Source organism: Nelumbo lutea, chromosome 2 (assembly GCF_056320005.1).
Source record: "Nelumbo lutea isolate HS-2025 chromosome 2, American lotus-T2T, whole genome shotgun sequence".
Taxonomy (NCBI): domain Eukaryota; kingdom Viridiplantae; phylum Streptophyta; class Magnoliopsida; order Proteales; family Nelumbonaceae; genus Nelumbo; species Nelumbo lutea.
In genome coordinates, this window is record NC_142685.1 from 45,742,438 (window position 1) to 45,814,526 (window position 72,089).

Below are 72,089 nucleotides of genomic sequence, written 5' to 3' on the forward strand. Positions count from 1 at the left end.
TTTGATTGCTTGGGTGTTTCTAGTTTCAGCAGCAATCCATTAGGCTTAGTTTGGAAGGAGAATAAATGTAAAAATGTAGATACAAAATCTTTTATTTGTATGTGCATTGTACATATTTGTATTTGTAATTTGTATTCTTTCCAAACTTAGCCTTAGGTAGTATTCTCAGCAATATTAGCAAGGAATATCAGGACAAATATTGTTTCCAAACTATAGGATTGGGGATAAGAAACATTGGGAGCCCATTTTAAGCTCTAAACTATATTGCCCATATATGTGAATGATTGTTGATGAGGGCAGATTTGGCCCTCCAGTGAAATTGTGACACGTGGCACCTCGTGACAACTACGCAAATACCCAAGCAACAACTTACCAAGTTGGACACCCAGGCACCGGTCTAGCCGACCTGGTGTGGCCTGGCGCAACCTGCACACAGCCTACGGGCTGCCTGCATGCAGCCTGCCCGGTCTGCGCACGACCTGGTGCAGCCTACGCGACCTAGCGCGACCTGGTACGGCCTGGTGCGGCCTGCGCGCGACTTGGTGCGGCCTGGCACAGCCTGTGCGACCTGTCTGGATCAGCCTGGCACATGATCTGACCTGGCCGACCTAGCCGCCCATAAGACGCCCATCGATGAACCACAACGGCTTACCCTGCGAGCTTGATAGCTCACTAAGGAGCTCGGTAGCTCACCAAAGAGCTCGCCAAGGTGCTAGGCAGCTCTCCAAGGAGCTCGCCACCAAGGAGCCAGGCAGCTCGGCAAAGCTCGCCACAAGCAGCTCGGCATAGCTCCCCCGGGTAGCTCGCCACTTGTAGGGTAGCTCGGTACAGAAGAGTAGTTTGGCGTATCGCAGGAAGATCTCCTGCCTGGCAACCTGGTCCAGACACTGACCCGCCGATTGACACAGGCGCCGACCTAACAACCTAGCCTAGACACCGACCCGCCGACCTGACAACCTGGCCCAGACACCGACCCGCTGGCTGACACAAGCGCCAACCTGACAACCTGGCCCAGACACCGACCCGCCGACTGACACAGGCGCCGACCTGACAACCTGGCCCAGGCGCCGACCTGGCCGCCTGACACAAGCGCCAGCCTGACAACCTCAAGGAGTTCACCACCGTACCCCGGTTCTGACGGGATATGACAACTCTTACCGTTTGAAGGCTTTTCACCCACCTAACCCGCGAGGACACCACTATATAAGGACTCCGACCCCCAAAGCCAAGAGGGGGGGGAAGGATGGTAACCCATGCTCTCTAGCTCTCTCATTTCTCTCCAAGCTCTCTGTAATCAAAATGCTAACTTAGGCATCGAAGAGTCCCCGCCTGGAAAATACCCCCAAGTCCTCTGATTCAGTTCTCACAGGTCCCTCATCTCCCGCCACTTACAAAGGAGAGGAAATCACCTCATGCAGAGGGCAGTCAGGTTGCGCTGCACCAGGGAGCTCCACCATCCTCTGAGTTGCAGACCACCTAGGAGCAGGTCAAATGACGAGTCCACCAGGAAGTTCTCCCCCAAGCAATTCGCCACCAAGCAATTCTCCCCCAGGCAGTTCGCCACTAGGTAGTTTTCCACTAGGGAGTTCACCACTAGGGAGTTCGCCACCAGGCAGTTCACCACCAGGGAGTTCACCACCAGGCAGTTTGCCACCAGGCAGTTCTCCCCGAGGGAGTTCGCCACCAAGTAGCTCTCCACTAGGGAGCTCGCCACCAAGCAGTTCTCCACCAAGTAGTTCTCCACCAGGGAATTCGCCACCAAGTAGCTCATCACCAAGGCACGTCACCACCGGGTCAAATAACGAGGTACTTAGCCAAAAAAAATTATACATAACAAAAAATTGGTACGTGACCAGAAACGGTTACATCAATTGGTGTCGTCTATGGGAACACGCTACAAGAAGCTAAGTTCTCATCCTACAAAAGATAAGTACTCATCTTACCAAAGCTAAGTCCTCACTTTTTTGAAATTGAAGCTATCGCTTTATAGTTTACATTTTTTATGAACTCAAAGATTATGCAGGGAGCTAACAAACTAAGTAGCTCTACCAACCTTACTTTCAATTCAGATAATGCCTCATCAGTCCTCTCTGCAAGGTCCCCCCTACAAAAATGAGCTCCTCATGGCTTCCGCGGGAGTTGGCGGCCAACAAACTACATAAGCGCCCTTATCGGTCGAGTCTTCCAAGGCTCCCGTGTGAGCTGGCGACCTAAAGTTAGTAGTGCTGCCCCCAAAGGTCGAGCTCCTAGTAGCTTCTTGTAGGAGTGGGTGGCGAGCATTACGAAGCTGATGTAGCACAATCATAGTTCGTCACCTCACAGGCAAAGCCTACGGGCCACATTACTGCTTAAGACCCGGTCGCCTCTCCGGCATGGGCAAAGTCAAAAAAGAGTAGACTATGAGTCACTCCCAAAGCCTACGGGCCACATTACTGCTTAAGACCCGGTTGCCTCTCTGGCACGAGCAAAAGTCAAAGAATAGTAGACTACAAGTCACTCCCAAAGCCTACGAGCCACACTATTGCTAAATATTCAGTCACTTCCTCAGCATGAGCAAAATCAACAAAAGTGAACTATAAGTTGCCCCATAGACTAAGGGCTACACTACTGAACTGGGGTAGACCCCCTCGCCCTTCTCACAGCTCGCCACATACAAGCAGCTCCCAAAGCCTAAAGAATTGGATCAACACTTACTAGCTTGTCGACTTACGGGCCAAAAGAAATCTACTCCCTTCGTTGAGTTACTCTCAGCTCGGGAGTGGGGGGCAAATGATGTGGACAGATTTGGCCCTCCAGTGAAATTGCGACATGTGGCACCTCGTGTCAACTAGGCAAACACCCAAGCAACAACTTACCAATTTGGACACCTGGGCACCGGTCTGGCCTGGCCTGGCGCGACCTGCACGCAGCCTGCACGCGGCCTGGCGAGACCTGCATGGCCTGCGCGCGACCTGGCGTGGCCTGGTGTGGCCTGTGCGACCTGGCCGGATTAGCCTGGCACATGATCCAACCTGACCGACCTAGTCGCCCATAAGACGCCCACCGATGAACCACAACGGCTTACCCCGCGAGCTCGATAGCTCACCAAAGAGCTTGCCAAGGAGCTAGGCAGCTCTCCAAGGAGCTTGCCACCAAGGAGCCAAGCAGCTCGGCAAAGCTCGCCACAAGCAGCTCGACATATACCAAGGAGCTCGGCATAGCTCCCCCGGGCAGCTCGCCACTTGTAGGGTAGCTCGACACAGAAGAGTAGTTAGGCGTATCGTAGGAAGATCTCCTGCCTGGCAACCTGGCCCAAACACCGACCCGCCGACTGACACAGGCACCGACCTGACAACCTAGCCCAGACACTGACCCGTCGACTAACACAAGCGCCGACCTGACAACCTGGCCCAAACACCGACCCGCCAACTGACACAGGCACCGACCTGACAACCTGGCCCAGGCGCCGACCTGGCCGCCTGATACAAGCGCCAGCCTGACAACCTCGAGGAGTTCACTACCATACCCCGGTTCTGTGACGGGATATGACGAGTCTTACCGTTTGAAGGCTTTCACCCACCTAACTCGCGAGGACACCACTATATAAGGACTTCGACCCCCAAAGCCAAGAGGGTGGAAAAAAAAAGGATGGTAACCCCTGCTCTTTAGTTCTCTCATTTCTCTCCAAGCTCTCTGTAATCAGAATGCTAACTTAGGCATCGGAGAGTCCCCGCCAGGAAAATACCCCTGGGTCCTCTTATTCAGTTCTTGCAGGTCCCTCAGCTCCCGCCGCCTACAAAGGAGAGGAAATCACCTCATGTAGAGGGCAGTCGGGTTGCGCTGCACCAGGGTGCTCCACCATCCTCTGAGTTGTAGGCCGCCTAGGAGCAGGTCAAATGACGAGTCCACCAGGCAGTTCGCCACCAAGCAGTTCGTCACCAGGGAGTTCACCACCAGGCAGTTCGCCACCAAGTAGCTCTCCACCAGGGAGCTCGCCACCAAGCAGTTCGCCACCAGGCAGTTCTCCCTCAAGGAGTTCGCCACCAAGTAGCTCTCCACCAGGGAGCTCGCCACCAGGCAGTTCGCTACCAGGGAGCTCGCCACAAAGCAGTTCACCACCAGGGAGCTCGCCACCAGGCAGTTCTCCACCAGGTAGTTCTTCACTAGGGAATTCACCACTAAGTAGCTCATCACCAAGGCATGTCACCACCGGGTCAAATAACGATGTACTTAGCCAAAAAAAATCTATATATCACAAAAAATTGATACGTGACCAAAAACGGTTACATCAATTCTTGAATCCATTTAATTTGGGAAGAGTAGTGAAGGGGCAAAGTGTTAAAATGAAACAATTGAACTTGGTGATGTGAACCAAATACAAACCAAAGCTTGGTAAAAGTTGGATCAGACTAAGCCAAAGGTATGCTCATGATCTAGATGATGAGACAGCACAAGATTGGCAAAACCCGACTTCGTGAACAGGTCAACTATTCTATTCGTTCAATTTTTTACTAGTTTAATAATGTTTAGCTGCGCTGCGATCGAATAGTTGAAAAATATTAATGGTTACACGTGAATGAGAGAGAAGTAGCTAGGCCGGCATATAGACAGTGAGACAGACCTCTCGAAGTTGAACGGTTGAAGATGGCATTAAACTTTCTCTTCATTTCTTCTCCCACCAACTATTAATCATGCTTCTGATTTCTAAATTCTAATCTAACCGCGTCTGCAGCACGTTAATTAATAGCAATTTTTTTGTTTTTTGGTTATTGGGTGGTCAACTCTTGGTGGTTGAGTACAGGAGAACTCAGTGTGGGAGCCGGGGTGGAGGTCATCGTGATGAGTGATGACAATCGACCGGTTAGATAATCTCAGTTGCAATTTGCTTGTGGCACATTAATCTCTAATATTTTTAATTCTTGATTGATGCATGTTTTTCGCCACCTCCAAATGTGGATTTAGCTGACGCCTGAATTGTTCAAAAAAGATAATATGCACGGTGCGGTCTGTCGTATGTGGAATTACATTATTTTAACTAAACTAAGGTAGTTGTGAGTTGTGACCATAACCATATGTTTGAGAGAAGCCTGTAACTTTAAGCTTTGGATTATGGGCTTCTTTTTTTATAGAGGAGAGGCTTTTATCAGATTGGCCCAATAAACCTCTCTTGCATCTACATATACCCATTAGATATATCAAGCTGAAACTGAATCTCTTGAATTCTTATTTGTTAACCTAAGAAATTTTTCTTAGTGTTGCAACTTGGAAGGCATTGATTGGTAGCCAATGACGGTAAATCATCAGGCATTCTGATTTCTGACTTCTGAGCAAGAATAAAACATTCGAGGAAGTCCCCCAATAGGCAATAGTTTGTGAACATTTTGCACAAGTCAAATATCAAAAGTCAGCTAATGACGTGTGCACTGATATTAGTGATTACAGTGGAATTACCATGAAGGTTTTCGTAACTTCAATTTACCCATTCATTCATTCAATGGCAAAATATGGGCTTAAGTGTGGAGTCTTTTACTTGAAAATCCATAAAATCTCATTTTAATTATTAAGTCATACATATTGTTAATCTAAAGGGAAATGGTAGAAATGAAATCCAGGTATCCAATTCCATTTCTACCCTCTCAATTTTTGCCATGGCATTAAAAAGAAAAAAAAAGCACATGATATGATGATAACTTTTTTTTTCATTTTAATTATTAAGTCATGCATATTGTTAATTTAAATGAAAATGGTAGAAATGAAATCCAGGTATCCAATTCCATTTCTACCCTTTCAATTTCTGCCATGGCATTAAAAAGAAAAAAAAAGCACATGATATTATGATAATCTTTTTTTTTTCGCCAAACCAGAAAAACTTCGTTAAGCATCAGGAGGAATACAGAAAGAATTCGCATCTACGTATTGGTCTACTACTATATTATATTATATTTACATGCATCATAAGCTAATTTGAGCATAAGAGTTCTGCTCCCTTGGAATATAAACGAAGGAAATTGCTTTAAAAAACAACTTCGGCACATTTATCTCCTCCTGTATATGTTTGACGGACCATTCCACCTCCTGGCCCTCAGATATATTATCTACCATGGTTTTTAAAATTGAATTGGGCTAGACGATCGGACCGAAAAAACCGGGAATCATTGATTTTATTTTTCTCCAAAACCGTTAATTTTAGTCAATAAATCGTTGACTTGGCTGGTTAATCGTTTGAACAATTTTAATCATTTTTTAATTTTTTAAATTTTTTTATTTTTATCAGAGCGGACCAGCCATTCGAACTGATAACCAAACCCCTGACCGGTTTAATTACCAGGTCGGTTTAAAAAACCATGCTATCTACTACACCTTTCGTGTCAGATAATATTGTGATAGATGATATATTTAGCTCCTTTGCTTTCTTCATCCCATTGAGGACAGCTCACCATTCCGCTTGCCAACTTCCAGCTGCACGAACTCTTCTTATTCTCATGAGTAAACAAAACCAGGCCTGTTGCCGCACAAAGAGACTCAGAAATAGATGATAAAGACATTGCAAAAATAGGAAATCTCACTACTCAACAGATAAAGACATCAAGATTGACTCAGCCAATCAAAAATGATTATTGGGTCACCGTTAAGGCCCGTCAAGATTGACTCAACTGAAATATGCTTCGCCGGAAAATCGATTTATCAGCTCAATCAAAGCCTATTCTGGCATTTCAGGTTTTTTACCGGGCATAGTTTCTAGACTTTTTGTGTGGTCCCACCTTACAAAGCAACCGCTGAGTTAAAACCCTCCCGAACGAACACTTATTTTTATTCAGCTCCCCCCCCAAACGGGCACTGGCATCTAAATAGATCTAGTCTAGATAGAAAAATTGGATTTTGGAATTTCAATTCTTAGCTTAACATTATGTGTAGGCTTTTTGCATAGTTCTCACGTAAACTCAGTTTGAAGTAGTGCAGATATAAATTTGTAGAGTACAAAATCTTATATTTTGTATTATTTTTTATGTAGTTATATTGTACATAATTGTATTTATATTACTTTCAAACTGAGCCTTAGAAGAATACAAATACAAATATATAGAGTATAAAATCTTATATTTTTGTATTATTTTGTATGCATTTATGTTGTATATATTTGTATTTGTACTCTTAAACTGAGCTTTATGGAAGGAGTATAAATGAAAATATATAGAATGTAAACCTTAAATTTTTATATTATTTTGTATATATTTGTATTTATACTCTTTCCAAACTGAGCCTTAATTACAAAGCCAAAAGCCACCACACGCATGATACTTTCGAAGACTATGCAATGCCAAAATAAATATTTGAGAGAAACGGCCTAAAGTATTTAAAAACCATGGAGGTATTCATCAATGTGTATAATCTAAAACTTATTTTTCAAAACAAACATAAAAAAAATGCCACATCAGTAAAAGCCATAAGGCTGTCAATCACACACAAATGGGTAGACCTTAAAGGTGCCAAATGTCTAGGGGTGCAAATGGATCATGATGATCCGATCCTATTTGGTGGAGTTCAAATCCCCCTGGTCGAATCTTCAGAGAAATCAGATCGGGTTTGGATCCCTCCCCCCTTCATCCAATCCCATGTGTTATATTTTTATAAATATATATATATATTATTTATTATTTATATTGTATTTTATAAATTTGTTATATTATTTATTTTTTATAAAAGCATGTATATATGATGAAATAATTAAAAAATATTTGTATTTTTTGTTTTTTTATTTAAATTGGTATATCTATTTTTTCTTTTTAATAATTTATTATTTTTTAAAGAAAACAAGTTAGATCAAATCAAATCCAAAGATTCGATAATATTCAAATTTAAATCAAGTCCTATCAAATCTAATCAAATTTTTAAATAGGACCGATTCTAACATAAACAATATCAAATAAAAATCGAATATATCCTGATTCAAATCCGACCTAATCCGTTTACATTCTTACAAATGTCCCTAAAATACTTGTATGCGCATTGATCTCCTTTTGGTACATAGGTACCCTGTAGGCATCTTAATTTGTAAGACATATCTCATTGATATTTGGAATGCCCGATGTAATAAATTCAAGGGTCCCACGGTCATGGCCATGAGAGACCATCCTCATTGGCTCATCACCTCATGATTTAGCAACCTCAAATCGGATGAGAATCTTCTCTGGGTTTTATTTATTTACTTTGGTTTAAGAAAAAAGACTAGGCTAAGGCTACCTCATAGAAAGCAGATAAAGAATAGATGGCCCAGTTTGCAGTTTACAGGGTTTAAAATCCCGGGCGGACATAGAAGAGATATCCCATGGATCATCACTGGGAGCAGCCAGGGCCCATTTAGCAATTACATAAATTGATTGAAAAGACCATTGGATAAGTTAATACCACGGTCAGGACTTAAGAGATTCCGAGTTTTAAACTTTAAACTCTCCGTCAGGTTTCCAATTTTATACGAAGTAAGCATGTAGCATGAGATGGATGGTATTCTCAATTTTGAGGTGTAAATCGGGACGTGCCGTCGGTGGCCTGGCATGAATTTAGACTGGCCCAATATGGTCTGACACGATGGTTTGTGGGCTATGTCAGGCCCAATATGATCATGCAGGCTATGTTGGACCTAGGGTTTTAGTTTCATGGACCGACATGACACATATTATATATAGTATATAATATATTAATAAAATAAATATTTTTTTTTAATTTTATTATACTAATTTGTTTAATTATTGTATATATAAGTAATTGCATACACAAAATTCATATAAAATTAAAATTTTAAATTTTTTGTCAATTTTTTTTAAACAAATAGCTTTGACCTGATGCACAGTCCGACCTGGCCCAAGACACGGCCCATGGGCTAGACATGACACACTTTACACCTCTACGCAGACCTGGCATAAATCTAATGATATACTAATGTTCCTTTTTATCAAGTTTTGGCTTTTGAGTCGACTCAAAATGATATAATTGTATTTGGGTTTATAATTGGAGTGCAGATATCCTAGTGCTCACTGCACCTTGCTATTTAGTTGAATGAAATAGATACAATGTTAAAAATAAATGTTGAAACTTAAAACTAACGTTTATGGGTCCCTCTATGATTATTTCTAACCTAGGGGATGTTTGGAACCGTGGCTGTTTCTCAAAAAAACGGTGTCACATTGGATCTGCATAGGCGTTTCAACAAAATGCCCATATATTTCATTGTTTGGTTCAGGCATTTATTCAAAAATCGGGTATGCCTTGTAAATTCAGACCCCACCGATGCATGAAATATTAAATTTGGTGTTTCATGCATCGATGAACCGTTTCTCCCAACAGTTGACTGATTGGCGATTACATGTATCCTATGCGGTGCTTATCAGTCAGTATATACATGAAAAACGGTGATGAAAATCACCTTACCAAACAGCATAGTATTGTTCACTGCCTACGTGGCAAAAACACTCCCAACAAAATTAAAGCATTTTTTTTTTTTGTAAAAAACAGGTCTTGAAAGCATAGACATTTTTTCTTGAAAATCGATCCCAATAAACACCCACACTTCCAAGTTTGTCATCAAGTTTAACACAGTGATTTGCTTCACATTTTTTCATTTTGTAATAGTCAAATATGTACAAAATAAATAAATAAATGTCCCTAGTATGGTGGGGGGGTTCAGACTGGAATCCGAATAGGAATTAAAATCAACTTGAATGAAATTTCATTCTCAAGAGAGAAAGAGAGAGAGTGAGAGAATGGCCATTCAGTCAAATGAGAAATGCCAATAAAATATTGATTCCATCCAATCAAACAGTTGAAATCAAAATGACCCATTCTCATTCCGATTCCATACTCCTGTTTCTACAAATCAAACGAAATCTTAATCCAATTAAAATTTATAAAAGAAAATTATCGAAAGCAGATGCAACCGTAACGAGACTAAGAGCCTATCTTATAAACAACATAGCTCTATTATGATGTCTAATCATAATTTTATATGATATCAAACAACATATAGGTCATGCACTATAGGAATTTATTATTTTGTACCATAATAAGTCTTCTAGATGGTAGGTGACAAATTTTCAGCATCCAATGAAAAATATTTTATTTTCCATTGGAATTTTATTCGAACAATCCTATATGGGGAGGGGATATTTTTCCCAAGAAAATTTTGAGTATTGAATTCTTAGACCTTAGATCTATACACTTGGAAGAGGATTAGATTAGCACCCAACCTTCAGTTGGTCCATGGAAATTACATCAGACGGTCAAAACTTTACGAAATCATCACGTCGAGCTTTTTTTGAAAGGGAAAGGCTATAAGCGACAATTAACCAAAGAGATTTGACATTTTGTGTGTCAATACTCAATAAACTCGATACTCAATTTTTATTGGCAGTTGCACTTCCAGAGTCCACACTGCGACTGCGAGTGAATAGTATACCCTCCTCCTAGTGGGGTTGTCTTAGTAATTTTACTTGAAATCCGACCACTACGCACTTACGCAGATTCCAACGTTCCGTTCTCCTGTTCTCCACTTGTGCTGGCCACCGACGAGGTGGAGGAGAAGCTGCAGCTCATAGATTTAACTTTACAATAATACCCTCAAGGATACGAAGAATTTAATGGTCATCGTAGCGAATATTTTGTCACTTTCGTTCTGCTGCTGCTTCCCATCGATGTCGGAGATTCCAACTTTCCAAGCATCCTTGGCCCTGGCTCTAGGGTTTAGTATTATAATCCACATTAATTAGCTTCTAATTAAAATAGTTTTACCAACATGAGAAATTCCGGACGAAATGAACTGACGAAAAAGAGAAAATCTAAGAAAAGATCACATCCATGCAGCCAAACGTTCAGTTGACCCACTGCAAATGAACAAATAAAATACAATTTAACGGGCACTAGAAATTAGAAAAGGCCTCATTTTTTTACCTCCTCTGCTTCTCTGCTTCAGATCGTCTCCTCTATCTTCTCTTCTACACACCAAAAACCCTAAAAACCTCTGGATCCTGTCGGAAAACATATTCCACTTATAATCTCTCGGAAAGAGTCCTAATGCGTCGCGCATTTCAGACTGTGCTACAGGGTATCGGGCGTTGGAGTTCTGTAGCGGTTTCCCGATCTGTTTCCGCTGATCAAGTGTGATTTTAAGGTGTACGAGAGAGAGAGAGAGAGAGAGAGAGAGAGAGAGGACAGGTGAAAGAAGAGGTAAGAGATGTATAAGAACCAGCTGCAGGAGCTGGCGCAAAGAAGTTGCTTTAACCTTCCGTCGTATACGTGTATTAGAGAAGGTCCCGATCATGCGCCTAGATTCAAGGCTACTGTTAATTTTAATGGGGAGACGTTTGAAAGCCCTAACCATTGCACGACGTTGAGGCAGGCGGAGCATTCAGCAGCAGAAGTTGCGCTTAATTCGCTTTCGAGCAGGGGGCCGTCGCATTCGCTAGCCGCAAGGATCCTGGTAAGTTTCGTTGTTTGTCGTTACTGGTTAGGGTTTCGTTGCAGCTCTATTAGGTGTCTGTTTATTTGTTAATCGTTCTATCTCATGTTCGATTGGCTTCCCCATTTGCTTCTTTTTCATCTTCCGCCATGGATATAGATTGAATAGGAAAAGGGAGAAAGAAATAATTTTTTTTCTTAAAAAAAAAATATATATATATATATATATATTTATTTATGTGCTCCGTCGAAGCATAAGAGAGACTATCGAGGTTTCCTCCATCCCACCCGACTATAGAGGCCCTCTTCGCCGGCTTTTCGAGCGATGATCAGCTAACATGAGCACCCAGGCAAACAGGAACTTAGCTCTGTCTCAAGTAATTTACCTAGCTTTCTCTTTTATGGCGTCTTGTTAACAGTTTATGTGCCCCATATGTGCGATTGGGAGATTTCCACTCTCTGTGTGGTTGGGTTGATCAGCAGTCACTCCCGACTCTCTCTCTCTCTCTCTCTCTCTCTCGACTCGAGAGAGTCGCCGAGTTTTCACCCCGGCTGCGTTGATCATCGATCGGCAAATGTGCGCCTTCTAGGTATGAATGCTTGTGGGACGCACTACCTCTCAGTGCGGTTAGGTTGACTACTTTTCTAAAGCTTTCACCGAATTTTTCCGGTGCCGACGTGCCGTTTGCTGGCGGGACCGGAACAGGATTCGATCGACTGACCCAGTATGAAATGACAAATTTGACCCTATTTAGTTTTTGGGTATGGTTAGAAAGCAGTGGGAATGTGGGATTTGGTGACTGACGAAAATGCGTCTTTACCTAAAAGGAAATAACGAAGTTTGCCTTTAGCAAAAGAGATACAGTAAATAGTGAAAATTTGGGAGGTTTCTGAGTTTGCAATATAAGCTCACTTAATGTTCGCTGTCTTTCACGCTGCCAAGTGCCAAAGGCTGTGGCCTGCTACTGCTACCGTACTTAATTCGAAAATGGCATGGGCGTTTTCGTCTTTTGGTGGTATTTTTTCTTCTTGATCTAGAAAAATCCAGGCCCTTGCTTCTGGTCTCTGGGTGCGATTAGTCTATCTGATCTTTCACTTTGAGTGTAAAGTCCTGAGTAGATAATCCTAGACTTTTCTCTCTATTAATAGTAGCATAGCACCAAGTGTCTGATTTCTCAAACCAACATCATCCGAATCCTATTTTTTTTTTTAATAAATCATTTTCTCTCATTAGAGTTAGAGTAGATGTTATAATGAAGCTAAATGCAATTATGCAAATGCCTATAACAGTCTTTTAATATCTTTTAGGTGGAAGTGGGCCCTATTACTACTAGTAGGTTTTCTTTTTCTAGGCTTTCTAGCACTAAGATTAAATCTTTATTAATTTTAATTTGTCCAAGAGACTGTAGTGGGGGAAGCTGTATTTTTCCTAATAACACAGGGTTTGGTCCTTATGGCCCCACCAGGAATTGTCTTAGCCGCCCAAATGACGGATCATCTTAGTCCTGTTAATCTTGCAACCGTGAGCGGTGAGCCCACCACTTAGATTGGCCTTGGCCAAAACCAAAACCCACGATTTCTACCCTTTTTTTATCTGATTATGACCCTTAGGAGTTAGGTCTACTTGGATCAGTTTCTTTTTCTTTTCTTTATTTGGATAGGCAATTCAATTGGTTCAATTTTATTCTTCTTTATCATGTTTGTTGACTATTGCCCTTCGTTAACCAGAAATGCTGAATTCTCCAGAAGTGGTCTTTACATCGGACATGGATATAATGGAGCTATTAATCAACCGAACGTGTCACTATGTGCCAAAGCTTTTAACTTTATATTCATCCCTGATCCCTCCACAAAATATCAAATGCGCATGGGTGTATCTATGGCTTAACTGTTATGCATCCTTTATTTTGGTAGAGCAACCCCACTTGTTTCAACTTTATATCGCCTGGGCAGTGCTATAGTTGTCAAGGTGACACCTACGCAACAAGGTGTGTTCATCGAGGGTTACCTTCCTTATTCGTCAAGCTATTTTGTACATGGTGTTATTACATATTTTTATATTCTTAATTTTTTTAATTATAATAATAAAAGATATTTATTATAATAAATTATTCAGTCAGTTTGTGAGTTAAAAATTAAAATACTACTTTCTTTTTTATTATTTTCTTGTTTGCCGGGGTTCAATCAAAATGTATGTCACTTTAATTCCTCAAAAACTTCTCAGTCTGAACTGATAAACAAGGAAGAACTCAAACTTTGTCCCTCTGTTTTCTGAAATTTCTTCTTTCTTCCATTCTTTTTCATGTATCTGTTGATTTTCTAGGAACTTACCCCATTGCTAGCCACACCTTGGCACCTTGAAAAATATGGGTAGTGCCACCTGTTACAAATCATCTATTAAGATGTTTCAGCCATTGTTATCTTGGTCCTTTGTTATTTTTCAGCCCGCAACTTTGCTGTTGACAGTTTGGGCAGCTCATTATCCAATACATTGGCAAGGATGGTTTCCAACCTAGGAATATAAACACATTTGCACCACTTTCTAAGGTGTGCATTTTGGAGTCAATGTTTTAATAGGTTTCTGAAGCTTAGACCTTGACGATGACACTTGCCTCAACCTTGAGGTGTGGCTGAAGTGAACATCTTGAGGCTTTAACTTCGAGGCTTACTCCTAAAAAGCATAATGCACAAATGCAACTCTTTAGAGTACTTTGTGTCAAGAAAATGTGTTTCATATATTACTTGACATACAGTTCTCATCATAAGAACTAGTTAATGGCCACTTTCTAAGATTTCTGGGTTTGTATTGGTTTTGATTTACATTAGGAGACTCCATTAGTATTATGACTTGTAAGAAAGCTCCTACTATTATCCCTTGCTTATATGATGAGTAGTTCATCCATATAAAAATTGTTCTTTGTTTCCATAAGCAATAAAAAACAGTCCTTTTTTTGGCTTAGTTCTATGCTTCTCTTAATCTAGATTTGATAATTAAGTTCTTTTAAGTCTTGTTAATAAAATAATGATGAAAACACCAGTAACTTTACAATTTTTTTTTTTTTGCTTCAAGTAAATTTACAATATGTTGTAGCATAGTGGTCGATATCTTAAATTTTCACATGGGAGACTTGTTTTCAAGTCTTGGTATGGGCACATGATTGTATCATTTTATGTTTTTTACCTATCAAAAAGAATATATATATATATATATATATATATATATATATATATATATATATATATATAATATCAGTAATCTATTATCAATTCTACTATGATAGCATAAAGACATATACCAGAGAAGAATATAGCCAATGAACCAGCACCATAAAAGTGGTAACCAATCAAGTGGGTTTTTATTTAAATTCACAGGGGGGGTTGATTGGTCAAAGCCCATCCGTCATCATAGTTCACAGCATGCAATGCACACACATTCATCAAAAGAATTGTTTTTTTTTTCAATTATCAAAAAAAAATAAATGCTTTTTTTGAATGAATATCAAAAAGAAATGTAAATGACAATTTTTTTTAAATGCACAGCAGAAAGATAAAATTACTTAAGTTAGATGTTTATTAAATATTGATTGCAATATGTAAACATTGAGCAGTTCTATTTAATTGTTATATTAATAATTGCTGCTTCTCATAACATATTTTCATTCATACTCTATTTTAACATTGAATTCTCAAGTTAACTGTGTAGTTAAGCGTGAAAATATCAGTTCTCACTTAACTTACCAATACAAGCATATAAAACTGTTGGACTAGTTGATATTAGATTATTAACTGAGCTCCTTAATGCACAGGATGAAACAGGTGTCTACAAGAACCTCTTACAGGAGATTGCACAAAGAGTTGGAGCAGCATTGCCATCATATACAACTTTCCGGTCAGGTCTTGGACATCAACCTGTCTTTACTGGTACAGTAGAGCTTGCTGGAATCAAATTCACAGGGGAACCAGCCAAAAACAAGAAGCAAGCTGAAAAGAATGCAGCCATGGCAGCATGGCTGTCACTGAAACAATGTAAGGCTCCATCTAAATTCTATAGATCATAACCATTTAGATAGAAGATTACCGAAGTGATTGCTATACACCCTTTCATGCAAGAATTATTTACTTTAAGCAATGGAGCCACTATCGTGTTCTTTCATAAAGAATAAATGCTTTGGCCAAAAGAATAACAGCCAACATAAATTCACAGTAAAAATGATGTATGCCAAAGTAATGTGAACTACTGCAGTTGACTTGTATCAAAAGAATTTCTTGCTTAGGAACGCATTTCATTAGCATATTGTCAAAACCATGGTGTATGTTATTTCTTTCCTTCTTGTTGAACCTCCCATATAAATGTCACAGCTTCATGCTTCAGAGTTCTAGAAATGACCTGCAGCTGCATCCTGCATTATTTAGTTTTTTTTTTTTCCTAGTTCTTCATTCTAAACAAATTAGATAATATAGTTTGGAAATGGGGTCCTGCCGCCAGCCCGTCAAATTTGCTTATTTCCTTCCAATTTCTTCATTATTTTTTGTTTGGTAGATTCTTTTATTAGATTTCCCTCTGACTTTACTACAGAAAATTTTACATTCTTGTAGCTAACGTTTTCATCGAACAGTGGCTCAGGAGGCTGCGAGCTCGTCATCAGAGTCGGAGAACAATGATGAACAGGAACAGATTACCATAGCACGGGCCCTACTGAATTACCGTCTGAAGGAAAAGATGGCAATGGGAAATTCACCTGATGCTCCATCCCCATTCCCGAAGAAATTCCCAATACAAAACCCAAGACCATCGAGTCCACAGCCACCCCCGGTTACGACATCAAAAATCCTCCCATTGATCCGGCCAAAATCAGCCCCACGAAGCAGACCTGCATCAACAGCAGTAACTGACTACAACCCAGCGTCACCTGAAAGCCGTGTAGTCCGTCCCCAGAAGTTCCCTGCAGCAGGAGCGGCACCTTACATCCCTGTCCGGCATTTCAGGTCACCATACCATGGCATTGCACCACCAGTGACAGTGAGGACTGTTGTTCCTGTTTTTTCCGCTCCATCGCTTCCACCACCAACTGCCACTTCCCCCAGGATCCCGCCAGTGATAGGACCACCGTCCATGCATGCCGCACCACCGGTTAGAATTAGACAAGCTGTCCCAGTGTTTGCTGCTGCTCCGGTTCGAGTGGAAGAACGACCAGTTTTCATGGTTCCAACCCCTCCAGCCCAACCATCAGTTAAGAAAGAGGAGAGTGTCACTGCGACAGGGAATGAACTGCAAGAAACTGTGGCAATAGAAAGCCTGAAGCAGCTCAAAATCTGATTTTGTTAGGAGAAGATTTGAATCCTCCCAAAAAAATATATATTTTTTCAATTTTGTGCTGTTCTTTTTGTTGATTCTATTTCCGTATTTTCCCATCATTACATCTTTCTTTCCCCATCTTCCTGGTGTTGCATACACATAAGCGATCTCTGTTTTCGTCTGGCATAGCGAGAGATGGAGCGGGACTGCGTCTCTGCGGGAGGGGTATTAAAACAACACAACGTCTTTCCGAGTCCGCTTGTAGATGGAGAGTACCTGAACTGAAATGCACCGAGGCCGCAGTATTCCTATGTGCCGACGTGCGTGAATTGCAATTGGGTTTATTACCAGGGAGTTCCGGATTTATTGACTTGTTTGTTCTTCTGAATTTCAATTGCGGTAGCCAAATGGACTGGCAGCCTGTGTTGATCGGCATCTGACTGGAATTTTAATCAACTAGAGGGCAGAGGATGATGATCTCCCCATCTACTTTGCTTGAATCTGTTCTTGATTCTTCCGTTTGAGTAGGTTAAGTTTGATCAATTTTGTTCCCCACCAAGAATCTGTTATTGATTCTTCCGTTTGAGTAGGATTCCACACCACGGCACCACCGTGGTTTTTATACTCTCTTTCTCTCTAACATTTAGACGTATGTTTTAAGATCGGCTTCCTCTTTAATTAGGTGAACTTGGGGGAAGGGGGACCCATTTGGAATATTAAAATAGTAAAATAGGTTCATCAGTTATGTAACCAGATAAGAATGAGGGTATGTAAGTCCAATGGGGACATTGCAAAAGTCAAGGCATGTTTAAGTCGAAAATTCAGGATCTGTTCCAAGTCATTTTAAGGATAGTTTCTTCTCAGTTCTAACACTGACTGACACTGGAGGAATTGGAAGTTTTATTTATGATGACGAAAATTTAATTTGCCTTTTTATATGCCATCTCGAAGTTGATGGGCACTTCCGCTCTACTGCGTTACGGAGGCGGAGATTTAGGCGTTAAGAGAATATCTTGGTCCACCTCTGAACAGATGGACGGTGGTGAATCAGGTGATTGAAAGAGATTACAAGGAATTGGTTCATCTTTGTACAGGAAACAATGGCAACCCCCGCTTCAAGCCAAAACCCTGGTTGAAGACTCACCACGTTCAGGGGGGCCATATCTGTAGGGGCTGTTAAATTGCTTCCAACAAATGGTGATATCATTGGGACTTTAACAGTCCAATCGGGGAAGCTGCCGCACGCACCCCACCAATTTTTCTAGGAATCCTCTTCCTCAGAACCCCCCCCCCCCCAACAAGTAATAGCGGTATGCAACAGGTTTAACAGGATTTGGATTTTATCCTACTGATCATAGATATTTAAATCCATGACCATTTCACGAAGAGAAACAAATTCCACACGAAATGTGCTGTTCTAACTGTACTGCATAACCAATCATGAGTGAATGGTTACGTAGAAAGTGAAAGACATAGTGAGAGCAGCAGATCCGAATTCAGCTTCAGTCAGGGCAAAACCCGTTGGAGCAGCCTTTACCGCCTTGCATTGAAAACATCTCTGTATTTATAGCTGAGTTTGGAAGGAGTACAAATGCAAATTTGTAGAATACAAAACCTTATATTTTGAATTATTTTGTATGTATTTATGCTGTACATATTTGCATTTGTACTGCTTCCAAACTGAGCCTAAATGCTTTCTTTCACGGGGAGATATTCCAATGCAATTCAAGGTTGGGAAATGCTGTTAGAACTGTGTGGGCATAGGTTTGCCCTGATGGAAGCCAATCTCAGCTGATCCGGTATCATTCCATACGGACCATACCAGAAAAAAGTTTCATATTCACGTCTGGACTATTGCACTTGCATTCAGTCTGTTCTGTTATAGGTGTCCCGTTTCCCATTACACATGCCTCGTATGCACAAGAGCAGCTCAAACAAGTACATCACTTCCCATGATGCCAATACCACCATTATCTTTTTTGATAACACAATTAAGCTAATTACTAATATCTCAATTGGTGAAGTAAACCAAGTATTACACGGCATATTACTATCAGTATCAATTGAATGTACCACACTTGTGACCAGAAAATTTTCCAAGCCAACCTTTGGCCGACCCAATTCACCTTCCTAACTTTTCTTTCTTCTATTTTTCCTAACAAGTAATTATTTTATCAGTTAAAGCTTTAAATGGCATGGTAAAACTGCACCAGCGGCCCTTTTTGACCGGTACATTTTCCAAGCATGTATGTAGCTAATACCTCAATCATTTCTCACAAGGTTTACATTTAACAGAAACTCAGGAAGTACTTGAATGAAAACTAAATAGATCAACTCTCGGTTTAACAATAGCAACTACTTGAACAGAAAGATCTTTTACATTTGCTATACAGAATCTACAACCTCCCAAATCAGACCAGAAGCAGTTAATGTCGTATAAGGTTGGGCCTCAAAGACCATTGCGATAGATATACACTAAGGGCATGGCTGATACAATGAAACCTAACATCGACCTAGTATACTTTACAGAGGAATCAGAGCAATGTTCTAGTTAGGAAGAAAATGAAGCTTCCATTGCCTGTAGGATTAAAGCAGAATCGAACCTGAAGCATCTGAAGCTTTTTCCAGGGCCCACATCAGACAGCTGAGTTTCAAGTCCAGATCTAGTTGACTGCCCCTCTGTTGTTGCTGTTGTTGTACCCCCTGTGGAACTGTTCTTTGCCTTCCATACACATGTTCCTAGACAAAATAAAATGGAATCCTTTTAAAATATAGAACATGATAACAATTGAAACAAAAAATCTAAACAAGTTCCAACTGAATATGGTAATTTGTCAATAACACTGGAAGATGCTTGCTCACACATGCAAAGCTAGTAAAAACATCTCTTAATTTACTTGACTTAGTTGGGGAGTCCGGTCCAAATCTAAGTTTCAATTAAAAGTTCTGACATGTATTGATTTGAGGTCAAAATTTTCACAATACACCAGAAATTTCATTTAAGGATAAAAGAAACCTTTGAAAGATGCCTCGGATTTTTGGGCAGTGGGAGGCTGATTTGCAGCAATCCATGCTTTCAGAGAGCTGCATAAAGATGTCGAATATCACAAATATTTTCAAAGAAAAGCAAAAAGCTGTTCCTAAGGAACTGGAATGTCAGGAAACTCACGCTAAAAAGGGAGCAACCATGTAAAGCTTCAGACCATTGGACCCACGGGATATTACTTCACTGCCTGCTGGCTGAAATTCATCAATGCGGTGCCATGAGATCTCCTGCAGTATCATCAATAATGTCAAGCACCTACATGTTCACTTTAATTTCTTCTATAGTCCACTGTGTTTTTCTATGTATTACTTGCAGGAAACCAATTCTCCAATCCGACAAATGAAGGTGTAGTGCAAAAAAGTTCAAAAACGGTATTTTCAAGATCAAAATCAAAGGTGGAGAAGCACTCCTACAAGAAGATACATGTAACAGGAGTTGGAATAGAATAGCCACTTCTATACAAAACAATGATATTATTAGAGACTAAACAAGGAACTCACTTTGACCAATTTTCAAATTCAAGGTTCAAAAACAGCATAACCCAATGACTCAGATAGCTTGCAAATAAATAAATAACAACTTAGGCTTATATTTATTTTCCTTGGATTGTAAATCTTAATTATCTCATAGATACAATCAAATGGACAAAAATGAGGAAAAAAAACAAAAAATCATCTCCCACCAAGTACATAACTTGGTCATGGTAGTCGAAGAAGAAGATGATCTCCCATCCAATAATTTAATAGATGCGTATGAAGACAAAGAAGATCACATACACTGATCTCCTTCTTAGTCATTGGTGCAAAGACAGTATCTTCCTTCACACCAGGAATGATATAAAGTCGCACCCTCTGCTGTCCAATAGTAACTTCAAGATAGTCTTCCATTTTCAAAAGTTTTGAAATGTCAAAACCTGTTTCCTCCAGGACCTGCAAACACCATAGTAGAAGTTTTGAAAATTCAAACAGGTGCAGACAACAGCAAGGAAGGAAGGAGGTATCTCAATCAACTACAACAGTAGTAATCAAAGGTCTGATTGCATAATCTAGCCTTGAATAATAAAAGGATTATCAATATGCAAGAGGATGACAGAAACTTTCAGAGAAGCTCTTTGTTTTGTAAGAACTTTACTCAAGAGATGGCATCACCATCACAAAATATTAGAAATGAAACAGGTTAAGCTACAAGAATAGAGGCCTAATGACACAGCCCCATAATTATGGAATGTTTGTTGTAACTTCAGTTTTCAATGTCAAAGCATGATCAAATGTCTTAATTTAGCATTCCAACAATTACATGACTAACAGAGTAGTAGAAGATCAAGACTGTAATCAGTCTTGAATCCTAAAAGGTTTTAGGTTTGCAAAACAGAAGAGAAAGTGAGAGAAATGAGAGAGAATAGAAGAGAAGCAGGAGAACACAAGTTGTTGAAAGGAGGGACAGATTCTAACAGATCTGCCGTCGCCACTCTCTTAATAATTATAGGTTATGTTTAGTACATAATGGAAAGGACACATCTGCCCTTGGTACTTACATAATAAATAAAGTAAATAAAAACTGAAATAAATAACAACTGAATTAACAAACTGACTCAAACTGACACTACTATAACTGAAACAAATAACTACACTATTGTCCTACGAACACAGTGGGGACCACTGCAGTGGGGCCCACATCAGTATTCTCTACCCCAAGTTGGGAGTAGATATCTATCATGCCCAACTTGGATAGGCTTGTCCCTAACTTCTTCCTTGGTACAGCCTTGGTGAGGATATCCGCGAGCTGCATATTAGATGTGATGTACGGAAGACACTTCTTGTGATGTGACCCTTTCTCGCACAAAAAGTCGATCAACTTCGATATGTTTAGTTCTGTCATGCTGCACTGGGTTGTGGGCTATATTAATAGCTGCCTGATTATCACAATACAGCATTAAGGGCTTTTCATAGTCAATACTCAACTCTTCAAGTAGTGACCTCAGCCATAAGATTTCAGCCACTCCATTAGCCATTGACCTGTATTCCGCTTCAGCACTGGAGCGGGAAACAACACTCTGCTTCTTACTCCTCTAAGAGACAAGGTTACCTCCCACCAGGGCACAATATCCAAAGGTAGACCTTCTGTCATCAACACTTCCAGCCCAATCGGCATCTGTATAAACTTCCACCCTCATGTGATTATTGTTCTTGAGCAATATACCTCTACCCGGACATCTCTTCAAGTATGCTAATATTCTCTCTGCCGCAAGAAGATGAGAAGTTCTAGGGGAGTGCATATACTGGCTAACAACACTAACTGCATAGCTGATATCCGGCTGAGTGAGGCAAAGATATAGAAGCTTTCCAACCAACCATTGGAACATAACTTTGTCTTCAAGAGGCTCTCCACCCTCTGCACTAATCTTGTGATTTTGTTCGATGGGTGTATCGGCTGGCTTAACACCCAACTTTCCAGTTTCCGCCAACAGATCTAGAACATATTTTCTCTGAGAGATAAAAATCCCCTGCTTGGATCTAGCAACCTCAATACCCAATGGAATAGGTAAAGGAACAGCCCCACTTCTACTAGCCCCACTTCCATTCTCACTGCTCTCCCCCTGAGGAAAGAAACTCAAAACAGCCCCACTCTCACTACTCTCCCCAATGGATAATAGGGTGTCTCCTCAAAGAAGGTGACATCCATGGATACAAACCGTTTCCCTGAAACCGGATCATAACAGCAATAACCCTTTTGAGTTTGTGCATAACCAAGGAAAATGCATTTGGAGGCCTTAGGTTCAAATTTGGAAAGATGAGGCCCGAGAAGCTGAACGAAACAGGTACAACCAAAGGTTTTAAGAGGAACAATGAACAACTCCTCGTCTGGGTATAGAAGGGAAAAGGGGGTTCTCATATCAAGGACTCGGGAAGGAACTCGATTAATGAGATAAACTACCATGAGGATAGCATCACCCCAGAAGCGAATAGGTACATTGGAGGTAAACATAATGCTTCTAGCCACCTCCAAGATATGCCTATTCTTCCTTTCGGCAACGCCGTTCTGCTGTGGTGTATAAGGGCAAGTGCTCTAGTGAATAACTCCATGGCTAAAAAGGTAGGAGATCAATGGCTGAGCAAAGTATTCCTTTGCATTATTACATCTAAGGACTTTGATTTTGGTTCCAAACTGAGTGAGGACCATCTGATGGAAGTTTTGGGTCAGAGCAGGAACCTCATCCCGAGAACGCATAAGATAGACCCAAAAAAACCGGGTATGGTCATTCAACAAACAGTAGAAAATATCTATACCCACCCATAGAAGAGATATGATACGGCCCCCAAACATCAGTATGCACAATATCAAAAGAGGAATTACTCCTTTTATTACTTAAAGAATAAGAGGTTCTATTATGTTTGGCAAACTCACAACTCTCACACTTCAACTTTGATAACTCAACATACTCAAATAAAGCAAAAAACAGACTCTTCAAAGACTTAAAAGACAAATGACCTAATCGGTTATGCCAAAGTATAACCGAACTCACAGATTGGGAAACAAAAGACTTCTTATCCACTGACTCCTCCCGACGAGAACTCTCTCCAAACAGATAGATTTCGTTCGTCTCACGATCAGTCCCAATCACATTCCTCGTCTCCAAATTCTGAAAAACACATCGGTCAGGGAAAAAATGTTACTGAACAGTTCATGTGTTTGGTAATACTACTAACTGAAAACAAGTTAGTATCAAGCTTAGGAACATGCAAGACAGAAGATAAAGAGATAGTATCTGATAGCTTGATGTCCCCCTTGCCCGAAATGGGAACAAGAGAGCCATCAGCAATGGATACTCTATCTCGGCCAGAGGACAAGTGATAAGAAGTGAACAAAGATGGCAAGCTAGTCATATGGTCAGATGCACCTGAATCTATTACCCAGCAGTGATCAGTATTACCTGGAGCTGAAGTATGGTAAGCTGAGGCTCGAGTACCTGAATGTGCAAATGTAGATGTGGCAGGAGCTAATGGTGACTGAGATGGCTGAGCTGAACTCCCAACTTCCTTTTCCAACCGTATGAGGGCAGCCCGAACAGCAGCTAAAGTCTCCAGGGATGTGCCTGATAAGGATGTTGAATCAGTGTTCACTGCCATATGAGCATTACCCTTCTTATTTCTTAGTTTTGCTGGGACCAAGTGAGGATGTAGCTTCCAACAAGTATCTTTTGTGTGTTTGGGTTTCTTGCAATGTTCACATACCAGATCCCGTTTATCTTCCTTCTTCCGATCCCTTTCTGAGTCACCCCTGGCTTGGGTTTAATAGCTGTCAAGGCTAGGAAAGAAGGCTGAGGCTGCATCATAACTTTCCTCCTGGTCTCTTCACTATGCACCAAGGAGTATGCTTGAGAAAGGGTCACACTATCTCTTGTCAATATCTGTTGTTGCACAATGTCATATTCTGAATTCAAACTAGCCAGAAACTCAAATACCATATTCGTCTCGACTTGCTTTCTATGAGTCTGTGCATCTTTGGGACTCTCCCACTCAAGGGTCTCTAGATAGTCAATCTCATGCCACAAGGATTTCAAGGTAGAGAAGTAAACAGAAACTGACTTCTCTCCTTGTTTAAGGTTGTTCACCTCACACTTCAGTTCATAGGCTCTGGCAACATTAAGGGGTTGGGAATAGGTTTCTTTCACAACATCCCATATCTTTTTGGCTGTTTTGACCCACAAGTAATTTCGGCTGATATGTGGCTGCATAGAATTACACAGCCATGCCATAACTAAATAGTTATCTTGAACCCACTTGGTGTATGTTGGATCCTCCTTGGAAGGTTCTTTCACATCTCCCAAGAAGTAATCCAGTTTTCCCCTTCCTCCAATAGCCATCATGGCTGATTGTGCCCACTCCAAATAATTTGACCCATCAAATCTCATAGTTGTAATCTGAAACCCGGTTTCAGATACATTACCATAACTGTGGTTTCCAAAACTACTTTCTCCCTGACCCTTAAACTTCATCTTTGATCAAGATTCAGTGGCTACAAATTGTTAAAGCAATTATACAAGAAAACAGAGTCAAGCAAGTAAGTCTAAAATCTGATCTGATCTGAAATTTGATATGATCCAATCTGAAACCAACCCAAATCTGATCTGAAATCAATCGCCTATCACAGTATATGCAAGAAATCAACTCAAATCTAATCTGAAATCAATCGGCATGCACATTATCAGGCAGCCTATCAATCTAAGATGCTATTTTCTGAAATCACTACTGTGGGGCCCACTGCTACAAGAGCAAAAATAGGGTTTCAACTGTAGGTTTGAAGTAAGTGCTCAGCTGCACTCTCCAAGCAGTCCGCACAAGTGGGACTTGTCGTAGGGCAATATGAAACCCTAAAAACTAATCACCTTTGAAGATGAGGATTCGGCCCAACAGTCAAACCCTAGAAACAAACTTAACCACAGTTCGGCAAGCCAAACCCTAGAACAAACTTGAACACAGTTCGGCCCCTCTTTCTAGATAGGTCCAACCTATCTCGGCTGGTTGTAGTCTCTGAAACTCAGTAAAAAAAAACTTACTAATTACCTGTCTTCGGTTTACTGTCTTCTAGGGTTACCTGAACCCTAACCTTCGCTGCCTCTTCCTGATTACCAACTCTTTGCAAGCCGCGGCAAGTCTTCAACTACTGCGAACCTCTCTTGGTAATCTCCAAGATTTAGCCACCAAAAAACTTCTTCAAAGCTTCCAGCCCTAGCTAGTCCTCATGTGGTCGGCTGGACTAGACACACATGAGAAGCCCTAGATAGGCTCTGATACCAAGTAGAAGATCAAGACTGTAATCGGTCTTGAATCCTGAAAGGTTTTAGGTTTGCAAAACAGAAGAGGAAGTGAGAGAAATGAGAGAGAATAGAAGAGAAGCAAGAGAACACAAGTTGTTGAAAGGAGGGACAGATTCTAACAGATCTGCCGCCACCACTCTCTTAATATTTATAGGTTATGTTTAGTATATAATGGAAAGGACACATCTGCCCTTGGTACTTACATAATAAATAAAGTAAATAAAAACTGAAATGAATAACAACTGAATTAACAAACTGACACTACTATAACTGAAACAAATAACTACACTGCTGTCCTACGAACACAGTGGGGACCACTGCAGTGGGACCCACATCAGTGTTCTCTACAAGAGTTTCAAAAACATTGAACCCAACTTATGGTAGAATTTCTAGTTTTAGTGTTACTTGACTTCCTAAATCAGTGTCCACCTATGCATGAGTATCTCAAGTCCAAGTTGAAACATGGTTAAATTAAGAAATCAATCTAGTCACACAACCTTTTTTGTTAGAAAGGGGACCAAATTATTCATAAAATTTCAGTTGTACTTCTGCCCTTGTCACAGCCAAAACTCTGTTTTCCACCCTTTAGGCATCAGAAAAAAAATGGAGGAAAAAAATGCAGTCACAATTTTATGTAGACATGGTTCGAAATCTTACATTTACAAAACAATTCATAACTTGAATCATGAATACCAAGGGTTTTTATTTGAATCTTTTGTTCGAATCCTTTTCTGTATGAATCTTACAATTATGTTTTAAACCATATGATTCAATCCATGAATCTTACAATTTATATGATCCATGCAAGTTCAATCAATTCAATTAATATTTCATAGCTAAAAATGATTAATTTAGGTTTATGACCTTCTAGAAACCATATTTAGTATATTTTTCATCACATGTAGGCTAAAGAGTGATTTATGTGGATTAGTTGACGTTCAATTAAAAACTTTATTGTACAAGTAATAAACTCTATTGTTTTAGGTACATATATGGTATAATGTAGATTAAAAATAGGATAAAATCACTTTTCTATATATATATATATATATTTTTTTTTTTTTTTAATTTAGTATATTTGTTTTATTTTTCTTACAAGTTTGTAAAAAAAAAAAGAGAAATGATCTCAATTTACAATAGAATTCACGATTCAATTTATTCAACTTTCTCTATGATTTCAATTTTCAGATGATGTAGTGTGACTCCATAGTCCATAATATGGTGCTGTTCCGCTTTATGGCTAGGAAAACTGTAAGTTTGCAAGAGATAGGAATAAAACCATTTAGTTAAAATAGTTACCCCCTCCCCCTCCTGGCAAAACAGGACTCATGTAGCCAACCACACATGATGATGATGAAGGGTTATGCCTCCTATAAATCAACTGTAGTCTTCCTTTCCGATTTTTTACCATAGGATCTTGCGATTCAAAAACCCTAATTTGTTTGATATTGTCAACTTTAATAACCCTATAGTCTCTAACCTGCATGGTTTTTAAAAACGAACCGGTCAGGGGTCCAGTAAACGGTTTGAATGGTCCGACCGTTCAACCCGAACGATCGGCCCATTCTGACAAAAAAATTTAAAAAAAAATTGGAAAACGGTCAAAACTGTTCAAGCGGTTAACAGGCCGGTTCAGCGGTTTGCTGACCAAAATCAACGGTTTTGGGGGAAAACGGAACCGGTCAGGTGACCGGTTCCCAGTTTTTCCGGTCCGGTCCGTTTTTGAAAGCCATGCTAACCTGTACATCATTAAGGCAATTCCATCAATTCCAATCATTGAAAGATAATATTCAATTTCATAAGCGCATTTTATACATAACAAAGATAAATGGAGTTATAAAAAGTCTAACAGGCAGAGGAAACAAAGTTGTTACTTCTCGGATGGCACAAGTGTGGTCTTCCTCATCTTTGTTCTTCTTTCCACGGGGAAAACTCCAGCTTGATCCAGCCTTCCATCCCTTCACTAGTAAACACTGTAAAACAGCACAAATCTAATGTCAATAAAATAATCAAATTACTTAAGAAAAAACATGGTACAGAACTTCAGATGCATCATTTTTTCCTGATCGATAGAGATGTCTCATTCATCTCAGCAAGTTTATATAATTTTACTTTGCTTAATAATAATTAAATTTTCAATTTTGAAGTACTTTAGTCTTTAATTGAAACACTTTTTTGACACAAAGCGAGTGAATGCACCTTATTTCTCTTGCCCTTAATAAATTCCTTTGGTCATTGTTATCGATCAAAAAACAAAAAGAAACTCTGATCGAATAGTTTTCAAGGCACCAAGGCGAGACTGAGCGTTAGGGGGGTGCCTTGTCGCCTAGGCGATGGATTTTTTTATATAGAAAAAAATAGATCCTAGGGTAGTTCCCTAGGTACCATAGCCATATTTCCTTAATAATTATTCATAATTTTCATAAGAAAAGTATAGAGTTCATGTTAAAGTATAGAAAATGTGTTGATTAGACAAAATTTCAAGTTCTTCCTTGCTTATTGGTTCACATTTTAAAGTCTTTGAGGGTTCAATACAGCATTTAACAATGTTTGTATTGATTAAATCCTAACAAATAAAAATAATAATAATAACAAATTAGTATATAAACACACAAAATGAATATTTTAGTTTAATAGTGCCTATTTTATAATTATAATGTCAAAAAATAAAGAATAAAAATTTATTTTGCAATACATAGTACAAAACTGCTTGGCAATTAGGCGAGGCGAGCCTCAAAGGGCACCTAGGCGTCGCCTTGACAACTACAACACCATCTCTATATCAAAACATGAATGTAGCCATGTGAAAATTGGATTTGAGATTTTTTTTGTTGGAAAAATTAAATTTAAGATGATAGGTTGATTACCTAATATTGAAAGCAAGAATCAAGAATTCCTTTTGAGAGTGGGCCTTGGTGCAACAATTGGGTTGCTCCATTGCAACCTGGGTTACCAGGGTGCAGATCTTGGAAACAGCCTCTGTATGCACAGGGGTAAGGCTGAATACATCTGTCCTTCCCCAGACCCCACATAGGAGCCATGCACTGGGCTGCCCTTTTTAATCAAGAATTTGTTTTGTATTTAAAAAAAAAAAAAAGTTTCTGCAAAAACACATTGATAAGTGGCCTTAACCGTTTATTGATCAAAAAATGTGACCTTACCCGTTCATAAGATTCATCCAAAATGATTGCTCCAGTTACTGGAACGCGAACCTTGTAGGAAGTGAAGTCCTTGTAAATATCATCAATGTGTGCTATATAAGGCCGCAGAGCAGCACAACTATTAAACACTATATAATTAAGGAATACAATCATGGAATTAGCAGGGCCTGAGGGTCTGAGGCTTTTGTCGGAAAATAGGTAATATCCAGCATACAAGCAAAGCCAAAAGCTGCTGATAAAGAATGCTCCAAGTGAAGGGATAAAATCCCATATGCACGAATGAAGGAATATGGCTCCAAAACCCATATCACATTTTTTATATGAACAGGAGCTGAAAGAATATAGAAAACAAAAGGCCTTGTTTTGAATACTTGAAAGCTTAACAGTAGGGGGAAACTTGGGTGCATGGTTATGTTTCCAAACAAAGTACTCAATGTGAATGGCATATCTAACGTAATAGTCCATGGACAATATATGTCATAATAAGATGATTGCCATGTTATGAAAATTGCTGGAAAACATCACACAAGAAGTTTGTTAATTAGATAATTAAGATCCAACAAGCAAGATTAGAGAGCAGAACTGCAGAAGGGGGGGAATCCTTTTGATGGTGGAACCTTATGTCTTAGATTTGCCTTAGTACTGTAAAAGTAAATTGGATGAACAGAAAATGCAGGCAGTGCAAGCCAACCAGCCACTGAAATAAATAAATAAATAACTGAAGGCTACTAAGAACCATAAGATATGTCCTTCAATAATAATATACTTGAAAAGGTAAACAGTCCACTAGTAGTTCCAGCTTGGTTTCCCAGATAATCATAACTTCCCCCTTCCAGTCATAAATTTATCATCATCAAAGTTAACGCCATACGATCAGCCTTCCTTTGCCTTTCATGTTCCATGATTAAAAAATGTTAACAGCTGCATACAACGAGGATGCGCCTAACAAAATCTGTAGCTAAATGAAGACATCGAACAATTGGCATTACTTTCAACACTGATATGCTCCACAGTCAACAACTGATCACTATTTTGCAATAATAGATCAATGAAAGCAAAGACATCCTAAATTAATAAAAAAAGAAACTAATTTTCGTAGGATACTCAAAGAAGCAAACTCCTTCAGAGAAAGTGATTTCAGTAATGGATTTTGTTCCACCGAGTTGTCCTCATAGAACCAATGGGCTTGCTCAATGAGAAACAAAATCCTCTCAAATGATTCTAGGTCTTCTTTAGGAACATTTAAAATAAATCGACTGCATCAAAGATAACAATGTGTTTAAGTTAATGAACAAAATTAATACAAAGCAAAAAACTAATTCTGCAAGAAAGATAGTAAATCAAATAGGTAATCATGTAATAACATCATAAGAGAGAAGAGTTAATCTGCAAAAAGATTGTAAAATCAAATAGGTGATCACATAATAGAATAAAGGAGAAAATGTAGTGTTTCATGACTAGATTAAAACACTTCCCAGGTATATATAGAAAGAAAGAATTGGTTTGTGGGAATAGGGGTGCACCAATTTTAATTAATTATAACACAATTATCTATATTTATACCATATAATGCAGATACTTGTCTTGACTTTGGTGTAGGTCAAAAAAGTTAAATAAGAACATCATATAATAAAAGTTTAATACTTGTATCTTTACTTGCACACATGCCCTTACACTACTCCCAACTAATAGCTTTAGTTTGTTACCAAACGGAAAGAAAAGAAAAAGCAACTTGCCTTTTATTAACGAATTCCTCACTCAACACATGTATCATCTTCTTTTTGTTAGAATTACAAGAAAAGATAAATCTACTAATACGGCAATACTATATACACTCCTCTCCTCTCCCTTTTAGGCATGTTAAATTTTCAAGGGCTGGTTTGTGCACATCCCATTTTTATAATTAGTGGTATGTCCCATTTATCAAAAGTGAAATGGACCCAAAATTGCTACCCAATTTTTAAAAGAACTAAGAATCTAATAAAATAGCTATAAGTCTCATCATCTACCCCTTAATCCATTGAAATACTTATCAATCCTCCCCCCTCCCTCCAATACAACTGCCCAGACCACTATTCTTACCATTTTTCGTTGGGCAAATGCATTCTACACAAAAGAGGTAAGATCATTGTTATCTAATATATCATGTATCTTCGTCTTTATTTTTTTCTTTATGTTTATTGTAATAAAAAATAAGATATGATTTATTACACGAAAATTGAAGATTACAAAATATGATGATGTTTCATCTTGAATCAAGAAAACAACAGCAACAAAACTTACAATTGAAAATCTAAATTGTGACCAACTAAGACCTATAATAACAAGATCCAAAGTTCACCAGAAATCAGCACTAAAAGAATCTTTAACCTCAGGGTGCACAAACATCCATCCCATCATCAATGAACAAAAGAAAGCAACAATTCTTCTACAATTACATTGTTGTGCTTCAATAAGAATTATCCTGCTCCTCTCCCTCCATACACCCTAAAAAATTGCTTTCTTCCCACAAGAAATGATAAGCCAATAGGAGAAAAGCAGATGAGCTTGTGATAGATTAGACTGACATTATCTAAATAATCAAAAATAAAAAAGGACCAAATAAGACCACCCCCTAACAATGAATAAACAAATGAACCACATCTTCCTTGCATCTCTTTGCACCTAAAGTACAGCTGTACAGGCTTGCTAGATGATAACCTTTGGTTTCTGTTATGGTCCAAAAAAGTTAAAAGTTTTTGCTTGACATGTTCCTATTGTCAAGTATGTAATAAATGGTATCAGAGCTTACCACCACATCTCAAATTCAAATCACAGAAAGGACTACACTACGCTAGAGTGAGAACTGCCTATAGTGAAGCTGCTGAGACGTTGGCTGCGGAAGCATGTGGAATGTTACGGTCCAAAAAAGTTAAATGGCTTGGCTTGACGCGTTCCAACAGTCTTAAGGTTATTGGAATATTAGCCAAGTACATAATAATTTCAAATGGTTAACTGTCAAAATACCATTCAAAGACAGATGACATGAAAAAGTTTACACTTTTGGTGGGATTGGATTGCCCCAAATTCCTTGCAAAGGAAACCACTCCACCTGATTTCTGAAAAATGCATCATAATAAATTCTGTGTTTTAGAAATGTGCACCATTAGTTCTAATCTACAATAATTTTCAGTTGTTCAATTTAACCTTGTAGAATTTTTTTTTTCATTTTCAACGCCCAAAAATAAATTCCTGTCTCCACCTTTGTGCAAAGCTACATATATAACAAGGTACCAAACCATTACATATATGTTGCCTAGTAAGCACATGATAACAACACATAAAAAAATATTTTCTTTGACAGATCACATAAAAAAATTAACAGACCATCATTTGCGTGTAGGGATGAGCATTCAGTTATTGGTTAAAAACCTAATAGAATAAACCAAAACTGGATTAAGTGAAGTTCTAAGATGGAAAACCAAACCAAAGCTGAATTAAGGAAATACCAAAATAACTGAACCAAATTTCTTATTCAGTTATTTCAGTTAAAACCAAATTTCATTATATGTATATTCAAATATGAGAACCAAAATCATAACCAAAGTAACCAAACCGGAAAAAATATGACTGAAATAACTGACCCAAAAAAATCAAAACCAAATTTTTGGTTTCAACTGAAAAATGTTCACCCCTAGAAGTGACATAAAGTGTTATTTTAACACCATTTACATGAGTTACCATACCATAGCCAACCCCCAAAGTCTAAAAATATAGATACGGACCCCAAAAAATGCCACCCATGGTCCTATACACTTTCGGAATTGAGGGTGCAAGTGTCAATTGCTAGTGTAACACTTGGGGGGGGGGGGAGAGAGAGAGAGAGAGAGAGAGAGAGAGAGAGAGAGCTCTTGGGATATGTGAATCCTAAAAATACTCTTTGCTAATGAAAATAAAATCAAGAGATAACTTGGTTCGCATTATGCATACATATTTATGTACTATCGAGTAATAAAAGAAGAATAACTTAGAAGAACACGGAACATAACTGCATAATCCTTGTGCCTTCAAAAGTCAAGAAAAGTAGATCAACAAACCTTTACATATTGGGTCATGTCAAATATGTTCAACACATCAGAAATCTCTAGAGAGAAATGCCCCATATATTGTAGCAAGCACAGATGCTTCACCCAACCAACCAATAGGCCTCAAATGCAACCATTTTGGAGAAATATGCTATTCTAGAATTTCTTTTGCAAGTTTGCATTCTTTTTGTTTTCTTCATTCACACTGAAATTCCACGTTGGAATATTCTCAAAGGCAATCACTTTGGTTCTATTTGGTTATCAAGAAGAAAGTGAAAGACAGTAAAATAAAGAAAGAGAAGGAAAAAGAAACAGAACATTCTATCAATCTAACTTTCCCAAATTTGTTTTGTTGTCAAGAAAAGAAAATCTTCAAAACATAAGCCACTAATGAGCCACAACTTCCTATTTATTGCACTTAATTTTCTTGCATTTTCTAGCAGGAATAGAAAGAATATATTGCTTTTTTTAATCAAGAAAATTCTGTTGTTGATTCCGCCCACTTTTTCAGATAAAATCTTCAAAACTTTCTCTAATTTTCTTCCACATTTCATGTAACCAAACCAAGAATATCTTGAACTACAAATTCTTCAATCTGTTTATCCACCATATCTTATAAAACCATGCATATTTCTATCTGTAATATTCCTCTATACCTAAAAGACTCCTAGAGCCCTAGTAAGTCCCAAAATAATTTCCATAGATAGAATAAAGAACTTCATAAACAACTTTGACAAAATAAATGCAAACCAAATAAACATTCCAATATGCAAACAATCTGCCAAGCAATGTGAGCCCTCTAGAATCTAGATATCAGCTATATTTTCCATTTCCATTGCCTATGGATCAACAGGCACCTCATGAACATTATACTTTTCCTTATGAAAAGTAATCTGAAAAATACTTTTCTTACTCTAATACAACTTTAAGAGAAGAGAAAATGCAAAATAGGTGATAAGATACCACCTGCAAAAAAGGAAAACAATCCCAAGATCAGACACCCTCTATACTTAAAACAAGCCCATCCCTAAGTCCACGTAAGGAAAAAGCATCCAACAGCCCCCAGCAACACCAAAACTCTTTGAAAAATTCTCACCTACCCAAAGAAGAGAAGCTGCCCCAACAATTCAATGTAAACAGCATTTGAATTGATCTACGGCAAAAAGATGTTGACATGGGAGTAAAAGAGAATGTACATCCATGTCAAGAAAATTTTCCAATCAACCCTCCTCCACCAGGAAAAAAAAAACACAAAAAAAAAGGGAAGTAGAGAACTGAAGCTGAAATCATCAATTTGGTCATTCGGGATCTTAGATACTGGCTGTCTATACATAATGTATTTAAACATTAAACCTATGATTCTTATTTTTTTGAGGGTGGCCTTTTTCTGAGGTCCTTACATGGAAATTATTTCTACAGCATCTCATTGTACAGAGGACCATATACTTTTTTATTTGATTTTTTTATTTAATAGAAAATACTTTACCTTTTCTCAAAAGAAAGAACTGTCACTATACAAAAAACTTAGGTCCAGTAAGAATGGCACCATAGGCTTTTGCTCACACCAAAAGTCATAATAATGTTTGCTGAATCACCTTCCACTACAAGAGATGCAATATTCACCTCCTTAGCTACCCTTATCCATCTGGGATTCATGTACAAAAATGTATAACCGTACAAACAAAATTAGGCCCATTGAGCATGGCACCATGGGATTCTGCTCATACCATAGGTCCTAAGTCCTAACAGTGTTTGCCGAATCACCTTCCACTACAAGAGATGCAATATTCACCTCCTTAGCTATCCTCTTTAAGTCTTTAGCCATCCGGGACTGCATTACCAAATAACTAAGAAGGCAACTGGACAAGGACTTCAATTTTTCTCTAGGAAAAAATACAATCAAGGTTAATATGCCCAAGTTGCAGCAAGTTGTTCCATAAAAATATCTAAAAGAGGTTGTCTTTGATATTTATAAAATGCAGGTGTTTTATCCAGCTCTACATGATTTTTGGCATGTAGCAATTGGGTAGCAACTGAAAAAGAGTGCCATTTGTTTTCCCACATCACCCTCTTTCCCGTTGACCATTCATTATCCACGGCGGGGGAAGGGATCGATGCTGCTGTATACAGCATGCTATGGCCATGACATGGAAAGAAAAATATACAGACGACCGATCCAGAGGCTACCGAATCAAACAAATGGTCTGAATCAGCTCTGCTAGAACATCTCTCCGCGTAGCAGAAAACCACAGGTCGTTACAGGCTGTAGAACCCACAGAAGCAACTGAACAGAACACCCATCTCCAATCAGCTCTGCTAGACCATCTATTCCTTTGCTCATAACGCTCCCGAAGGATTCTTGAACTACTAATTTTAACTATTTAGCAGTACCAACGTTTGGAAGAAATTCATACCATAACTCCGTAGATTAAATTCTACTTGCTAGAGAGATGGACGGGCATTTCTTGAGATGGTTCCGCTGATACTTTTTCTTTTTCTTGTAAAGTTCATAGACCTCGTAATTCTCCAATTCCTCCAAACAAGACGCCAGATATAAACAGGAAAAGAATCATTTAAGGCATTTTTACATTTATAAATCACTAATTATCCTTAAACCCTAGAAAACACTTGAAAGAGAATAGGCAGAAAAATAACAGCACAAAAATGAGACGCTTAAGAATGAAAATCAGCAAATAGAAAACCACATAAACCAGAAAAAAAAAAAAAAAAAAAGAATACAAGGAAAATAGAAATGAAGGAACCAAATAAAACTATAAATAACGATAACACATTGAAACGAAGAATACCTGCAAAGGTCGTCGAGGAGCTCTTGGGGAGGAAGGCCGTTTTTCATGGGAGCGCTTGTGGAACGATTAAGACCTGCCATGGCTTCTCCGCTGTAAATGAAACCCCTTGGAATCCCTAGTCCCTCGATTTCTCAGTTCAATTTTACGGCAAAAGCAAGATATCGCCGATAGAACGATATTAGCGATTGAATTAACCTTTTATCCACCTCAGCCGATTACTGCCCACCAGTACTGCAAATCGAGGTGGAAAAAAACTCAATTAGCGCCAGTCCCACAATATATATTCACTGTAACTCTGTAAGTCTGTAAGAGATCATACCATACAACAGACTGGCGCGTAAAAAGGGAGAGTTCACTGCAATGCAAGAGTCGACTCGTAGACTTCTCATTCCACATAAAATCCTCCAATTTATTTTATTTCCTCTTGCATCCTCTCGCTGCAGCGAGCTGAAATGGCTGAATTTGTTACCTATTACTTTTAGTTTTGTCTTTTACTAAACAAGGTTGCGTTTGAATTCGTGTTTTTAAAGCCCGAAAAGTTAAACCGCAAAGCCCTAATTTTGAAGGCCTATTTAAGGGGCTAAATTGAAGATTCACCTAAGCTTGTTATATTGTTTTGAAGTACTCTAGGTAAAGCGGACAACACTTCAAATGATTGGCTTGCAGCTGATTAGGGAGATTTGGGCTCTCATGATTTTTCACCAAATTAATATAATTTTTAGGTTTCATTTGTTTTTTCAGAAGTTATTTATTCAATAAGTGCATTTATTCATGTTTTATCATTTTCAAATTAAATAAGACAGTGGTCTTTTTAGCCACAAAAATGTATTATTAAAAGGGGTAATTTTGTCTTATCATTTTTTCGTAACATTTTGTCATATCTAATTATTGGCAATTTCTCTCCACCCTATCCCCCAAGTTGGAAAAGTTACTTTTCCACCTAGATATAGGAATCACTTACAAATTTTTTATTGACTTTATATAAATCTGAAAAAGAATAGGCCCTTAGAATGATTATACCATACCCAAGGAGTACATCGGTATTTTGATCAATGAAAACCAAAATCCAATTGACCAACTTTCTCTTCTCAAAATTCAAAAAACAAACAGATCCTTAGGCTGATTATATTGCCCACATTAGAAGTCCAAGACTTGTTGCACTTCGGTCCTCTCACAAATGGGCACTAATAACTCATAATTTTTTATAAGCAAAACGCCTATTTGTTTGTTTTTGATAAGCATCACTTTCTAGATGTTCTAAACGCCTATTGGCTTTAATGTTGCTTTCCATGAGCCAAAGTTCAAAATTAAAATATTATCCCAACGAAGCCTAATTAAGTTATTAAAATTGTTGTGATTTCTTAAACGGCAAAAGTTGCAATTGGGTTATTACCATACCCCCGAATATTTATTTGTTTATTAATTTTGTCCATTAAAAGACATAGCAAAAACCTATTCAATTCACGCATTTAAGTTGTTATCAAATAAGCACTAATTTACTAAGGGGGTTTGAGCTCTTTTAAGAATAAAGAAACGTTTGCAAGGGCTCGTGTGAGTCACTTCTGAGCGGAAAACCGATTTTTGGGCTCGTGAAGCCTATTTTCAACTTTCTGGTTTTTCTACCCAATGACTCTTATATAGACCTGTTCATGGGCTGGGCCGGGCCGGGCTTGAGTCGGGTTTTTACTCTTCATTAATGGAAATATGTTAGGCCCGAGTCCGAGCCCGGCCCGACCAACGGGCTTACAACTTGGGCCCGAGCCCAGCCCTATTAAAAAGCTCGAAGCTTGAGCCCGAAGCCCGACCTAATAAAGAAATTAGAATTTTTACCTATTCAATAATCAATATAAATTAGAATTTATTTATATTAAAAAAAGAATATAAATTCAAAATTTATTTACATTAAAAAAATAATATAAAGAATGGAAAAAGGATGTGGAGAAGAAGGGTTCGACTGGAAAAATAAGGGAAAGAGGTGAAAAAAACAGGGGTATTCGACTAGGGTTTTTAGGTTTAATTATAGGTCAGGCCAGGTTGGGCTCAGGCTGGGCTATTTTGGCAAATCCTGAGCCCGACTTGAATTTATTGCGGGTCGGGCTTTTTGGCCGAGGTTAAGCCCATGGGCCCATATACCTATCTGTTCAAGCCCGTCCGGGGGCCGGGCCAGCTCGTCGGGCCACCTGGCCCATGAACAGGTCTACTCTTATAGGATTTTGGATTTCATGGCTCATGCATTTCCTTTTTGGGCATTCCCCATTTTAAAGACGCATTTCCTTTTTGCAGTTAAAGTTTAAACTTAAGTAGAGTTTATTTTTATACATTCAAATGTTTTAATGTTTAATTATTTTTTCCACCAAAAGATAAAAAGCAGTAAATCATTCAATTTGGCCCTCTTGTTGTCGGTTTTATTTCATATACAGAAATTGTATAATTTGTAAATAGATTTTAAAAATATAGAAGTATGATATTGCTTTATTTTAGGGTAAATTACAATGATCCACCTGTACTATAGGGTCTATGACAAAGATCCCTTGTACTTTGTTTTGCGACAAAGACCCCCCTGTACTATGACCATGAGACAAACACCCCCTTGACCGTTAAGTCGGAAAACGGAATGTGTTAAATTACCAAAATACCCCCACTAAATTTTTTTTATTTTTTTCTTGAATTTTTCTCTTACAACCTTTTTAACCTATTGCTTTCCCTTTCTTCTCTTATTTTCCTCTCCTTCATTGTCTTCTCTCATTCTTTTTCTCTCCCAACTCTTCAAAATGAAAGGATAGAGAAAACCCATTTAAATTCTCTCCCAACTCTCATTCTTCTCTTCTTCTCTTCTGATTTTCTTGTTGTAAGAGATCTTATTTTGGTCCTAACTTTGTAACTATGTAGGTTTTAAATTTTATGCCCTGCCGCAAAATTACCAAGCAAAAGAAAATGGGGAAGGAAAAGGTGGAGGAGGAGAGTGGCAGGAGCATAAGAGTACATGACGAAGATGAAAGTACTCATCCCTCTCAACATGGCCACTTTGCTTAGTGTGATTAAGCCTACACTTGAACATTTCAGGGGGGTCATTGTAATTTACCCAAAAAAAAGTAAAACTAAGATGGGGATTATATAGACTTACAAACAAAAACTATTGAGCATTCCAGGGGGGTGTGGCAAAATTTTCTGGCCACTTTGCTTAGTGTGATTAAGCCTACACTTGAACATTCCAGGGGGGTCATTGTAATTTACCCAAAAAAAAGTAAAACTAATATGGGGATTATATAGACTTACAAACAAAAACTATTGAGCATACTAGAACAATGGAAGTTCGATTGAAGATCGTTTGCTTTAGAAGTACTCATAGCTTTTAACCAATACATCTTCAAAACTAATTAAAATTTGCAAAAAAGAAAAGATCGACAACAATAAATTGAAAACGCAAAACCACAACAAAAACCAGAATTAAGTCCACGAAGCAAAATCAATAATACGAAACAAAAAAAAGAAGGATTTTGTACCCCGTAGGGAGATTGTCAACATAGTTGATAAGCATCTTGAGCTTTCTCCCTCCCTCAGAAACAAGGCCAGCATGCATTTCAGCAGTCATGGCATCGGCCACCTGTCTGAGCTTCCCAATCGGTGTCGCACACTTCTCTTCAAATTCCTTCAGTATGGCCATCGCCCGGGCCCAACAACCTAAGCATCGCATCCGATGATGTACGATAAGTGTTGCCACTACGCATATAGTCGCAACACAAATTACCACGGCTCAAACTGCCACCTTCCCCTTCCCCATTAGATAAAAAGAAAATTTCAATATTATCATCCCTTTTCAATTCCACCAAGAAAAAGAAAAACACATCTCCATCAACGACAGATCTGAGATCACTGTTTTTGGGGTTCCTTTTTCTCAGTGTGTGAAAACTTCTAAGAGCCAATGTTGTTCCCTCCACTCCAACCATGGTTGTCGGTGGCTAGCTCCAGCTTTGACCTTAGCCAGTGGTTGAAAGAAGAGCTAAGCATCGATTCAATCGTGGAGTGAGCTTCTTCAACCGATCTGTCGCTCTTTGGATGGCCAGATATTCACTCACTCTCTCTCAATATATATATAAATCAAAGAAAACCTTGTCAAACGCCTCTATTCCTTCACAGTTCACACTCTTTGGCTGGCCATAAGATCCCTTCCAATGGTTACGACCTTTCGATTTCATGCTTCTCTTCTCGCCTCCTTCATCCTCATTACCACCCCATCTCAGTGCCCCTCATTCGCATCACCTTCGAACCCCAAATTTGAATCGAAGGCCGACAATAGTGGCTCTAACGCTACCAAGTACTGGTGCACAATGAAGAAACAACGCCAAATATTCAACTTTGTAGACAGCGCTAGATTGGGCTTGTGGAGTGGGAGGCACCGATTGTAGGGCTCTACATCAAAGCGTTCCTTGTTACAAACCCCAAGATATCCAGTCGATGGCCTCCTACACCTTCAACGATTACGCCCTCAATAATGGCTTGTCCAACACTACCTACAATTTCTGCAATAGCGTCGCCATCATTAGTCTCGCAAAGCAGTATCTCTGTAGATGATGCATCTTTCGCATTCCAATAAGAAACCATCCTCGACATCCATTGCTTCTGAGCGGAGTAGAGAGAGCTTCTATAGATAATTATGAATCTGCCCAAGAAAGGAGCTCGAGGTCACTCTCTAAATCATCTTCATCTACTATGACGAGGTTTCTGTTTAGGTTATTAAGGATGACGAACATATTAAACATGACGATGATCGAGCTTCTTTGGAGAGGAAGATAGCATCGCAGCTGGGGTAGGCGGCGTTGTACACTTAATAAGGGTAGTATAGGGATTAAAAAATATCGTAACAACGGATTTGAACAGAAAATTAACGAAAGGGGGTCTTTTTCTTACGGTCATAGTACAAGGGGTCTTTATCACAAAACAAAGTATAGGGGGGTCTTGTCATAGACCCCGTAGCACAGGGGGGTCTTGTCATAGACCCCGTAGCACAGGGGGGTCTTTGTCACAGACCCCATAGTATAGGGGGGTCTTTGTAATTTACCCTTTATTTTATTATACTAGTAAGTAGACACATGCTCTGCACGTGGTAATTTTTTAAGATAACGTTGATAGTAAATAATAGGTTTCCAAATTTTTCTATTTTTTTTATATTTTCTATGCTTTTGTGTATTTTATTTTTTAATTATTACATCAAGTGTTTACACAATTGACCAAAAAAAGTTGAATTGTTGATTCATCACCAAATGGAAAAAACAACTCCATTTTTATGTTAGTTTTAAATTTATATTTTATTTCTATCATCAATAAAATTAAAATTTTCACACTTATTTTTCTTTAATATGGTTAATTCATATATGATTTAATGAAAGAATGAGATTTAATACCCTTAATGAGAGTAAATTGAACAAAGATAAATGTGATATTTGAAATTACAATTGGTGACCTTGCAATTAGAGAGCAACTAAATTCAAAATTAGGCACATTCTACTCAAGAATATGATTCAATAAATGTTAATACAAGTTAATATCTTAAATATAAGATTTAATGAGATGAAATTGAATGATGAGAAAAGTGTTTCTTCAAACTATATTTTTATCCTTACAATTAGAGAGCAACTAAATTAAAAAAAAAATGAATATTTTAGTCAAACAAAAGTCCCACACTCTCATTCACAATATAATATAAAACTGAATCATGTTTATAATATATAGTATATGTACATGTAAGATATGCTAAATTCTGCATCATGTGTTTTTCAAATGATGTCATATTCAACATAATTGACTTTTGACCAAATAATTGTTCGCCACTTTTTTTTTTCATTTTTAAAGCTGGATTTTACACACACACACACACATATATATATATATATATATATATGAAGTCTAAAGACGAAATCCCTCTTTTCTTTTATATTTTACCACTTGAAAGTACATCCTACATATTTCTTAATGTTCAGTTTCAAAAGAGTATAAATGCAAATACGTATTACAAATACATACAAAATATGAAAATATCAAGGTTTTGCACTTTATATATTTGTATTTGTATTCCTTTTAAATTGAGCTTAAAGTTGTGTTTGGTTGCAATGCAAATCTATTTGAATTGATGCAAAACTATGGTAGTGCAAATTTTGATTTATTTTTGTTTCAGATTTTACTTTGTTTTGTTTGATTGCAGTACAAATAAAGTAAAATATGACCTAAAGTAGAATAAAGTAAAACCCAAAACAAATTTAAACTAAACTTGCATTATTTATTTCATTTTCGCTCCCATGCATTTGTACTAGTGCAAATAAAATTGCACTGCAACCAAACACAACCTAAAGAAAGAATAAAAATACAAACATATATAATACAAATACAAGGTTTAGAGAAACAAAATATATGGTTTTGCACCATACATATCTGTATCTGTATTCTTCCCAAACTAAGCCTAAGTAACTTCTTATCTAGAAAAATGATGATAAATTGATGAGACCCATCTACACAGTCCAATTTCAAGCCACCACATGTCCTTGAATGCTTAAGAACCTCATCGATGATACAGACCAACCCAACCAACCAGCTCGACCAACCAGTTCATCTAGATACCTCTAGCACACCAAGATCCTCATAAGGACAAGCACCTAGAAGCTCAAGCTGGGTCTAAAAGTTATCTTCTAATAGGATTAAAGTTCCTTAACGAGAATGACACCTCTTCTATAAATAGGCAAGGCATCTCCATAAAAAAAGGTATGTTCAATATGACACTCTCTTAGCTCCCACCTCATCCTTTACTTCCCTCGTCGACTCAACCTCCTTGGGTCGATTTGGTGTCTCTTCATCTGTTCACTAATTTAAACATTAGAGAATTCTCCTCAATAATAGACCTCAAGATTCTCTTTCTTTCTTGCACATGCCTTTCGAAGGAAATTGGTTTGCCCAATCTCTTCGGCTCATTCTCACCTCTTTTATACATTGTCCAAATTCAAACTACAACATAAATTTTTTCTTTGTTATATGCAAAAAAGAAATGGAGAGACATGAAATCAAAGTCCTTTGTTGGGTATTCGTTGGATATATTACTTATAATGTCCAAAGTTTGTTAAGTAATTCACAAGTTAATTTGCATTTTAGTGTAGAATGTTTGATTTTCATACTTGACTCCTCCACCACGACCTTACAGGCTTTTACAAGCATTTTGATATTTCATGGAGGCTCAATTTGGTATCTCATTCAGCTCATATGTGCCTCGATCCTATTCTCTTACCTTGTACATGTTCCTTTCTTTCTGCCGAGCTTTCTATTATATATATTATTTATAAATTATATATAGTAGATATTTGCCTTAAATTTGATGCAAGCCCGTCACAAAAGTTAAATTTGTATTTATAATATTAATTTATATCTATAGCACATGTTTTATGCTAATTTTAATTAAACCATTATTTAACCAAAAAAAAACTGATGTTATACCTTATGTACCAATTTATCTTGGCCCACACATCCTATCGTGATGTCTAAAGCGTCATAATGGCAATAAGCATTTTAAAATGAATATTATGCATCAATATTTAGAGAATTGACACATTTTTAACATTATACTTTAGGTTCAGTTTAGAAGGAATACAAATACAATTTTATAGAATGCAAAATCTTATATCTTATATTATTTTGTATGTATTTATACTGTATATATTTGTATTTATACTCTTTCCAAACTGAGTCTTAAGGACTTATTTGGCATATATTTTAAAGACATGAGACTTGTTTTAGACTCTCCTCGATTGTTATCATGTTTTAATGGTTTGCGTCTACCATATTATTTTGTTTTTAAGTTCTATCATTATTAATAAGAAGCTAATTTAGCTACATATTTTAAGAAAACAAAATAAATATATAACTACATTTTATTTATTAAAATTTCTTATCGCTTGAAATAAAGATGTGCTTAAGACTGCCAAATACCTTTTATGTTCTATATTGATCAAAATAATTGTTGAGACTTAACATGATACCGTATGAGAAAAATAAGTAATCGGTTTTTTTTTTTTTTTTTTTTTTTTTGTGTTGAAAAGGTAAAACAACCCGGTATTTTCAATGATGTGTTCTATTTGTTTGATCTCTTTGTGATTTTCTATCGTATAAGTGTGTCATGTATCAAATTTTAAAATAAGATTTGCTGTATGTTTTCATTTTTGTTTTGATGAATAGGTTTTAGCCAACCCAGTATAATTGGAACAAGGCTTAGATGATGATGACAACTATAAAGTGGCTCTATAAATTCACATGCCAAACTATGAAACTATGATAGCTATTGGTCTACAAAGATAATTATCATGAATAGCCAAAAATAATTACAATGTTATTTGTTATTATTGTTATTATTATTGTTGTTGTTGCTGTAAGAATGAAAAAGGATAAGACTGAAAAGTAAGGGATCTTAGAAGTACATCTATATTACAAATATGCATTAAATCCTAATCTTTTTTTATATGGTAAATCATTAATCCCAATCAAAATCCTGAAAGTTTGAGATGATACTGGAGTGCTCCATACCATGAGCCAGCCACATGTGCAAATATGCATTATTTGTCTATTTGGGATGCAACTTGGGCAGACTCGGGTTAAAAATTTGTTAAAATTTGAATAGGCCCCGCTACAAAGCTGGGCCTAGTGCATTTGTAAATTCTTCAAATTAACCAGGTACCCAACTTGCACTCCTAATCTCTAAATTCTCCTATGATATCTTTAGGTGAGAAAAGCTTGGATGTTTGGCAATGGCAAAAACAGTTTGGACTATTTTGAAGCTTTTTGAATATATGACTTGTTATCCTATATAGTTTTTTATTTTCTTTTAATTAAATTAATATTATTTCAATTACTCTTTTACCCCACACCCACATGCTAATGGGTCGTACAATTGAAGTTTCATTTTTCCTAACTGCCAAGCCTTTCCCATTTTTAAGCAATCCTTGGTTAAATGTATTGACTGCCATGTAGGAGTAACCTTACCCTTCTAAGAAATCACAGTAATATTTGCTATTACTATTGGAATTGGAAGATTGAGATTTTATATTACCAGCATACTATAAAGTACAACCAAAAAATATTGTTACCTGTATCTTTGTTTTTTCTATTTTTGGTAACCAATCAGCTTTTAATTGAGAAAACTTTAAGCACTAATGGATGCGAGAGTTAAGTTGTAACCCTTGGCCTGAATCAATTAAACATTAAATGTAGGTGGCTAAAGCATCGATATACCTGCATCTTACATTGAAATTGAGAAAAAGATTTTGTAAAAGAAAAAAAAAAAAATTGCTATGATGACTAATACAAAATCAATGATCCTTACATAGGTAATTAAATATGAAGACTTGAGTAGAAATAATAAAAATGATTTACACCTATAATTTAATGATGAATATGACATTACCTAGATGATGATAATAGCTTTATGGGCTATACAATGGGACTAGCCCATCTCTATACCCATAAACTGTTCAACCCTAATGGCAATAAGATTTGGTCCAAAGTCTCCGCTATGACCCAGTCAGATACCCCGCCAACTGGGGCCACCATCAATTGGTATTAAAGAGTTTAACTATGGCACTAAAAAAGGCAGGTTACCCAAAAAATTGAGAACCAATCAATTAGTATCATTCAATTGGTAATCAACCAACTGGTATTCATTTAAATTCATGGGAGTTTTTTATTGGTTAAAGTTTTCTAGTACCATTCCTATACAGTATTATAGAAATTTTCTTAAATATAAACGTATAATATTTGTCACATTTATGACACATGTACAGAGACAAAAAAATATTATGTACATCATATATATTAACATACTACAATATTAACAAGAAAATTGGTGGTTTGTCCTGGTTTGGCCTTAAAATGCTTTGGTTTGGATTTCTGAATTTCAAATATCAGACTAAACTGTAAACCGAATTACATATATAATGTAAGTATTTATTCACTCATTTAACATTTAAACACATTTCATAAACTGTAAATCGAATTACATATATAATGTATGTATTTATTCACTCATTTAACATTTAAGTACATTTTATAACTTAAGTATTTCATACACTGTTGTTATTTGTTTCAAGTTTCAACAAAAAAATCTATGATGTTAGAAAGACATGACACCACTTTGACCAATCCAAATCCCATGAATTTTGATGAAACCCACCTGATTGGTTTCCATTTTATGATGCTGATTGATTGGTTATATAAGTTTTTTTTTCTGGTATCAAGTCTTTTCAGCATCATAGTCGAACCCATTTTTAACTTGTTTATGTTTGAGAAATCCTGAATGCAATTTACATAATAGTAATAGTTGGCAGTTGTTAACATTTCAATTTGATATTTGAATTATGTTTGTTATTTATGTAGGTATATATATTATCTGAGATTTCTAATTGGTTTAAGCCCAATAAATTGGCCCAAAACGTATTAAAATCCAGATTAAACTGTAATAGAATGGTTTGATCTGGTTTGATTTCTATATTAGAATAGTTTGATTTAATCTGAAAATTTCTCAAACCATAATTTATTGACTTTCGAAACCAAAGAGAAAACACCTCAAATTGTTTCTATGGTTTAATTATATCTGAGCTAGGATAACTACATTGGGCTTTACCTCAAATTGGACCAATCCTCAAGTTTTGGGGTGTTAGATCTTAAGATTGGGCCTGGGATATATGGCACTTAAATTGGACTTGTCTCAAAGCTATATTTTCCATTGATATGTCACCACTCACCAGAGGCAGGGAGTAGAGTTGTCAATGGGAAAATCCAATCCAATCCAATTCTTTATAACACTCGGATGCCCATCAAATCCAATTGAATCCAAATAAATCAAATACAGTGGGATCCATTTTAGTACTACGGTAAGATCATGATTATTACGTATAGGGAACAACTCTTAGTGGGACTTAATGCAGTACTAAGGTGACATCGGCAGGACAAGTAATTATTATTAGAATAAGGTAATTGAAAAAAGTTGTATGCCTCTACGATTGTATGGATAATGGTATCAATGACAAAGAAAAGTAGAAAACATCATATGTCAGCTACCAAAACCTTCTTTCTTGTTGTTGCATTTGATCTATTGGATGGTTATTGGGTTGCCCAATTCAATCCAATGGTCCTTTTGACAGTGTAGATGATAGAACCGCATCACTACTAGCCTAGTCTTCAAGTTTGTGGGATGGTCCAAATAGTTGGACTTGCCATAACAATTTGATGACAAAATCATGTCTTAACCTATTGAATGGCCCATTTCATCGAGTTGATATTGCGAGCCTCATGGATGACTCGGATATTGGTTTGAGATTGTCACACCATTTGATGGTCCGGATATATGGGTTATGCCACTTGATATCCCAGATAAAATCGTAATGCAAATATCTTGTACAATTATCATGCTTTACAAGTTGATGGTGATCTGTAATAATGGATCTTGGGTTTGTGGGCTATAAGGCATTAAGGCCGATAGGTTTTGGGCTCAAAAAGGTCTCATATCCATTCAAGTGGAACTCTCAACTCTGGTTTGCTAAATGCAGAGTACAAGTGACAAGTGACAAGTGACCTGACTGAACTCACCACCTCGGCTGGTTCTTAAGACTTAAGAACGTGTTGACTCAAACAAAGTCAAGTTACTCCCTGGCTGGCAGACTGCATAGAATTCGGATGGGCTCCCCAGAGATCATTCCCTGCATGAGTGCTTATGGGACACGCCCTGTGGGGAGCCCATCTGTTATAAATACATGTGAAATGAAACACTTGTCATAGAGTGAATGAAAGTGTAGGATAGTGCAGAGCAAGAAAAAAATGCAACAGTAAGGACCCAGAAATACAAAGACAAAGGTTAAGCTCAGTTTTGGAACGGTACAAGTACAAATACAAATATATACCGATATATATAACGCACTGTATATATTTATTATTTAATATTTGTATGTCTACTCGTCCCAACTGAGCCTTAAGGTTTTGGAGTAGAATGTTATCTTAAAATAACAAAGAACAATTAAGGTTGTGTTTTCATAAACTTAGATTTGTGCTTTTGACGTCCAAAACTATAAAACTCAAATTTATATAGGAGGCAGTGGTTACTGTTTAGCTTTGGATTGTTATGTTTTTAAGGGCATATTTATTTTTCGGTAAGTTATTTATTCGGATAAATGTAATTAATTGGATAAGTTTTTTTGGAAAGCACTTATCCCGATAAATGTATATCCATTTTCTTTTATTTCTCAGGTAAATAAGAGAATGACCAATTTAGTCATAAAAACTTATTATTAAAAGGGGCATTCTTATCTCAATCAAGTGTTAGCAACTTTCTCCCTATATGAAAAAGTTATTTATCCACTTAGGAGATAAATATCATTTACGTGGATAACCAAAATCTCATTTGACCAACTTTCCCGTTCTCAAAATCCAAAAAAAGAAATTTCCTTGAAAATAATTTTTACTAATAAAAATATTTTTAATTTTATTTTGTTTTTCACAGTCCACATTAAACTCAAACAAAGAAAAAAAGGGAGCATGGACAGACAGAGGTCATTTCATATTAATTTGCCTCGAGGCCAATGCTATGCTTTGTGCCTTGGTGAGTTGGTGGTAGTTTTAGACTTTAAGGAGTTGAGATCACAAAAGCGTCCCGACATCGGGGACAGGTTTCTTAACTCCTTCGTTTCATTTACTTACCCACCCAAATAAAAATATGCATATAATAAATACTCCCCTGTAATCCATTTTGTCTACCTCTTAAGTCTTAATTCTATAGGGTGTGGTGCGGGAGTGCATGACATGTACCCGCCTCTGCAGTAGTCTTCTGCACTGGACTGGTGCAAGTGTTGGCTTGATCTTCTTTGTCTGATTTCTTTGTACATATAACATAACCAAGTTGACTTGGTAAGGCTACTTGTATCGTATTTTATCGTCTTCTAGAAATAAATGGGTAAGAAACAAGAGAGAAGGGAAGTAGAGAATATCTCAGCAGCAATCAAGTCATGCTGGATGCTCGCTCAGAAGGATGTACCTGGTGGTGGTGGTTGATCGATGTCTATTCATTTTTTAGAAGTACTATAGCTATATATACTTCCATTATGTGTCATTTGGTGAAAGAATGAATGCACTCATTAGATACGCCAATTATACTCATCTTTTTTCTTTGAAATATTACATCCATGGATGGCTAATCAAAGCTCTAATAACATCCAATAAACCAGATAGGCCACTGAGTAGAGTGAGTACTTGTGTTTGTTTGATACCTTGATCATTTCGTGGTTCAAACCAGATAGGCCAGATATAAAGTACCCGAATTGCACACAGTTGGGATATTAGCCAAAACCAGGTCGGGTTGCCTAATGATGTCCTAACCTTGAACCAAAGAGACCACTAATGACAAATTTTGCTTCAGCAACACCCCTAACTACCAATGGAGAGAAACATCTTTATCCATATATGGGTTAAAGCTTTTATGGTGAGAAGAACAGAGCATGAAAGGACAATGATGTAAAGAGGTTAGTAGAATAAGTGTGCTAAGTAAGCAAAGGTGGAGAGAGAGAGAGAGGACAGTTACACTAGTGTCAATGTATATATGGCTGGCTAATGATAATGATTTTTTCTTACCGAGACGTGACTGACAAGGTGGGGTCTGGGTTTGCACTGTAACGACACCACCCCTGAAAGCAACGTCTACAACTACAATCTAAAAACTCACGCAACATATCTGGGGAGTATGGAAACACCCCCCAGACATGAGGGACCTCTTTATGGGGTCTTGATTGGACACAAATAGCCTCCCCCCCCCCCCTCCCCCCCCCCAAAAAAAAAAAAAAAAAAAAAGAAGATTAAGGAAGCACTGGCATGATTCCTTCCCCGTAAGAAAAGCAATATTCAAAAACAAATTAGATAGGAACCCTCCACCCACAGGACTGAAACAACATCAAGAAAAAGAAAGCAAATGAAAAAAGAAAAGAAGGGGGGGACAAAGTGGAAGGATGTTAATCCCATCGACTGAAGGAAAGAAAAGGACAGCGGAGAGAAATAAAAAAAAAAAGAAAAGAAAGGAGAGGAATAAAAATATTCCCATTGACTTGGCTAGAGCTCATCATAGACCATTGATTGTACTGGTTAAAATAGAGGGGTTATTGAAACGGTGAAAAAAAAAAAAAGAAAAGATTGTCTGGGGTGCTTATACTCAATTATACCGACAGCAACATATATGGCGCATGAAAGCCTTTTCAATCTTAGGAAAGTCTATTTCTTTCTTCTTTTTTTCCCCTCTCCCAAACAATTAAAGGAAAATCACATGTTTTTTTAATTCTTATTGTCATGTTTGGACTGGAGTAGGTCGAAAATGGCAGGAAGCATATAGTTCCACAGTTGGGTTTACTTTGAAAATTCAGTTGAATCATAATGGTGAATTAATTGTATTGTTCTTGAGTTTTTAATACAGGGGCAGTATTATTATTTCAGTTTTCAGTAGTACTGGGCTTTAAAAAATTTACTGGTGCATGTCCAGAACAACCTAACACTATTGCAAACTCAGCTCGCTATCTTGGAACACATGACATGAGTCCCGATAGTCAGATCACTCTCTCACCTCTCTCGATCCCTTGGCAACTGTACTAAGTTGCTTGGAAGAAAAAAAGGCGATTCAGAAAACATGTGCTCACTTATGAATGCGTTGTCAGCTCACCGCTTTGAATTGAAGGAGATTCATGTTAGCTCACAGTCTTACCTTGGAGTTATAGGTGGATCCCAGTGTGATGGTTTGCGAGTTTGCATGTAAAAACACGTCATGGGTTCCTTACATAATTAATTTCTTTCTTCTTCAGGCAGCTTCTCCAGTTCCAAGCCCTGTATAATACGGGGGACATGTCATCAGTACTACTTCTTCACTCTACGTCAGTCATTTTACCACCACGGTCACGTCAGCCCTTCAAGCTCTGCCACGCATACCTACACTGTGATCTGGAATATTGCTACTAATTGTTTTTTAATTTGCTGGACGACCTGTCTAGCGATGCCCTCCGCTTTTCATATTTTCACTTCATTCCTTTTTTATAGTTCTGTAACTTCTGCTCCATTCGAGAGTATAACATGCACAGTCTTGCTGGAGGACTTGTGGTTGTGGCTTCTCATTTGGTGCTGGGACACCCTACAATCATATTTATAAGGTGTTCACTAGCTAATATGTATGATTTGTTACTGGTCTAATATCTTAAAGAGAAATTTCTCCATGTGGCTAGGTATACTAAAGCAATAAATAGATCAAACACATGAATTATGTACATGCATACGTATAGTATGTCTATGTATGTGCCTCTGTGGAAAAGGTTTCCTAGTCGGGTGAAGTAGGGAAAACATCTGTAAATTAATCTCGCACAGTGGAGGATCCATCAAGATAATGGATACTCTTGATTGGTCATATGGGCACTCCCACAGCCCACGTTAGCTTGTATCAATGTTGTCTGATTAGTAATGATTTTCTAGTTTTTTTTTTTCTTATTCTTCTTCTTTTTTTATTTAATTTAAAAGATTTTCCCAAGAGAAGGCTTATTTTGAATGTAGCAAGATCTTTTGGGCCACTTTGTGATCCGTGAATGCAGAGGGGGAAGAACAACACAGTTTCACAGGGACTCTCATTCAAGCTTGTAAAGAGACTGGGCTGAATAGACCCTAGCCAAATAGAGATTTTCGAGGGTACCAGGAAAGGTGAAGGTTGGGTGTGGCGCTCTGTGCTTGGAAGGTGTCTTGTGACTGCTAAAGGAGGGCAGTTCAGTTTGGGAAGAGTTTGGGTTAGTCTGGTGGGCGGTTCAGGTTTAGAAGAGTTTGGGTTAGAGGAGAAGGGTGATTAATTCGACTTCTTCTTCTCTTACCTCTTTTCTTCGTCATTTTCCTCTCTTATACAGTTATTCAGATCTGTTATATTTTACTAAACACTAAGTTTAATCTTGATATTAGATGACTGATTTACATCTAAGCTAACTTGACATGTCAAGGATTAATTCATGGGTTGTTTAGACTAATTCACAGAACAACCTGATTGTAATTAGGATATCTACTCCCTATACACACATGGAAAAAGATTCACTAGTTAGGTTGGATCAAATGGGGAATTTTCCAAACAAAATCACCTATTTTTGCCATGTGGAGGGATCTGATCACCACCGACCGTGCACTGTCTAGTTGGCTGATAGAGGACCCATTGCATTGGCCACATGTTCAGCCCCACAGTCCATTCAGCCATGTACCCCACTTTATATATTAGTGGTTTTCACAACTCATAGCATCCCCCCAAAGTTTTTAATTTTTAATATAAATTTTACCTACAAATTAAGGTGGTTTCTTTTGGGCTAATTTATTTGATGAATAGAGAGAAGGTGGGGAGTGGAACTTGGAGGCTCCTTTTGCTTTTTGGCTTCAAATTAATTTCTCACGTGTTATGGTGTAAGAGTCCTTGGTCACTTCATTCAGAAGGTCCCTAAATGTTCCTATTAGCAAGCCTAATTCTTGTATGATAACTTACACTCATAGTAATACAGTCTTTAGAATTATAAGTGAACACTATGAAAAATCCATTTGATGCATTTTTTTGTGCATGCATCGTGTTATTATTTACGACTTCTATTATGTTGAACTTTTAGAAAGTTAGATTTGCTTTTGGCATGCATCCTTGTTTTAAATTAAACCAAAAAAAAATCATTTTTCTTCCAAAAACATTGATATTGATTTCAATGAGAAAATTTTGAATCAAAAAGGGGGGATGAAAGTTTTAACTTAGGTTTTGTCCTATTCAAAGGCAATGAAACAGAAAAATATTAAAAATAATGATAACAAATTATATGAGTTAATAGCAGCTGCAAACCAACACAAAGGGAGCTATGTACGTACGAGACGGCTGTTTAGTTAATAAGAGACTAAGTAAAAGATACTTTTGTTTCTCTTTATTCTTTCAAAGGAGGACAATGGAAGAAGGTTGGTCCATTTAACTTATCTGATTATATAGTACCAATTTCTAAGATAATATAATATAAAAATTTAGAAAAATAAACATTGTGTGTGCATAGAAATATTAGTTGCAAAATGTGTCGGTTTTATAAGAATTTTATTAACTTTTAAGAGTTATTTATTTACAAAATATTAGTTTTGTAAGGGAGCTTGGTAAAGAATTTTGATCAAATTTTTATTGAATTTTTTTTTTTCTAAAACGAAAACAATTGAATGTTTTCAAACAGATTTTATTGTTTGTGGAATGGGAAAATCTATGATGCCTAAGAGATATGATACTGAAAAGGATTTGACCAATCAATCCCACTCCCCCATGAATTTTGATGAAAACCCACATGATTTGTTACCACTTTTATTATACTAATGATTGGTAATAAGTTTTAATTTCCAGTATCATGTTTTTCCCCAGCATCATAATTGAATCCGAAAAAAAAATAGTTAATTATTATTTGATCTTCTATAACAGTACAACACAGCCATGATTTTACATTTCTCAATTTTTAATTATTGTAGTATTTGATCAAAATAAAGAAAATTCATTTAGAATGAAAAGAGCTTGGAAATGAAAGAGACTTGTGTAGGATAAAATATTGTTTGTTGAAGAGATTTAGTATGGCACCTACATCATTGCAGCATTTTATATAAATGAGAACATTGGGTGTGGTATCTACATCAGCACATAATTAAAAGCCCTTCGATGGGGAGGCTTATCCTTTACACATGCAACTAAGTATACATGTATGCACATACATATATAAGGCGCTCTGAATAAAATTTTCAAATTTATTCAAATCCTTAAATGTGCCAAATAATTAAAATGTATTACAATATATAAATGCAGCCTTAAAAATTAGGAGATTATTTGGCTCAACTTCTAGGTTATTTATCAAAAAATTAAAGAAAGAAAAAAAGAAAAAAAAAAAGAGAACCTTCTTTTAGTTCACTTGATTTGGGACTCAAATGGAATCCGATCTCCTTTAACAAAAGGTTAAAAAAAAAACAAGAGGACATTTTTTAATTAAAGCACCGAAAACTTGGACTAACATTAATATGTAGGCAAAACTAGTCATGACTGATCATATGACAGATCAAGGCAGGAACATTTTTTTTTCTACACTGTGATTGATTCAAATTGCCATAGTCATGACTGATCATGAGCAGGAGACCTTTCTCTTTACCCTGTCCGTTGCTCCTTGCAATAGAATAGGTGGCTTTGTCTAGGGTGCTTCCTCGATGCCGATGGTCCTGGTTAGAGGCTATTTTTCTTTTCCCCTAGTTGGGCCATTTTTTGTGACAATGCAGAAATATTCCACTTGATTTCTTTTGGCTATTTCCAATAAATAGGGCCTAGCATTCTCTATTGGATTAGCTTCTTAATAAAATTCAGAATTCGTAGGGCTATTATTACTGAGAAAAATTCCAACACAAAGTATGGGCCTAATAACTAGGAATGGACAAAGCTGATCCACCGTATTTTCTTGGGTGTTTTGTATCTCCGTTAATAGTTCAAAACATTAGAAAACGATTCTCCTTTTTTCAATCCCAAGGCTGAATCCATTTACTAATAAATTAGGTGTCTCTAGCTGAGTTCAAATCAGCCCCTACAAGATTGTTCCGTCGTATATTAAAATTATTTTTTGATAATAATATAAAAAATAATAATGTTATTATTGGAAGATATTCTCAATACATGACGAAGATATATTATTGTAGGACGTGGGGGCAATCTTGTGAGCTGATTTGATCTCAACTCTCAAAAGTAAGGCCCTGTATGAACCTTGGGCGTAGTGTGCCAGGTAGTGAGAAAGTAGTACAAGTTATTGGGATATAAGAGATGCAAGCACAAGAGAGAGAATTTGCGAGACTCCCACAATTGACAGGATGGACTAAGATTGTCGTCCAACAGAAAATCAATAATGACTTTAACATCTCCATCCAGACCAAAAGTTGAAAAATTATGATGAAGAGCCATTGTATTGGAATTTGGAAATACTGTCATTTCTGTTGTACAGCAGCGAAAGTTCAAAGTAAGTAAGTTGGGTTCCTCCCCAGTTGGTTAGTTTAAAATTAATTGTAATGAAAGTGTAACTGCTAAAAATATATTTTGGACCGATGTATTATATATTTCAATAGAGCTTTTTTTTTTCAGATATTGGGGGGATCCCTTCTCATAGAAAATGATATTTTCAAACCGGAAACTGAAGGCCTCAAGGCTGTTTACTTGACTAGGTTTTTGGGTGCAAAATATGATATCTTAGGAATATTACTTATTGAGTATAGAGGTTTATCTGATGACAGGTTTTCACTCATCAGTTCTATGGCCATATTTCGAAGAGCTAAAGAACCCTGAATATCATTTGATTAATCACGTCTTTTATGATATTAATTGATTGGCTATAATTTTTTTTATATCATATATTTCTGGTATTATAGCTGAATCCCTTGTTATTGTTACAATGTCTGTTAAGTTTAGACACATATTGATAGGGCTGTGCATATAATGCCTCGGTAGGCCAAACTTTTTCTCTACAATTAAAATATTTTGAATTCAGGCTCCATTATGATAATAAATGACTTAAGTAGTGTACGTAATTAGGAATATAACACTGGTGTAGCCAAACAAAATTCATGTAACCAATTGATAGCGTTCAGAAGATGATGATGATGATGACAACGACTTTTGCTATAAACATGTTGGTAGTTTTTGCTCATGCTCATCATAAAAGAAAAAAAAAAAAAGGATTTTTCATATTAGACACATGGTTTTGGTTTTTACACATATGGGAATAGGTGAGGTCTCTGCCTCAGCTGCCTTAATATACTCATCATTCAATACTTCCAAAATTTAAGATATTAAGCTATTTAAGTGACGAGCATGTTAGGACTCACAGGTTTTACCGACACACAAAAAAAGGTTTTACTTATTGAAATTAAACTGGTATTGATCGTCCGTCCTTAGGAAATTTATAATAATAAATAAGGAAAATTCATGATATAAGGGCAAGATATGATATCGGAAGAGTTTTGGTCAATTAAAATAGCCATGAATTAGGATAAATGCAACTTGATTAGATGTAAATTTTTTTTAGTATCATGTGTTTTGGGTATCATAATCAAACCCAAATAAATATAAAGTAATTTTATTTGATTCAAATTTGAATATAAACGAATAAAAATTCTATGTATATCCGATTTGATTCCATCCCTTGCCCCCACTGACTTGACCCTTCGTTTTTATGAACCTGAGTATGACACTACTAACTTGAATGCCCAAGGATCCGCTAAATAACAGCTGGAGTTTCTGAACTTGACAACTTGTTACTTCGTCCTTTAGTGGATAAAATAATTATATAATAAAATATTTCATGGCATTACAGTTAAGTTATTATAACTGAATAAGGGTCTAAACGTATCAAATCCCAAGGCATTATATTTCAGTTCATTTATTATTAATAAGGGTGTAAACGTATCAAATTCGAATGGAATCCGTGAATATTCCGACTTGAATCCGATTAAAAAATTTAATGGATATTAAAAATTAATATTTGAAGTTGATTTGAATAAATATTCAAATATTTGATTTGATTTGATTTGAATTCGATTAATTCATTATTTTAGATAATTAATAAAATATTTAAATATTTTATATATTATATATAAGAATTAAATAACTAGTTGAATTCAGATTTTTATTGAATCAAATTAGGTTATATCTAATTTGAATCCGTTAACTAATCAGTATGAATAGGATATCTGAACTTGACTTATTAGATATTTGAATTATCCGAATTTAATTCAATTATGTTAAATCTCGAATTCAAAATCGAATTTTTAAATACTGTTGGCATGCCAATTTATTAATAATAGGTTTAATGCATTTCAATTCGATCATTGATCAGGTTTGCTCAAGGTTTTAAAAATTGGATAGGGCACGAAACCATTTTGGCTATCGGTTCTTGGGTCAAATGACTGGAGATCATCAGGTTCAAATGAACAACTCGTTTTGATTTAAAAAATAGTTAAAATAAAAAAAAAATCCAAAACCATTGCCTAAGTTGACGGTTTAATGGTTCAACCGTCCAGATCAGCGGATGGCTGACCAAATCAATGATTTTTGGCCTAGATAGTTTTAGGGTGAAATGGAACTAGTTACCTAACCAGTTCCCAGGTCAACTGGTCCAACCATCTGGTATGGTCCAGTTTTCAAAACCACAAGTTTGCTAGTTTTGGAATTTGGAACACAATTAACCAAACAAAGACCCTTTGCTAAATGGTTGCATATCCTTAGATTATCCTTCTTACCACACTAGTGCATTACTAAACCAAATAACCAATTAATTAACCACAAATGATTAACAATATAATTCGTTATGACACCTGTTCGGGTTATAGTTGAGCTTGCTTTGGACACCACATGTCGCCTATGTGGCCACCTTATCTCTTTGGCAGAGTCAACATTGCGTCACCTCCACGGCCCCACCTTGTCTTTTCAGCCACGTCGGCACTACGCCATGTGGATAAGTGCGACTAAGACAAGAGATCACTGTGCGGATGTGGACGACTCCGCTTGGGATTAGGTCTTATCCTAAAGACCTCGACGGTTAACCTCATCCCGACAATCCCAAAAACCTTATCTAATTAGAACACAGATCATTGACTATAAAAAGGTACCTCTCACTCAAGGTAAATGATCACAGTTTGGACTCTCATATTGTTACTTTACTCGAACTAGCATCATTCTTGAATTGTTCGATCCGACCACCAACTACTTTCTACTAACTTGAACATCAAAGTATTTACCCAGGATAATTCCTTGAGCATTTGACATTTTTTTGGTTTTAGATGTTGTTATACAACTTCATCCTACCACCCAAGCCGAATTGACAAGAATTATTTGACTATAACCTCGGTTCAAACGATTTAACAACATCAACACCACTTAATTAACTAGATGCGGTCCTTATCAATTGTTTTCCTTGGTCGTAATGAAGTAGACCCAAGGATTAAAGCGGTGGACCATAGACCCATGGGAAAAAGCACTATTTTGGAATCTCAGACAGTTTCCATTCCCTAAGTTTGCCTAGAAAATAATTAAGAATAAAACAAAAAAGAAAAAGGATTTCAAAGTCCGGACTAGAACCTTCCTCATGCGGCCTGTTCTTGTTGCCCCGGTTATCATAGTCCTTGTTTCCATTTCATCACGACCATGACCCTTCCTAGAAAGGGCTTGCCCGGTATCCGTACAACTTGTTCGCCAAAGGCCTGCTGGGCTCATCCGCTCATACTCATTGATTGCGACTCCAGCCCAAAAGGCTCTTTTTCGCTTACATCCTCACTGTTTCTTTACGCGGCAAACTTCAGTCCAGTGTGCGACGGCCAATGGAATCCATGTTTATGAATGATTACAGAAACGTTTCGAAACGAAGGATGCAGATTTTTTTTTTTTTTTTCCTAATGGAAAATGGATGTAGAATTAGCCACGCCATTCTTCCACGTGGTTAATAGAGTGTTTGGTACAGTAAAATTGTAAATCCACAATCGTCAAATAAACCTTTTAGCTTTACATAACAATGTTCCTTTGCTCCTTTTTTCTATAAAAAAAATTCTTTTATAGCATATCAGAACAAACTCCATGATTCATCGGTACTACATTCTCTCCTTTTCCGTCTTTCCTCGCTTAGAGCTTAATCTTGCCTTTCGGCTTTCTGCTTCATGTTTAATATTTATAAAAGTTATTGTTTGATTGTTAATAAAACAGATGAATAAGATTTGATTATTTATTTAATAATTTTCAACGAAAAAATAAATAGCCTTATAACAAATTTACAATAGATGTTTGAACTTTGAAGCGTATAGGCTTCTTTCCATTCCCACCTTAAGGGTGGGGAGCACGTAAGGCTGCTTTTCCCGCGTGCCTAAAGCAAATGAAAATGCCACGTAAAAGAGGATATTTTATATTTAAACGACTTTATTTTTTTTAAATAATTACAATGACTAGAGAATAGAGATGGATCGGGGTCTCTGTCGCACAGAACTCGTAAATTGGTTTACGATCCTATGATTTGCCACCTATCCCATTTTGAAGCGTCAGAATCAAGTATCAGATTCAGATAAGCTCTCGTCGACGTCCTCGTCGCCCTATTTACTGCTTCAAAGATGGGCCGTGGGCGGTGTAGAAAACGAAAAGTTTCTTTTAAATAGTTAAAATTAATGGAGTTCTTACTTCTACTGTTCTACAAGCACTGCTCATGAAGTCATGAATTGGTAAAAAATCATTTTTGACCAAAATACCATACCGATTCCTTGTACATTTTATACAAACTTTGTTGGGAGGTATTGGTCGTTGGTCTCATCGCGGTAACAACTGACAAGTGAAAAATGAAACAGGTAGCGAGTTATGGTACCCCGAACCCGTAAACCGTTATTTATGTACTTTACACACCCTTATTAAATAACACTCTTGTCAATCCCAAAACGACGCCGACCATGATTATTGTGCGCCGACGGTATCCACCGTAGAAAGGCTAACTTGTAGTTTCACTTTTCCCTCGCTTAGCTTTTTGTTTGCCGCTCTGCTATTAATCTACCAAATTAGCCCTTTTCACGTTGAGGCGTCAAACGGGTTAGACCGCCTTCTCCGGGGATAATTTTGGGGGTCGGTCAAGTACGGTCAATATCTCAAGCCCGTGCGGACCTGTATCATGGGTTTGGACTGAGCGGGTTGCACGTCGTGTTGTGGGTTTAGTCCGTTTTGGGTTAAATACATGCTGGGTTTTGGGTATGAGTCAAATTGGGTTAAATTATTATTATTTTTTTTATTTTTTTATTAAGTCAAATTAAAATATTTAACTTTTCTTTGTGAATTATTTGAAAAATAAGAAATCTAACAAAGAAATGAAAAAAAAAATGCTTAACCAAATAAGAAGTTAAAGAGATAAATATTCAAAGTGTATAACAAATTAGAAGAAAAATAGAAATTTTATTTCATTTAAGTTTGAATGATACAAAGCATACAATTGAGTATACAAAATACAATATAGTTATAAATTCAAAATGAAAAATTACATTATTAAAAAAATATCAAATAAAATTAAAACAAATTTTACAATAATTTGAAAAATGATATACAACTATTGAGTATACAAAAAAATATTGACTTCATCATTTTCTCCTATTGTTCTTGAATTTGATCATCTTCTTCAGGTGAAACATTAGGTGTAGTGTCATATCCTCCATTCTCTTGTAATCTATCTTCAACGTCCAGCCAATTTTTAAAGTAGATGCATATCTCTAAACTTTTATCATTCATAAAGCTTCTCTTGTCACCCAACACCCTAATATCTGCATTAAAACAAGACTCTGATGGAATTATAAACATCGAAGGGGTTAATAGACCATGTGTCATGACGACGAGAATTAGATAATTTTTTGCATGTTTATTTCACCAAGCTAAAATATCAAAATTATTTGTTCAATCATAGGTAAAGAAACAATCATCTAAAGTAGAAAAATTTGATTGTAAATAAAAATTAGTTTTAGTAAATGAAGTTGTTGTTAAGACAATGGATTCCTACCTCTTACTTGTTAAATAAAAAAAAATTTATTTTCCTCTATTGGACTCGAGTTCAGATTTTGGAGATGCAATTATACAAGCTGTAGAAGTTTTATTATTCCCTATTGTTTTAAATTTATATAAAATATATATTTTAAATGATAAATTATTAATTTTTTCTTTTTTATTTCCAATTTCAATATTCATATTTTCACAATATGTTTCACGTAAAATATTTAAACCATCTTTCCTAATCCTAGGATCTAATATTGTAGATAAACAATAAATACGAGAGTTGTTCTTTCAATATTTTTTAAATTTATTTTTCATTATTTCAACAATACTTTTAAATCGTGGATTCTTTATATATTTTGCAAAACAAACACTAATCATCATTAATAAAACTAGTTGGATAATAAATACCCAATAATTCATCAATTGCATCATCAAAATATTTAAAAAAAAATCCCTTATACATATTGTCATTTTCTAATCTTAGTCAAATATAATACCAATAGGCATTTTTGCATTGTAAAAATCACTAAGAATTTATTTGTGAGAAATACAATTTTCTAAATAGCATAGGCAAAATTCCATATTCCATCTATGTTTAACATCTAATATAAAATGTTTATATTTTAAACCATAATTTTGACATAAATGTTTAAATTTTTGTTTTCTTGCTCCATAACTTTTAATATATATATAATACAATTTCTAATTTTAGAAATATGAGTAGAAATAATATTTAAAGCATCTTGAATACATAAATTTAAGATGTGACATGCACATCTGATATGAAATAATTTACAATTTAAAGATGGTTTCAATTCCATAAGCATGTCAAGTTTTTAAAATACTCACAGCAATAGTTAGGTTAGTGTGTGGCCATTCAAGCCTAGTAAAACTTAAAATTCTTTTATTTAAAGTCAATTTCCATTAATAAAATGATCGGTAAAACAAATTTAGGAGTCGACCAATATTTTTTTAATTCTAAAAAAATAAAAATTATTTTAACTGCACTTGGATTGCTAGTTTGGAATCCCAACTTGATTTCAAGGGTTGAAAGCCTTTCAACCCCAAAAGTTCAAGACTCCCAAATTGCTAACTTGAGATACTTAAGCTGTTGAACAAGCCTTATTCTTATTGAAATTTCAATAAAGTTGAGAATTGGAGAATCAGAAAATGTATAAAAGATTGAAAGATTAAGACTTGAGAGAGTATGGGAACTAGAGAGATTAAGAGAACAAGGGTTGAAAGCCTTTCAACCCCAAAAGTTCAAGACTCCCAAATTGCTAACTTGAGATACTTAAGCTGTTGAACAAGCCTTATTCTTATTGAAATTTCAATAAAGTTGAGAATTGGAGAATCAGAAAATGTATAAAAGATTGAAAGATTAAGACTTGAGAGAGTATGGGAACTAGAGAGATTAAGAGAATTGTTGAATTAGTGTGATGAGAATAATGGAGGATAGTGCTATTTATAGGAATTGAAAATAATTAAGTTGCCCAAAATGCCTTAAAAACTACCTATTTTCTAGTTGTTGGGAAGGGTATTTTCATTATTGTAAAGTTATATGACTATTGGGAGGCATTTGTGTTATTCTTTCTCCTCCCAAAATCAAAATACATAAATACCCCCTATATAGCTATTTATATCTGTTGGGGGGTAATTTTGTAAACCCACAAAAAAAAAAAGCTAGAAATAGCCATTGGGACATCGGACAGATTAAGTGTGGCCCGCTGGCCATGCCAGCCCGTAGACCTGGAACCCCAGGTCTACCACAACCCAGACCATTGTGCCAAACTTGGCACAGCCCGCGTGCTGTTATGCCGTGCCACCAGGCGGATCCAAATTCAGGCCAGGTTGTGCCAGATCGTGAGCAGCACAGCCCGTAGTATACAATACTACAAAAGTAACCCTACACAAATTTGAATATTTGATTGATTAAATTATATATAATCATATACACTCCTTGATACTTTGGTCCAATATATTGAGTAGGAGTGTTTATGGTTTAAACTGTGAAATTGAACGGAATCTAACTGAAATTGGTGATTTGGATATAAAAATGGTTTAATTCGTTTGGGATGCTTTAAAATTTCAATTTACGATTTTGATTCGATTTTTTGTCTTAATTCGACGTCTTTTGTTTAACAAATCCGTTTCATGGTTATGTGGGTAGAAGTTAAACTTATGCATGGGTACTTTTTTAAAGTTATGTCGACTTGTCAAACTAGGTGACCATTTTGAGTCCCAATTATTGATAAATTGGCTCTATGTCCGTATTTTGAGCTACGATTGTAATGGGACTTTAGGATTATTTTGATCTATTCTAACCTGATTAAGATTTGGCCAAATTTTTAAGTATATATATACAAGATGATAAGATGCAATCAACGTTTTTTGTGTTTTTTTTGGGGGGGTTTAATTGATTTGTAATAGTTTTATATAAGACCATTTAGTATACACGTGCAAATGCATATGCAAATAGAAAGATGAATCTGAATGTAAATCCACGACTAAAAAAGAAAAGAAAAGGCTGGAATTAGCATGCTTGTTGTCAATCAATATAACAAACTAAGCCAATTACCATATAATCAAAGCGGTAAGTTTGGCACCTCCCGCGGTCCCGCCGAGGATGCGTGACTGCGTGAGCCTACAGTCTACACTTAGTGAGAAAGATGTGTTCTTCATGTCGTGTAGGAAGTAGATCCTATATGTGCAGCAAGTTACAAGAGATTGAAACGTATCAGTGTATATTGATTGATATGTATCAGTTTTTAAGATTACTGATGCATTATATAATAAGCCTAAACAATAGAATTAACCGATTTCAATTCTTTGAGACTTTAATGTAATGTAATAGGTCTCTTTCCAAATAATCAAACCCTAAAGTATATATAAATTTACATCAAAATAAACTCTCAATTTACAAAATTTGCATATTAAGAATATTGATATTTTGAACCTTGATGCACACCCTTAATACTCTATCTTCGCTAGTTTTGTGCCCAAATTGGGGCCAAAGGAGAAAGGCTTATAAAGCATGAACTGATCCTATTGAATTAAACCCAATAAACCCCCCCAAAAAATGTCTCGATTTATCAATTTGATAGAAAATGCTGACAGAGAGAGGTGATGATATAAAGTGCTTAACAAAATTTGTTAAATTTTCAAAGAATTTTCTTTTTTTCTCTCTTATTTTCTACCAAATCAAATACAATTAATCATGTAAGAAGTGATAGTTATAAAAAGAAAAAGGGTTAATAAGACAAAGATTTACCATCTCTAACATGCATTTTTTTCCTGAGCCAATTTAGGTTAGGACTAGGATGGTGAAACTGGTATTTGATAAAGTAAGCGAGTAACTACTTCCATGGACTATGTGTGAATGTTTGATTGTTGGTTGAATCATTCAGAAAATATTTCTAAATGATCAATTAATTATTATTTATATACAGCAAGCTGAGGTTCTATGTGTTGCTCACTTACTACTTGGTCATTACTCTTGGATGGTGGGTTGAAAATTCATAATGTATACGGTTAATGCTCTCTATTCATTCTTAAAAGAAGGGATGACAAATACTTTTTATTTTCCGTAATTTTAAATTGCAATTATTTATATCAATGGATTTTTATCATTTTTTGCTTGATATTTATTATATAATGTCGGACTTTTGAAATAAAGAGAGAACCCTTTCGTGGTGTGATTATCATCACAGTACAAATTTTTTGCTTGGGTTTACTTATTCCATCTAATCTTGTAATGGACGATAAAAAAAAAGGCATGATAGCAACCAGCACTAAAAACCCATGGTACCTCAATGGTGGGAGCCAAGGAGTACGGAAATACCGAATATTAGCATGGTAGATGGTTCCCACCCCTCCCACACCACAAGTCCGTAGCACGTTTGAAAAGGGCGATGCATCATTGGCGTTGCTTGATGACAATGTCCTATACTCCTATGAATGAATTCACATTGCATATCGTGGCTGGCGTTCACACTTAACACTGCAGTCTCGGGGAATGCCAAGGCTATGATTAGCTGCTCACCGTAGCGGATACCACTGCCTTATATCGTGGGTCTGATACCATTGCGGCATTGCCTTGTCGGTTTTGGTGTTTAAACTGGGCGACATACGAAGCACCGGAGAAATGATGTTCCGACCAATGATACGCTCCATCCATGTTTACAGGCTGACGTAGAGTTATGGTCCGTTTGATAATGCTTGAATTAAATCACTTTATTATCTTTTACTCCATAAATTACTAATACTCGTCATATATAAACTTAAGCAAGCTCGGGCTCAGCCACTTCAACCGGTAACAAACGGTTTCGTATGGGGTTTGTGTAGCACAAATAAAGACGATGGAGCATTTGAGCGTTCAGTTTCAACTTTTAACCTTCAAGGGAAAGGAGGGACTTCAACGGCAACGGGGCCTTGGTCCCTTCCCACGCTCTTATTTCTAGTTTCTCCAAACCAAGCGGTTTCATGACTCATGACTCATGACAACGAATTGTGGGAACGTCCAACAAGGGCCCACATGTCGTGCCACCTCACGCGTTTTCACTTGCTAATTCCTTAACACCAAGTACCTCCACCATGTGGTGATAGGTGAAGCTGTCTTGTTATTCCTGGATATAACATTTGAACTTAAACACCATCCTTTACCAGAAAAAGACTCAATTCCTGGATATATTAATACATGCGGGGGGGGGTAATGTGGCTGATTTGGACTTGAAGTAATGTGTGATGTGACTTTGGGCAATCCTTGTTTGGCTACATTAATTAATTAATATCCAGAAATTTTAAAGACTTTTTTTTTTATCCTTTCGAATTTTCATTCCCCAAGGCACTGGAGATCATATGGTTAATTTAACAACAAATTACAAATATATTTGATTTACTGTTTTCATCCTTTTATGGTTAAACTTATAACCGATCATCGGGTATAGAAGCCAAAATTACAATTCACCCTACTATAAGAATCGAGAGGCTGAGGTTTGGCTTTTAAGGTGAACAACTTCACCCTGATGTTACTCTTTTATTATAAAAGGGCAAAAATACAAGTCAAATATCTCAATGTTTTTTGAGCAATGCCAATTAAATGCATGTTATATCATCAATTCATACCCAAAGTTCAAAACAATAAAGCATGCATCGACGAGGCAGGAGGGAAGGGCCTCCAGAAGATTAAATATTACATACTGAGAAACCGAGTGAGCAGGCAAATTAGATTGCCTAGACGTATATACTAAAATGGTTTAAAAGATTTGCTGTTCAAAATATAAAAGAAGAGTCAGATGTTACATAATACATTATCGCGGCGAGCGAATCCGACTCTATCACTACCGGTTGCCAAACTTTCGTTTTTTCGCTAAACTGGTGGAGGCCTGCAGCCTGAATAGCTAGAACTAGAAGCTCAGCCTCCACCACACCTAATGGCAACTTGAGCAATCCTCCTGCAGGCTGCAGCAACCAAGAAAAGTCGTATATTCTGATTAGTGAAGCAGACTAATTAAACAGTTTTTTAATATAAAGAGGCTGACAATATAGCTTAAATATTTCAACCTAATTTTTTTTTATCTGTTAAAATAATAAATGCAGCCTTTCCTTTAATTATTTCTTTTGGCCAGCAAAGAAAATCATGTTTTAAAGTTTAAGAGTGTGTGATTCGTTAAAGACTTAAAAAGAGTTATGAGAGCATCAGAGAGAACCTACACAAAACACAATCTTAACATCCGCAGAAAAATTCCGACGACACGTTTGGTTTTGGACATTTTGCATTCTCGTAGTGTAGTGGTAGATAAAAAACCAAAATGAAGGGAGATTTTGGTAAAGAGGGTGGGTGGGTGCGGGGTAGCTTTCAAAGTAGAGGCTGTAGAGACAGGTTTTAACTGTCATTTTCACAAAACATGAAGGACAAGGACGTAAACTCAAAAGCTATAAAGAAGGGAAGGAGATTTTCGATTTGCGGGCAAGGAACTTCTTTTTCTATATGTACTGTTCGGCTGAGAATAAGCTGTTTCTCTGCTCGTCTTCTCATCCACTCCACTCCCTTACCCTTTGTAAAAGGGCGGATGTTACATTGGTGACACTCTCTCTCCCTTTCCTCTCGAATCTTCTCCATCTTCTTTTAACATTTTTCTCTCTTACCGCTGATTCTCTGTGGGTACGCTTGAGCTTTTCGTTTCTCTCCGTGAATTTCTCTCCATTTTAATTGTTTCCTTAGCTTTCTGATAAGAGAGAATTCAGAAGAGTCTCTCGTCGTCCAGAGAGCCGTGTCTGTAAACGGGAAAACAAATGATTGTTTTTCTACGATCTTGATTTTTTGGTAAAACTTAACGCAGCTTGAGATTTCTAGAGGTGATATTCTAAGTTGGATGCTTCTAGTTCTCGAGTTATTTTTCACTGTGAATCTGATCTGCAAACATGAAAGTTGAGGACCGGGTTGTAAAGGAGATTTTTCAGCTTTGAGTTTTTCTCTTATTTTTCTTTTTTTTTTCCTCTCTCCTTGATTGATGTTTGAGTTGATATTTGTTAAAGGTTCATGCGCTTTGTAAAGCTCGTTAGAGAGAATATTTACTGTTGCGAACGTTAGTGTATTTGTTGGAATCGAGGTTGATAGTGGAGCTTTTGTTTGAGGATATTTATCTGGATATATTTTGGTTTTTCTTAAGAACTAGGTTTGCAGTCGAGTTTGATGAAGGATATCTCGTGGTTAAAGAGTTTGTTGAGTAAAAGGTCTGGCCGGAGTCTTTATTTCTGCAGTTCCAAGGTTGCAGTAGCAGAATATTGGTCAAAAGAATCACAAAGTTCAGCTTCTTCTGCTTTAGACACCACAACAAAAGCGGTCTGCTTCATTGTTCTAGAATACTTCGATAAGAATGAGATGATCTTGGTTCAAGGTGTCGGCATCTCTCAGGAAAATCGGCAAGCTTAGTCGTGCTTTGCTTATTCGTTATCTGCAACTTCGCCGAGTAAGCCCAGGAGATTTCAGAGAGAAGAAAAAAAGAAATACGGTGCTGTATTCTTTGAGATTTTCAACTGTAAATTCGCAAGCAACGTTTTCAAGTATAAATAACTCCAAAAGCTCTTTTGGTGTGAGAATCTTTTTTCAATCCGCTGAAGCTCTTAATTATCGTACGTTTTACACAAAGACGGAGTTTACGAGAGAATCTTAGGCAAGGCTGCCTGCTTAGAAGACCGCTCGTTAAGCGCCTATTTCTGTCTCTTTCTCTTCCATAGAGGATTTTGAATTCTAGTGGCAGAAAAAGAGAGCCAAAAAAGAAAAAGGAAAAAATGGCGATGGCCGTGGCGCCGCATAGAGAGAACAGTAGCGGCAGCATTAACAAACATCTGGATACCGGAAAGTATGTCCGCTACACCGCCGAGCAGGTCGAAGCTCTCGAGCGAGTCTATGCCGAATGTCCGAAGCCGAGTTCGATGAGACGGCAGCAGCTGATCCGCGAGTGCCCGATCCTCTCCAATATCGAACCCAAACAGATCAAAGTCTGGTTCCAGAATCGCAGGCAAGAACTTGTAGCAGAGATGTTTCTCTTTTACTCCATCGTTTTTTTATTTGCTCAATGCCTTTTGTTTTGTCTGCAATTATTTCTTCTCTCACCAGCAGCTTGGCTGTTTCTTGTCCATGCAAAACCTGGATTCTGTGGGCGTTGCGATTTGTCCGTGTCGTAAACCGATTCGGACGAGTTTTGCCTTATTAGAGAAATCTAGTTTCTAGCTATATTTTAACATGGCGATTTTTTTTTAAGAGTACACAGTACACAGTTCATTACTCATTAGCTCCTGTTCTCCTGAGAGCTGAGAACCATTTTATTTATTAGAATATGACCGATTCTCGGAATCGCCCGAGTCGGAACGCCTCCGCCAACTCATGAGTCCGAGTTCCTACTGCTTTTTCAGAGAACAAAATAGATGTAGAGTTCTGTAATTCGCTTTGTTTTTAATCCATTAAACCTAAGTTAGGAGGCAGAATGAGATGGGAATTCTGTGTTACTGATTTTTGTTAATGTTATTTTCTTGTAGGTGCCGTGAGAAGCAGAGGAAGGAGGCTTCTCGACTTCAGACCGTGAACAGGAAGTTAACTGCAATGAATAAGCTGTTGATGGAAGAGAATGATCGTCTTCAAAAGCAAGTATCGCAGCTGGTGTATGAAAATGGGTACATGAGGCAACAACTGCAAAACGTGAGTTCTGTCCATCATAAACTTTTGCCGATTTTGAAATTGGCTTATTCATTTACCACGGCTTTTAGTTTTGCCGCTCTCTGTGCATCATTATCATCACGCATAAGTTCTTGTTTGTTTCTCTTGGGGATCCTTCTTTTCCTTTCCCTGCTCATATATCTTATTTATTCACAGTGGTATGGTAGTTCCAGAAAAACTGCCAATGTTACTTCTGGAACACCCGAACCTTATGATCTCTGTTACTATCCAGTTTATCCTACAATAGGATCTAAATCCTTAATGTTCTTCTACGTCTACGAAGAATTTTGTTTTTAGCTGGCTCTATTCACTCCAATTTTCTGTTAAATCTATTTTTGCATGACGCTAGAATAAGAAATCAAAGGATTGTAACGCATGCAATTTGTTTTTTTCACTTCAAAGAAATAAAATTTCATCTATTCCTATTACATGGAATCAGCATTAATGTTGTAAAGGTCCTTGCCTCCTTGGAGGCTTCTGTGAATGTTTCCCTTCTCGGTTTCCTGATCCATGTTTGGTTTTATGCAGGCATCTGTGTCAACTACTGATGCAAGCTGTGAGTCTGTAGTTACCACTCCTCAGCACCCCTTAAGAAATGCCAACAATCCTGCTGGGTCTCTCTCCTCTCTCTCCCTCTCTCTTTGTGTGTGTGTGTGTGTGAGAGTGAGTGAGCGTGCACGCTCACAAGTGAGTGGGCATTACCCTAAGAAATGCCAACAATCCTGCTGGGTCTGTGTGTGTGTGAGCTCGCACGCTCACAAGTGAGTGGGCATGTTGGAGTAGAATGATTTATCTTTATGTTTGTTTCTGATCTCTATTTTTTCCTCTGTATGGCAGATTGCTCTCGATTGCAGAGGAGACCTTGGCAGAGTTCCTTTCAAAAGCTACAGGAACTGCTGTTGATTGGGTCCAGATGCCTGGGATGAAGGTTTCTGATTGTTATCTAAATTATTCTTTTATTTTTTCTGAATCATTTTATTGGTACTTTCTTAGGGCAGTGTGAAGCTTGAGATTACCATGCAAGTCTGTAGACTTTCCTCTTTGTGAGGCCTAAGGCGTTTACACTTAATGTCTCCAGCCTGGTCCGGATTCTGTTGGGATTGTTGCCGTTTCACATAATTGCAGTGGAGTGGCAGCACGAGCCTGTGGTCTTGTAAGTTTAGAACCTACAAAGGTGAGAAGTGAAAATGTAAATCTTTTTTTAATAATATAGTTGAATTGAGATGACTATTGCCATGTTGAAATTCTGGATTACCTTAATATTTTGGAAGAGGGATTTTCCTCAATTTGTTTGAGGGAGTTAAATTAAAGAAACCTTTAAAATCTGTCCATTTAAAAGTTTCAAAGTTGACTATAGAAATGGAGGTATAACAAAAAGAAGCTGTTTCATTTTCCTCTCAATTGTTAATTATTTGCCCTGGTAATATTTTTTTGACAGATTGCAGAGATCCTCAAAGACCGTCCATCTTGGTTTCGAGATTGTCGGAACCTTGAAGTCTTTACGATGTTTCCTGCTGGAAATGGAGGAATGATTGAACTGATATACATGCAGGTTAGGAAGAGTGGGTTGGATATTTTATTCTTCTGAGCCTGTCACAAAGTGCACCCATTTAGTTTTTCTCTTCACATTAGATTACGTATAACATACGGATGTTTTCAGATGTATGCTCCAACTATACTGGCACCAGCTCGGGATTTCTGGACTTTGAGATACACCACGAATTTAGATGATGGCAGTCTTGTGGTATGTAGTCATGGAAGTTGTATAGCATGAAATATCATTACATTTCTCATGCCGTCAGTTTCCCATGTGGGGACTCTTTAAATAGTGAATAAAAAGTCGACTAATTAATGCATTGGCTTGGTTCATAGTATTGACCATTGTGCACTAATTGTTTTTACTATCTTACAATTGATGGGAACTTAGAAAATAAAAAAGAAGAAATACAAGATGCATTAGATTGAAAGTTAGTCTATTAACATCATCATTATTGTTATTTAGTGGAGCAACATTTGATATCCAATATGCCAAATTGGTTTATGGTAAATGTTCTCACAACCACAGGCATTAATTTGTACTAAGATATATTGCATTGTGTTGGGAGACAATCCTTTATTGTTTGGCTAGGATTCCTTGCATATTGAAAACTTACCAATTGGCAATTTCGTTTTTGCAATATATGGAATAGATGTATCCTGTCAGCTAATTGTGCTGTCCTTGGCTAGCTGTAAGATTTCTATAGATAGGATGATCTGATTATATGGTTGAACCTGTGCTTGGAGTTTTGGATGGTTCTTTCTATCTCTTGGTTTAGATGCCGTGTGAATAGATTTACACTGCTGTAGCATCTTTACATATCTAATTTTTTGATGTAACCTCACCTACTCACTCTGTCTTACAAATCTTTTTTTGGCTTGTTTTTCAATCTCTCAAGGTATGTGAGAGATCTCTCTCTGGTTCTGGTGCTGGCCCAAATGCAGCAGCTGCTACCCAATTTGTTCGGGCTGAGATGTTACCCAGTGGTTACTTGATTCGGCCATGCGAGGGGGGAGGGTCAATCATTCACATTGTTGACCACTTGGATCTCGAGGTTTGTTTTCTAGTTAATAAGAATTTTTTTTCCAAGGCATCATATTTATTTTATTCATTCTCCATTGTTCAGGCATGGAGTGTTCCTGAAGTACTGAGACCACTCTATGAGTCGTCAAAAGTTGTTGCCCAGAAGATGACGATTGCAGTAAGTTGTGAATTGCTAGAGATCTCTCAATTGTTTTGAAATGAACCCTATTCTACATTGTCACAATGGATGCCTTCAAACAGTTCAATTGGTGAGCCGATTGAAGCATGGGCAAGGCCTGAAACCTCACCATGTGAAGGATCATAAAAGGATCTTACTTTCTTAGAAACTTAAATTTTGTTTCAATTGCTATTGCTGCATTTGGCACAAAGACCCCCACTACACTCCTGAATAAAAAAATAAAAAATAAAGGATGAAAAACAAGAAGTAAGAAAGAGAAGAAATCATAGCTGCACATGGACCACCGCTACACTATTCAACTAAAAATGTAAAATAAAAAGATAAAAAAAAAAACAAGAAGGAAAAATTATGAGATTGTAACTGATTGAATTATTTTCTGTGAAGGCACTGCGCTACATTAGGCAAATAGCTCAGGAGACCAGTGGTGAGGTGGTTTATGGTTTGGGTAGGCAACCTGCTGTCCTGCGAACTTTTAGCCAAAGATTGAGCAGGTAATTTGTATAATAATTGTAGGTTGTTTTTCTTCTCTTTTTCTTGTGTATATATTGTTATTTGATGTAATGGTAAAATCCCAGGCTGACAAACGTGAAAACGTGGTTCAAGTCTGAGAGCAGCCTCTTTGTGCAAGAAAATGCCAAATGTTAGGACCATATCCAGTTTACCCCTCCCAAAAACCCTAGATAGATGGGACCAGCATGAGTAATGGTCTTTTTTATGTGTCGTTATTGATTATTAATTTCTATCTAATTTTTAGAGGATTTAATGATGCTATCAATGGATTTAATGATGATGGCTGGTCGTTGATGAGCTGTGATGGTGCTGAAGATGTAATAGTCGCTATTAATTCAACCAAGAACATGAGCACTATTGCCAATCCTTCCAACACTCTTAC

The 72,089-nt window shown here is 37.1% G+C and overlaps 3 protein-coding genes across 9 annotated transcripts in view; 2 read left to right on the forward strand and 1 right to left on the reverse strand.

The window, feature by feature from the left end:
• The first annotated feature begins 10,748 nt into the window (after nt 1-10,748).
• On the forward strand, nt 10,749-16,860 carry LOC148870332 (double-stranded RNA-binding protein 2-like). The gene is made up of 3 exons (XM_088973455.1): nt 10,749-11,449; nt 15,234-15,453; nt 16,044-16,860. The coding sequence occupies exons 1-3, from the start codon at nt 11,204-11,206 to the stop codon at nt 16,742-16,744; spliced, it is 1,167 nt and encodes a 388-aa protein (XP_088829581.1). The 5' UTR covers nt 10,749-11,203; the 3' UTR covers nt 16,745-16,860.
• Nucleotides 16,861-19,030: 2,170 nt separating this feature from the next.
• On the reverse strand, nt 19,031-36,083 carry DCP2 (decapping 2). 2 transcript variants are annotated; one of them, XM_088969649.1, is made up of 9 exons: nt 35,939-36,083; nt 35,620-35,850; nt 29,853-30,004; nt 28,749-28,876; nt 27,462-27,560; nt 20,546-20,698; nt 19,893-19,996; nt 19,740-19,807; nt 19,031-19,462 (listed from the first exon to the last, which is right to left on the reverse strand). In XM_088969649.1, exons 2-9 carry the CDS (start codon nt 35,697-35,699, stop codon nt 19,275-19,277), a joined length of 972 nt encoding a protein of 323 aa, XP_088825775.1. In that variant the 5' UTR covers nt 35,700-35,850; nt 35,939-36,083; the 3' UTR covers nt 19,031-19,274. The 2 variants fall into 2 exon arrangements, with proteins under 2 accessions (XP_088825775.1, XP_088825774.1); XM_088969648.1 differs by lacking the exon at nt 35,939-36,083 and having other exon boundaries at nt 35,620-35,934.
• Nucleotides 36,084-66,178: 30,095 nt separating this feature from the next.
• The window catches only part of LOC148870334 (homeobox-leucine zipper protein REVOLUTA-like), a 10,554-nt gene continuing 4,643 nt past the window's right edge, over nt 66,179-72,089 (forward strand). Inside the window, exons 1-12 of one of the 6 annotated variants that reach the window (XM_088969481.1) lie at nt 66,179-66,302; nt 66,898-67,743; nt 68,261-68,420; nt 68,967-69,052; nt 69,276-69,366; nt 69,517-69,612; nt 69,877-69,990; nt 70,099-70,182; nt 70,874-71,029; nt 71,102-71,176; nt 71,582-71,688; nt 71,952-72,089. The exon at nt 71,952-72,089 is cut by the window's right edge and continues 46 nt beyond it. In XM_088969481.1, the coding sequence (XP_088825607.1) occupies nt 67,514-67,743; nt 68,261-68,420; nt 68,967-69,052; nt 69,276-69,366; nt 69,517-69,612; nt 69,877-69,990; nt 70,099-70,182; nt 70,874-71,029; nt 71,102-71,176; nt 71,582-71,688; nt 71,952-72,089 (1,337 nt within the window). In that variant the 5' untranslated portion in view covers nt 66,179-66,302; nt 66,898-67,513. Of the gene's footprint in view, nt 67,744-68,260; nt 68,421-68,966; nt 69,053-69,275; nt 69,367-69,516; nt 69,613-69,876; nt 69,991-70,098; nt 70,183-70,873; nt 71,030-71,101; nt 71,177-71,581; nt 71,689-71,951 lie in introns of all 6 variants that reach the window. The other 5 variants (XM_088969482.1, XM_088969485.1, XM_088969484.1 and 2 more) reach the window with 5 other exon arrangements.

Excerpts from the sequence above, each read along its gene's own strand:
- LOC148870332 (XM_088973455.1), top strand. The coding sequence starts at position 11,204 with ATGTATAAGAACCAGCTGCAGGAGCTGGCGCAAAGAAGTTGCTTTAAC. Across the intron at positions 11,450-15,233 it reads CGCTAGCCGCAAGGATCCTG|GATGAAACAGGTGTCTACAA; the intron begins GTAAGTTTCGTT and ends CTTAATGCACAG. Across the intron at positions 15,454-16,043 it reads ATGGCTGTCACTGAAACAAT|TGGCTCAGGAGGCTGCGAGC; the intron begins GTAAGGCTCCAT and ends TTCATCGAACAG.
- DCP2 (XM_088969649.1), bottom strand. The coding sequence starts at position 35,699 with ATGGCAGGTCTTAATCGTTCCACAAGCGCTCCCATGAAAAACGGCCTT. Across the intron at positions 20,699-27,461 it reads ACACTTGTGCCATCCGAGAA|GTCCTGGAGGAAACAGGTTT; the intron begins GTAACAACTTTG and ends TGGTGTTTGCAG. Across the intron at positions 19,808-19,892 it reads ATGGTTGCTCCCTTTTTAGC|CTCTCTGAAAGCATGGATTG; the intron begins GTGAGTTTCCTG and ends ATCTTTATGCAG.